Source organism: Myxocyprinus asiaticus, chromosome 44 (genome assembly GCF_019703515.2).
Source record: "Myxocyprinus asiaticus isolate MX2 ecotype Aquarium Trade chromosome 44, UBuf_Myxa_2, whole genome shotgun sequence".
Taxonomy (NCBI): domain Eukaryota; kingdom Metazoa; phylum Chordata; class Actinopteri; order Cypriniformes; family Catostomidae; genus Myxocyprinus; species Myxocyprinus asiaticus.
The window spans coordinates 24,163,776-24,235,864 of NC_059387.1; the positions used below are offsets into that span (position 1 = coordinate 24,163,776).

The 72,089-nt window shown below is 37.9% G+C and overlaps 1 non-coding gene across 1 annotated transcript; it reads left to right on the forward strand.

Moving 5' to 3' along the window:
- The first annotated feature begins 13,631 nt into the window (after nt 1–13,631).
- trnay-gua (transfer RNA tyrosine (anticodon GUA)) lies at nt 13,632–13,717 on the forward strand. The gene is given in 2 exon segments: nt 13,632–13,668; nt 13,682–13,717. It is a non-coding gene; the product is annotated as a tRNA-Tyr (tRNA).
- Nucleotides 13,718–72,089: the final 58,372 nt, after the last annotated feature.

Sequence of the window (72,089 nt, forward strand, 5' to 3'; positions counted from 1 at the left end):
CACCCCAACAGATAGTACCAGAGGGTGAGGACCACCCACTTGATGGCCAAACACTCCTTATCTATTGTGCTGTACTTAGTCTCCCTCAGTGAGAGTTTGTGACTAATGTACAGCATGGGGCGCTCCTCCCCCTCCACAATCTGGGACAGTACCGCTCCCAACCCCCTGTCCATTGCATCCATCTGCAAGATAAAAGGGAGAGAGAAGTCAGGAGAGTGCAATAATGGCCCACCGCAAAATGCTGCTTTCACCTGTGTGAACTCCTGCTGACATGGCTCCGTCCACTGGACTGGTCGAATAGTTAGGCACAAACATATGATAATAGCCAGCCAGCCCCAGGAACTGTCTCACCTCCTTTTTGGTCTTAGGTCTTGGACAGGCTGCAATTGCTGCAGTCTTATCAATTCGGGGCTGCACCTGTCCATTACCCAAGTGGAAGCCCAGATACTGTACTTCTACCCATCCAATTGCACACTTCTTAGGTCATGAGTCCTGCCCATTTCAGTGACTTCAGGACAGCCTTCAGATGCTGCAGATGCCGGCGTAAGCAGCGTGCGGTCTGAGGATTCTGACCATGAGCCGCTGAAACGTAGCCAGGGCCCCGAACAAACCGAAAGGAAGGGTGACAAATTGGTGTAAGCCAAACAGTGTGGAAAATAAAGTTTTTTCACGGGACATGGCAGTTGCCAATAACCCTTTTTCAAATCCAGTGTCGAATAAAAGCGCGCCGCGCCTAACCGATCAAGCAAGTCATCAACCCGAGGCATTGGGTACGCATCAAATTTAGACACTGCATTGATTTTTCTATGATCCACACAGAACCGGACCGAGCCGTCAGTCTTCGGAACCAGAACCACCGGGCTGGCTCAGTCACTGTGGTATTCTTCTATTACCCCCATATCTAGCATGGCCTTTAATTCTTTCCAAACCACTTTTTTGTGTTCGGGTAATCTGTAGGGACAACTGCGTACCACTACCCCTGGAGTGGTTGGATATTGTGCTCTATGAGATTTGTACAACCGGGAAGAGGCAAGAACACGTCGGAGAATTCTCATTGCAACCTGGCAACCTCTGTGACTTGTGACTGTGAGAGGTGGTCTCCACAAGTGACCGGGGTGACTCGGTCGGTGGCTTTTAAGTTCACCTCCGGTCCAAGCTCCTCCCTCTCTGGAACCACCATTGCCAAAGTCTTCCCAGCCAGCAAGTCACACACCCTACACAGATAGGCTTTGTTGCAGGACCCATCTACACACATTCGCCTTAATAAGGTAGTAAATGCCGGCCAATTAGTTCCCAAGATTAGTGGATGGGTGAGGCGGGAATCAACTGCAACCTCGACACTATGTTTTTGGATGTGTTGGATGCATCTGTGGTCACCACTTTTTTTCTGAAAATTTGACCCAGCATAACACCTTGTTGGTAGAAGGCCGGTGCTGTCCGTGGTGCTAGAGCAGCCAGACAGCGGCGAGTCACCATGATGCACATGCGCCTGAAACTCCAGGCGCAATGTGGAACGTGTCTCTTGAGCCAGTACTGGAGAGGTTTCATGTGTAACAGACCTAACGTATGATGGAGGATGCTGCTGCCATAAAACCCAGCATTCTCTGAAATTACTTCAGTGGCAATGTTTTTCCCCAGTTTGAACTGAGACCGACACCGAAGAATGGTCTGTATGCGTTCATTCATTCGTGAGGAGATGCACTCCTAAAAAAGAGGTTTGCTGGCTGGGGAAAAGTGTGCTTTTTGCCCAGTTGACATTCAGACCCAGATTTTTCAGATGCCAAAGTAGCAAGTCTCTGTGTTCATTTTCAATGGGGCGAGCGTTGCATCGATACATTTCGTGAACGTGTGGGAAGCCAGAAACATAGCAAAAGGAAGGACTTTGCATTTATATGCAGTTCCCTCAAACGTGAATCTCAAAAACCACCTGTGATGCGGTGCAATTGGCACATGAAAGTACGCATCTTTCAGATCTATTGACGCAAACCAGTCCTGAGAACAGATGTGCGATAAGATCTGTTTCTGAGTTAACATTTTGAATGGGCGCTTTGCGAGTGCAAGATTCAAGTGTCTCAGATCTAGAATGTGCCAAAGCCTGCCGTCTTTCTTCGGAATGAGAAAATAATGGCTGTAAACCTGCTGTGTGTTTCGCAGTCTGGGACAGTCTCTATCACGTTTTTTGTGAGATGACTATGAATCTCTGTGCACAACATCGGTGCATCCTGTGGTCAGACCACAGATTGCAAAATGCAGGTGAAGCGAGGTGGTTGGCATACAAACTTAATCGTATAACCATGCTTGATCGATTTTAACACCCAGTCTGACACGCCCGTGAGGTCTCGCCATGCATTCGTGTAGCAGGACAGCAGGATTATTGATTCGCTCCCTATAGGAGATAAAGTGCCGCTTGCCATAGGGAAGATGTTGAGCATAATGTGTGGGGTGTATGATACATGAAGAGGAAATGGCCCATTTTCTTAGACTGTGTGAGCGTCCCGTGTTTGTACAATGGGTGCTTTTTTCTCTTTTGTGAGAACAATCTTTTTTCTGCTGCATGGCTGGGGTTTTTCCGTCTGTGCATTTTAGCACTGAGACGGCGGGTGCTTACGCTTGGGTCACAGTTTGCTTGGTTTCACAGATGGCTCAGTAGTAGCTTTCGGCTGAGAGATGGATTATTTGCTTGGCACTGACCAGGAAAGGGGAAGTGCTATTTCTCTATGGCAGAAAGTGTTTCATCGCTTGAGACTGCTTTTGCACCGCAATGAAGTACTCTGAAAAGCCTTCCATAGCATTGCCAAAGAGACCGTCAGGCGAAACCGGGGTGTTGAGGAGGGCGGCTTTCTCTGCGTCACGCATCTCGGTTAGAGTTAGCCAAATATACTGGTCCAGAACCACCAGGTTGCTCATCGCTTTGCCGATGGCCTGAGCGGTAGCTTACATGGCTCGCAGCACCAAATCTGTAGCAGTGCGGAGCTCTTTAACAGCTCTGAATCGGGGCCTTGCTCATCCATTTGTTTATGGAGCTTAGCTTGAAAAACCTGGAGCACTGACATGCTGTGGAATGTTGAACCGGCTTGGCCCACTGCTGTATAAACTCTTCCAGCCAATGCGGACGACAGTTGACGTGGCTTGGAGGGGTGATTGAGGTGGGATTTCCATCCCATGGTAGGATTATGGCAGAGGTGAGCTGCGACCGCCTGTTCCACCGGGGGAAGCTTTGAGTAGCCTTTTTCTTCAGCGTGGTCCATTTTAGTGAGGACAGCAGCACCTCCGACCTGAATGCGTGAAGAGTAAGGTGCACGCCAGGTCTTTGTGAGCTCCGCATGGACCTCAGGGAAGAATGGTGCGCTCCTCCGGACCGTGGTCTGTTGACGACGGCCTGTTTGCAAAAACCATTCATCCAGGCGAGAATTTTCTGGCTCTTCTGGAAGGGACCACTCAAGACTGAGCTCTTCATCCGCTCTTGAGAGGATGCGAAGAAGCTCTTTGTCCGTAGCGTGTACACGTTCTTCACCCTTACTGGGGGAAGGGACGGCAACATCCTCTGTGGACCACTCGCCTGAAGCTGTGAGTGACACAGCATCATCTCCATCATCAGAGCCGCCAAACATAATGAGACCATGCTCATCACATGCATATTGCACAGGCAAGGATGTTAGATTGGAAGTTTGGGGGAATCGCAGGGCTTGCGCTGGCACGAGATCCTCCTCTAATTGTTCCAGCTCAACCTCACTGCCCCGCCATGTCTCCTCATGTGGTCCCTCGGGACTCAACACAGAAGAGGCGGGTGGGAGGGCACAAGAGGCTGGATCTTCCCTCAGAACAAGGTCGATCCAAGAGTGCAATGTCCAGAGATTCATGCCCTCGCATGAGGGCATTCTGTCTCCATGACAGCTGCTTGTGCATGGGCATGGCTCAGGCAGTGAACACAGCTCTCGTGCTCATCAGACAGCGGGATGTGTCATTTGCATAATGATGTCTTGCGGAATGACATCTTTAAAAAGACGTGTATCACGCAAGCGGCTCTTTAGTTAATATTGTGTATATATATATATACAGGTGCATCTCAATAAATTAGAATGTCGTGGAAAAGTTCATTTATTTCAGTAATTCAACTCAAATTGTGAAACTCGTGTATTAAATAAATTCAGTGCACACAGACTGAAGTAGTTCAAGTCTTTGGTTCTTTTAATTGTGATGATTTTGGCTCACATTTAACAAAAACCCACCAATTCACTATCTCAAAAAATTAGAATACATCATAAGACCAATAAAAAAATTTTTTTTAGTGAATTGTTGGCCTTCTGGAAAGTATGTTCATTTACTGTATATGTACTCAATACTTGGTAGGGGCTCCTTTTGCTTTAATTACTGCCTCAATTCGGCATGGCATGGAGGTGATCAGTTTGTGGCACTGCTGAGGTGGTATGGAAGCCCAGGTTTCTTTGACAGTGGCCTTCAGCTCATCTGCATTTTTTGGTCTCTTGTTTCTCATTTTCCTCTTGACAATACCCCATAGATTCTCTGTGGGGTTCAGGTCTGGTGAGTTTGCTGGCCAGTCAAGCACACCAACACCATGGTCATTTAACCAACTTTTGGTGCTTTTGGCAGTGTGGGCAGGTGCCAAATCCTGCTGGAAAATGAAATCAGTATCTTTAAAAAGCTGGTCAGCAGAAGGAAGCATGAAGTGCTCCACAATTTCTTGGTAAACGGGTGCAGTGACTTTGGTTTTCAAAAAACACAATGGACCAACACCAGCAGATGACATTGCACCCCAAATCATCACAGACTGTGGAAACTTAACACTGGACTTCAAGCAACTTGGGCTATGAGCTTCTCCACACTTCCTCCAGACTCTAGGACCTTGGTTTCCAAATGAAATACAAAACTTGCTCTCATCTGAAAAGAGGACTTTGGAACACTGGGCAACAGTCCAGTTCTTCTTCTCCTTAGCCCAGGTAAGACGCCTCTGACGTTGTCTGTGGTTCAGGAGTGGCTTATCAAGAGGAATACGACAACTGTAGCCAAATTCCTTGACATGTCTGTGTGTGGTGGCTCTTGATGCCTTGACCCCAGCCTCAGTCCATTCCTTGTGAAGTTCACCCAAATTCTTGAATCGATTTTGCTTGACAATCATAAGGCTGCGGTTCTCTCGGTTGGTTGTGCATCTTTTTCTTCCACACTTTTTCCTTCCGCTCAACTTTCTGTTAACATGCTTGGATACAGCACTCTGTGAACAGCCAGCTTCTTTGGCAATGAATGTTTGTGGCTTACCCTCCTTGTGAAGGGTGTCAATGATTGTCTTCTGGACAACTGTCAGATCAGCAGTCTTCCCCATGATTGTGTAGCCTAGTGAACCAAACTGAGAGACCATTTTGAAGGCTCAGGAAACCTTTGCAGGTGTTTTGAGTTGATTAGCTGATTGGCATGTCACCATATTCTAATTTTTTGAGATAGTGAATTGGTGGGTTTTTGTTAAATGTGAGCAAAATCATCACAATTAAAAGAACCAAAGACTTGAACTACTTCAGTCTGTGTGCATTGAATTTATTTAATACGCGAGTTTCACAATTTGAGTTGAATTACTGAAATAAATGAACTTTTCCACGACATTCTAATTTATTGAGATGCACCTGTATATATATATAAAGGATACAGTAACAACAGCCAGAGCGCTGTGGGAAGCAGGTAGGAGTTTTGCTGAAGCACCGAATTGATCAACGTCGAGTGTCTGAAGTGAAGAACCCGTTCACCGAGAGCATACTGAGAACTGATGAGCTGCTGACATTGAACATGCATGTGATTAAGGGGCGAAATGTATGTTACTGCTGTATTTTCTTGAACTGCAGAAAGTATAACAAATAAAACGTACTGGAAATATGTTTATGACTTGATGTTTACCACTTTATCAATGTATGAAGATGATCCAGTCGCAAAAGTTCTCGAGTCAACAGTAGAACACTGATCCAGGGACAGCAGCTCTCGAGTCAACAGTACATTGAGTCACTCGCAGAAGTTTTCGAGTCAACAGTACACTGATCTGAGGACAGCAGATCAGTGAGCTGCTGATGAGTATGCATGAACCAAGGACTTAAATGAGTGGGTGAAATGTTTCAGTCGAGAGATGTAAATGAATTTGACTATTGAGTATTGTGCATGCAGATTATTTTGAAGTTGTTATGAGCTGGATCATGGTTTCTGTAAAAAAAAGGGTGAGTTTATTAAGACTAGTTTAATCACTTCATATGCTTAGACATGTAGAACATCCGCGTTTGCATATCAGTGTCAGTATTGGGAGCTTTAGGTGCAAAACTTTAATGTAGAATGTATTGTAAGATCACTGAATGAAACACTAATGACAATAAACACCCTTATTATTATAACTTAATTATATAAAATTTAACAATCAACAATATGTGCTCACATATGGCTTTATTGAATGTGTTTGAGCATGTATTCTATGACGTTGGGTATTAGCATTATGTACAGTGATGTTATTATGCGATGACGTAAAAGAACTGGTGAATAGTTAAAAAAAAAAAAAAGAACCGGTAGAACCGGTTCGCGGAAAAGAATCGGACTTTGATATGCAGACCGTTTAAATGAGACTGTGCACACCGGTCTATTATTGTAGTAACATGAATGCGCGTAACAACAAAATGAACCGTGACTGGTTGTTTACATGTCTCTGTCGCTTCACATGCAAGCAGGTGATTTTTGGCACCCTCAAGAAACAAATGGCCAAATGGGAAAATGTATCGTCCGATGCCGATAATTAAAAAAGTCAGATTATCGGCTGATTTATCAGCCTCAGCAATATATCGGTCGACCACTACTCTGAAACATGCTTAAAAACCTCCTGGGGTATGTGATATAGGAAATTCTTCCTCAAAAGCCTTTGAAATCTTGGTTGTACAGGAAACATGAAATCTACATGTATTCAGTTGTGGGAGTTAGTTGTCCTGTGCTTTGGATGGACAGGTTGCTTAGACCAAACCTTTGTGAAAGACAGTTTGTATCTAGACAGGTTGAAGATGATGCTAGATTTCATCTGCACTATATCCCCACTGCTATCAACATGATAAACTGTGTTAACTGAGGAATGATGCTGTACCTCTTGTCTTTGAAGCCATACAGTATAAGCCGCTTTTCCACCATTGGGCTGAACAGTTCTCATCACAAAACTGTACCATTCCGTGCCAATCTGGGCCAGCTGGCACAGTTAAGTTTCTTTTTCCACTGTGGTACGTAACAGATCCACCTTTTGGCGACGCCGTGAAAGGTGCGGCGTGCTATGGAGGATGATTGCATATTCCAGTTTTTTCCTGGTTTTACTTTGCTAAAAACAGCAAAGACGTGGACCATGTCGCAAAATTGAAAGTAAAGCAAAAAAGGTGCTTGTGCTTACCACTAGACACGAACATGCAGAAAGGAAAATGTAGTGTAGAAAAATAAATGTAAGCTACAATACTAGTTAAACCAACATAATAAAATCATGAAGATACATTAAACGAGTTGCCATGTACTAAAGCCATTTTACCAGCACGGTTGGGCATGGTTGAGTACGGTTAGCTAACCGTGCCGAGAATTCTGGGGCGAGAATGGTTTATAATCGTGCCATGCAGAACTGTGCTCAAGTGGAAATGCTACTGTAATTGTTCCGTACCATGCTCAGAACTGTTCTGCCTGATGTTGAAAAAGCGGCTATTGGGTCTGCCTTGCAAATTGTTTTGCAGTTACTATATGGCGGTAATAGATTTTTTCATCCATATGACACCAGCTGTTACATTAACGTCTTCTTAAGTGATACGATCGCTTTTGGTGTGAAAAAGATAAATATTTAAGTACTTTTTTAACTCTAAATCATGCTTTCGGTCAGGAGCGGTATGCGCGTGTGACGTAATTGCATTGGCATTTGAAACACGCTAGAGCTCCTTGGAACTGAGGCACATACGTCACAGCCGGAAGAGCACTTACTTTACTCACTTTACATTAAGGTAAACTTTCATAGCTTATTAATGTTGGTAACTCCTTAATTGGTTCACAGGGTTCCACTTTAAGGTAAATTATCATAGGCTGATAATGTGAAAAATAAATGGTTCATGGTTAACTCATGATTAAATAACACAGGTGTCCATTTTGCGTTATTGTGACCATTTTTAGGTTACGAAGGTTAAATTGATCTTAAAGCTTTTATAATGTACGATTAAAGTTTAAATATCCTATAAAATGAAAGTTTTTGTGAACAAACTTTTGATAAACAATAAAGAAATAAGAACTGTCAAACAATGCACTGGGTGAGCATGAAGACCCACAGAGGACTGGGTAAGACTTCACTCAGAGTAGCACCATTCTTTTTACATTAAAATGACCAGGAAAGTGACATAAGTCAAGGCATTACAGTAATGAATATAGACACAACACCTTTTAATCTCTATACTAGTCATGAATCATGAATTTTGACATTTCATGATTTTGATTAAAAAATGTATGAATAAGTGCCTTTATTAAGCATTTATAACATGTGAGTTAAAATTAGCTCACAATTTGGCAGGCATTGCATGAAATTCACACGTTTTGTTCATGTTGTTATAACTGCACATAAATGATTAATAATGTGTTAGCAGATGAGTTATTAGTCATTAATGAATCCCTTTATAACCCCTTTACATAGGGAACCTCAATGTAAAGTGTTATCAAATACATTTTTGTGGTAATCAACATTATGCCACAAAAGTTGTCATTTGAGCTTAACTTTAATTGAACCTGGAATATTCCTTTAAAGGCAAAAGTGATTTAAATAAAAAATACAGTTGTCATCCTAACACTTCATTCTTAGAGCTTTTTTTCACAATGCATGGTGCATGCATTCGATTTGTTGCATTGCCATCCATGCATTGCTCTCTCTCTCCCTCTCGTTCTCTCCCCTCTCCGAGATCAGCTTCCTCCATTACAAATTCTCAGTGCTGAGCAGGAAAATGGCCGCCCTGACTTTGCTGATGTCACAGGGAATCTAGGCGGTCAGGGGTCAGGGCTGAGCGGAGCTGTGGACTCTATAATGCGAACGCTTGCAGATTAAGATTAAATCTGCGTGGGTGCGGTTGCTGGCAGGGTGGATCTTTGTTATTAATAGTGTGTTTTAACCAGGGACTGTTCCTGGATCCTGGAGGACCCCAGCAGCTGTCAACTCCATAGACACACAGTGGAAATGAGAACACAGCCCTGAGAGGAAACGATATCACTGCTGCCCGATACCCTGTACTGTACTTGATCTTCCAACACTCCTAAACTACAGAGTCTTTGCGTTTTGGAACACATTGTTGTTTGAATTTAACCCTCTGAGGCATAAATAAATACAGTAAATGGCAAATGTTTCTTTTGACTTTAAAACAAGTATATAGTCAATTAAATTATTATTTTTTTTATTATTAAAAATGTTATATTTTCAAAGAGTTATAAATCACTCCACTGCAAAACAAGATAATGGTAAATATTTTAGAGGTGGTACATTATCACTTCCGGCAGGCATGCTGAATTTATGTTTCCATTAATAAAAACACAATGACATATAAAGGCAGTCATAGGTGGTGTGGATGGCCATGCTCAAAATAGCACATTACTCTAGCAATTGCTGCAGTATGTATACTGTACAGTGTTGCAGAGTAGTTAACTAGTGATGCTATTAACTTAACTAAATTTTTCAGAAGTGTAACAGTAGCTCAGCTAATGGTGTAGCTAGGAGCAAGCTAAATGTTCTGATCTGTAGCACTGTAGTGTCATGCACACTGTAAAAAAATAAAATAAAATAAAAATCCTGTTGATTATACAAACAAACAAACAAACAAAAAACTGGCAGCTGTGGTTGCCAGAATAATTATGTAAAAAATACAGTAAAACGTAAACAACTTTACAGAACAACCTGTGAATTTTACAGTTTAAAACTGTTGTAATTTACATGATCACACTGGCATATTAACCTTGTGAAACTGTGAAAATCTGCTTTTTAAATTATAAAGTATTGTTAATCACCGTATCAATTACAGAAAAGCACATGATGACATGAAGTTAATCAATAGTAGCTCTTCCAGGAGCAATGACTAATAAACATGTAGAGACAGCGCTCAGTGTCACTCACAAACACTAAACACCATCAGTGTAACACTTGTGAAATTTAAATAATGCAGTAAATATTAACTAAACTACATTAAATATAAAACAGAACACCCCAGTGTACGTAACTGATATTAAAATAAGAAGAAACATAACTATTCCCATAAAATATAATGAAATATGTTGGGTCATGCAGGGAATTGTGGGAATGCCCGATTATTGTTTTTTACTGTAATTTTAACAATCATTTATTGTAAAAAGTACATGTACTCCATGTTAAACATAATGTACATTTTTACCATTAATTATACAGGAAAATCATACTTTTTACATCTATAAAATGTAATGTTTACAACATTTTATTGTAAAAACTACTGTATTATCTTTTAAAATATATTAAAAAAAATTATACTGTGTATTTTACAGGTAATACACATTAATCAATGAAAAAAAAATAATTCTGTAGCATTTTTACAGCCTTTTACCGTTAAAATTACTTTAAGTAGTAAATGAGTAGCTTAATGAGTAGTTAATGAGTATGAGTACCTTGCTGCTTGGGCAGCTACAGTTTCAAAATAGCTTCCCCTACAATGATACAGTGTGCATCCATATTTTCTGTACTGTATGCATTATTCATACAATACCTTGATGACCTACTGTTACAGTACATTTGCAAAATGTATAGTAAACAACAAAGTTCAGCTTACTGTGTGGAATACTGTATTCCACAACAAAATTCATTTGACTTGACCTTCTATTTCAATATGATGGATGAATCAGTAGAATTAGTAGAAATGGCTGATTCTCTTTCTTGACACATTATTTGATCAGACTGGTAAATTTTAAGTAATTAAAAAAAAAAAAAAAAAAAAAATTGGTTTTTGGATGGCACTAACTGAAACATGCAATGTCATGAGGTCATGTAACAGGTCAACAATGTAGCGTACTATAGCTTGAAATTAGTTATGTGGAATAATGCCTGCTGGTTCATTTTTTATTTTATTGTATTTATTTTTTATTATTTGTACAGCAATTTTCACTTGCTTTAATATATATAAAAATAATATTAGGCAGTATTCGGTAAGTGGTAAGCGGTAGTGGGTATCATGTATTATAGGGTTAAATGCATGGATTACAGCAATTGGTCTATCTGTGCCGGCCTGAAGTAATGTATACTGTAAGATCTCTCTCTCTCTTTCTCTAAGTGTGACAGGCGGGAAAAGGAGGTAAATGAATTATTAAACTGACTATGAGGTGCTGGTACATTTTCACATTCACTGTAATGCAAGTTGTCCCATTCGGCCCAAGAGATAAACAGTCACCCGGGCTGGCTTGACAAAAATTGACTGTGACTTCTACCTCCCCAGTCAAAACCGGTTTTAGCCTGATTGCAGACACTGGTGCAGCTGGCAATTTCTAAAATAATCTGCAGCTAAGGCTCAGCCCCACCCCCCACCAATCCCAAGGCCCCACCACCCATTCTGCATCCTTTAACCCCCTCTCTTTCTCTTTTGGCATCAATATTATAAACTGGAGCATGCCTCTTTCTGCTGAATCAAAGTTCTTCTCTTTACCACTACAGATGGAACATGCAAATGAATTGTGACAGAAAGTGAGAACACCACACACAGGATTTTGCATTAATTTTGCAATTTTGCAAAGATTTCAAATATTCAACATGGACAGGAGAAGTAAAGATAAATAATTATTCTAACAGGAGTGCAATTTTTGCATTTGATTCAAATACACAGCTAATTTTCTGGATAAATATAAGGCTGTGAAAATGATTTCTTGCATCACTTTTGTCTTAAGAAAACAGTAAAGTGTAGCACATAAATTACAAACTAAGAATTCATATTTTATTGCAATTTTCCCATCTGCGTAATACTTTAATGAACACAAAATGTTCATATTTTCTACATGCAATATGTGTAGAAATGTTCACACTACATAGTCTGTTCAGAATGGAGTACAAGCATACTACTTTGTGAATACTGTGCAGAATACACTGTAAATATTCTACTATTTAAAACAAACAGTAAGTGAAACAGAAGGCATTATTTTAAGAGAAACATTTTAAACTGTAGTATCATACATTCTTGTCACCTCATCATGTTGTATGAAAATGCCTTTTTTTTTTTTTTTTGGCTGTCCAAACAAATAAAGAGAAAAGTGATGTTAAAATTCTCAGAAGTATTATGTAATGTATCACTGGAAATTGAAGGTCAAGTCAAGCACATTGCAGTGTGGAATCCAGTACACAGTGCAGTATGCTCTGTTGTATATTGCACATTTTAATACATTTAAGTCATATTTTATATTTGTATACTGTGCTCAGTATTGATACTATAGACTGCAGAAATACTAGCAAGAGTAGTATGCTATTATGCTATTGCAAACATAGCCTGCGATTTCTATTTCAGAATGAATTCAGAATGAACAGGCTTAGAATGAGCATGAATGAGAACTTAAGACAGCATGTCTTTACGGCGGGAAGCTGACAGCACTTTCCTTTAGTTTCCATGAATTTTGTAGGCTTAGCACGGCGGTGGATCAATATTCTGTGCTGATAAAATCCTGACCTCTTTAACAGATATTGTGTGTTAGTCACCACTGACAGTGTGAGCTGGGAGTGATGAGGAAACCTTCATAACACTTAATGTTATTGCAGTGTCAGTCCTGGCTTTGTGTTTTGTTTTGTTTATTTCCTTTCAGGATTAGTGGATTGTTGGATTTCAATTTCAGAGAACAACAGACTTCTGCGAAGTGATAATTACACTTCTGTGATGTAAAAATAGATATTTTGCTCTAAACAAAGAAGAAAAGTTAAATCTAGTGAGTTGTTTTGGTGATTGCTAGGGCGTGCGTATATAAATTTGACATACATTATGCAGTTTACTTTTCAGTTCATATTATAACAGATGCAATTTTCACTAGGCACAAAGAGAAAAATAGCAGCAGAAAAACTAACAATACACACTCTAATTAAATGGAACCTCTTTAGGGAAATGAGGGAACGTAATGTTAACAACCCTATGCCTGCACTAATCACTGTGGGTTATGCATGCAACTAATTATGAACTTGTTATGAGGGCCTCTGCTCATGCCACGTGAGAGCGAGCATAATGAGAAGATTTCTAATCCAACTGATGTCTTTATATTGTTTTTATCACACTATTTATCAAACCAAGGTGCTTGATGTGGATTAAACAGCTTTGTCTGGAACATCAGCGCTCAGCCAGGAAAGTCATATCACGCAGATGAATGCATACTGCACAAACTAATGCATAAAGCCTAACGTGGACCACACTGCAGAGTCACGGTTGTGATGTGGAGGAGGTTGTGTAGCAATTCCAAAGAAAATCCTTGAAGCAGAAGACATGCTATCAAGGAGTAGAGAGCAAGCTTGTGCATAATATCTATTGCAGATTTCAGGATTCTTATTGCATGGTTAAACCAAAATGTTTAAATGCAAACTGGTAAGGCACTCTTAATAATTGTAGATTATTAGAAGTTGTATTCCTTCGATAGCTCAGTTGGTAGAGCGGAGGACTGTAGAATGAATATGGTAATCCTTAGGTCGCTGGTTCGAATCCGGCTCGAAGGAGTGAGGTTTTAGGGGCAGTGGTGGCTCAGCGGTTAAGGCTCTGGGTTACTGATCAGAAGGTCAGGGGTTCAAGTCCCAGCACCGCCAAGATGCCACTTGAGCAAGGCCCTTGACCCTATCTGCTCCAGGGGTGCCGTATCATGGCTGACCCTATCCCAGCCTAGCTGGGATATGTGAAAAAGAAGAATTTCACTGTATATGTGCAAATGTATAATGTGTGATAAATAAAGAAAATTATTAATTATAATTATTAAAAAAGATTACAACAGTATTGATACACAACAGATAATTGCATTGCAGCAGACACAATCTCCAACACAGCTGATCAAAGCTATGTTGCATAAATAGAAGACATAAAATGATGCATAGAGAAACAATGTCCTAAAGTTAGCTGTTTCTTATATTAGCATCTTGGGGATCCTCAGTTGTTAGAGCTGCATTCCTTCACATATATTCTCTTAAAAGCTGGAAGGTAGATTTATTATTCTACTAAGGGGATCACAACTTTATGGGTAAGAATAATAGAATAGAATTGGTCTGTGAAATTATACATAGCAGCCAGCAGTGTCTATACTGCACAGTAGTAGTAGTAATAGTAGTAACATTTATTTATTCAGGTATAAGGATAATTTAAACATTAAAATTATTTTTTTTTTAAATGAATTTTCATAGTTGACACTGAAATTTGGGTCTGGGACAATGGTAAAAGAATACAGCTGAAGAAACAGCCCAACATACAGTAAATATACTGTAAATGTCATATTGTATATAGTGAAACAAGGATGTGCCAGAGCAGGCAAGAGGAGAAAATAGCTAAAAGAGAACAAGACTAGAACATTGCTGAAACATTTTCACAATATTAAAATTATGAACACAAATATTAATCATAGGGGCAAAGGACCTTATTTAAACATTGACTGGTACATTATCAGGGGGCTTTTTGTCTGTTTAACTAAACCAATGTTGATTATGCATTTTTATTTCCTTTTATTAAAGGTTTTTGCAAATTTTACATTTCCTTTGCCAATGGAAAGAAATAAAATAGTCTGATTTATATTTAAAATTGAAAAGTGTTAAAAAGCATGTTCCTTTTGACACATCCTCTCCATTCATTATCTGCATTGTTCTTATACTTTATTTATTTGATCTTATCCACCTATATCAATTAAGGCTTTCATGCTTTTAATTCTTGGTGTCCTCTTTCTGGTTGTTTAATTCCACTATTCAGTCTTTTCTCTTGGCTTCAGGAACATGTCTAAAGTTGTGGTTCTCAACTGGTGGGTCATGACACAAAAATGGTTTGCTGGTCTGTTTTAAACAGGTCGAGGATGCAGCAGTATAATTGTGCAAAGTTAGATTATATAAATAGGCTTATCAACTTTGAAAAAAGAAGAGAGAATGCTTAACATATACTTTATTTTATTGTTTACATAAAAGGAAGTGTGTCCGATCAAACTCTGGTGTTTGCCACATATTCTTACTAATATGGCTAATACTCAACCCAACACTAATACAATATTTGGCCCAATGTTTGTTTCAGGTGTTAGGCTGATATATCACACTTTTGTTGTTGTACATGTATTTATGAAATTGTGAATTTGACCACCTATGTCATGTTTAAACCTTTACATAGTGTTGGACCTATGCAGTTCATTGTAATATTAATAAATTATACATGTTTGATTTTAAGGACACTTTTGTTAGGCAGAGGCTATTTGTACAAAGTGTACTGTAAATAGCAACCAAATGGGTAAAAGATTGCAAAACATCACAGTTGTGAATCCCCAAAAAACCACATATTAAGAATCACAATATCACCATATCATGACCCAGATATAATATTGTATCACCGGGTCCCTGCTGATTCCCACCCTTACCAGCTAATGTTAAAGATTCATCCACAAGGCCAATTTAGTGTGACCAAGGGGAACATTTATTGAATGAAATCAGCATAACGGTTCTCAAATTCCATAAAGCATCATTGATATTCCACAAGAATCCTACTGACACTGTTAAACACCATCAAATGCAGGAGTCGATGAGGTGTGTCGTGTATAGTTTTTGTTGAAAGAAGAAATCAAAAAAAGATTTCTCTGTGACATTTGGAGTGTGAAACCAGCTTGTGCTCTATTTGAGTCAACTGTCATGTCAAGCTGAATGTGTTTTTGTAGCTGGAACACAGGGCCTGCATTTTGGAAGAAAGAAATAATTGATTTATCAATCATTACCGTAGGCAACTGAGAGACAGTGGCTGGTTGAGGAATAGAAATAACACATGTTTTGACAAACATATAGTCAACACGTACACTGTAGCTCAAAATCAACTCAATGAAAAGGCTGCCCACATCAATGAATATCATGTCTCACAGGAAGAAGGCAGAAATATTGCATATCTAGAGAGATTGGTCCATTTCAGATTTCACGGACTGCCTCCCAGGACACATTTCATGTTCCAGCTATATATGAGCCAAAGTCATACCTCATCAAAAATTACTTTCGAATGGTTGTATTATGATAGCCTTCCTTGATACATGCATTAGATGTGAATACTCAAAATGTATGAATACAAAAAACCTCATAAAACAAACTGCAAAAGTAATGACCCCCCCGCCTTCGGCCAATGTTGCTATGTTTGGCCATTCAATCAAACAAACGGAACCATATGGTTTGCCATTGGTTTCAGTATTTTGAAAGTCGAGCCACAGTAGCTGCGTCCCAAATTGCATACATCTGCATATCTTTTTTTATTTTTTATTTGTTTATATTTGGAATGCCCAATTCCCACTATTTAGTAGGTCCTCGTGGTGGCACGGTTACTCACCCCAATTCGGGTGGCAGAGGACAAGTCTCAGCTGCCGTCAATCCACGCATCTTATCACGTGACTCGTTGTGCATGACACCATGGAGACTCCGCATGTGGAGGCTCATGCTACTCTCCGCGATCCATGCACAACTTACCACGCACCCCATTGAGAGCGATAACCACTTAATCGCGACCACGAGGAGGTTACCCCATGTGACTCTACCCTCCCTAGCAACCAGGCCAATTTAGTTGCTTAGGAGACCTGGCTGGAGTCACTCAGCACACCCTGGATTCGAACTCGCGACTCCAGGGGTGGTAGTCAGCTTCAATACTCACTGAGCTACCCAGGCCCCATACATCTGCATATTTAATGCCATTTTGTAGTGGCTCTGATATACAGTACTGTGCAAAAGTCTTAGGCACATTTCTTCAGCTTTAGTTTGTCAATAGAAAATATCAATTTAAGACTTCCAAACATTCCTTTTGCAAATAGAATAGAATAGAACAGGGAGCCCTGCAACAGATGGCATGGCCCCAACAGAGCCCCCAACTGAACATATAGACAGTCTGTGATTAAATGAAGACAGAAGCAATTGAGACAGCATAAATAGAGAGAATAACTATGGCAAGTTCTCCAAGAAGCATGGAACATCCTATCTGCCAACAACCAAATAAAACTGTGTACAGGTGTACCTAGGGCTATGTTCACACAGTCAGTGTTTCAGATTGAAAACCATATTTACTTACAGGTGTGAGTTGAAATGTCCTGTTCATACAACAGCTTACAGTAGCAGTTTGAATACTGTCTGTATGAATGAACAACCAAAGTCACAACCTTAATCTAACACCTGTAACTATAGTGAGAGTGACTAAACGATGGTGATGTCATAACACTGGCATGTCTTATCACAACTGCCACTCGTTATTAAATAAATTAGTCCAATCGAGGCACGAGTTCATCCATCAGATCACGATTAACCGACAGCGGTTTTGAATGCTTTTTAACCGTGTGCAGAGTGCAGCTTTTGTGTTGCACAGCTCGTGCCCGCGAGCAGCCTGTGGAAAACACCGGCTGAATCTTCGGATGACACACAGCTAATTTCTCAGTCTCCGTGAGTTAACAAAACTCCACGTGAAACACACGAGACACACGTGTGTACAGTGCAGCGTGTCTCTCACTGTACATGATGTAACTAACAACCAGATGTCCAGTACGGTTCTGTTCACACAGCACAGGTTTGCTGAGAATGCAGTTGTGAGGCCTGAAAATTTGCGGGTGTCAGTTTGGTTATATAATGCAGTTATCACACCTGTAAATAACTGTCCTGTGTGTGAACGTAACCATATTAAGCACTCAAAACTGGTCTGACAACCGTATTCTGCTGCTGTGTGAACGTGGCCTATTAGAATTGGTGCTGTTTTGAAGGCAAAGGTTGTCACATCAAACATTGATTTAGCTTTTTGTATGTTTACTGTATCTTTACTGGATTTATGTTTACTTTGTATGAGGTTATTTGATAAATGAAAACAATTTATGGCATTATTTTTGAAGACATCCGCACTATGCAACATTTTTCACAAGTGCCTAAAACTTTTGCACAGTACTGTACTTCATTCGAAATCGAAGAACGAATAGGTATGATGTAATTTTGAACCAAATCTGGCCAAAACTACGTTTGTTTGTCTGTTTGTTTGTTTTGTTTTGGTGGTTTGCAACAGCTCTCTTCGGCAAACTTTGAGGTAAATTTCATACCGGCTGCTAAACACTTTCTCACTTATGCTGTAGTTGTCTCTGCAGATCAAAATGGGCTAGGAGAAAGTATTCAATAGTTTTAAAATGATTTGTTAACTTACATTTTTAGATACAAAATAAACTTTGTAAAACTTTACAGAGCTGCACTGATAAACAATTCAGTTTTTCAATCCAACAGAACAACCCTGTAGTCAGGATTCAAAGAGCTCTCCATGTCAGCTATCTGTGATTACTTCTCCTCTCAATAGCCTGCCTTAGATCACTGAACCAGCCTTACTGCCAAGGTCTCCATCCTTCCGTTTTCAATCACCATGCTGTAAAGCATAGCCTATATATGTGTGAGAATGAAATATCTGTGTCCTTGTTAATACATATACAGTATGTGCAGACATGTCTTTCTGCTATATAGAAGACAAACCTTCAAAGACAACAGCAAAAAATCCTGGATCAGATTCACACCAATGTTTGACAGTCCACTATGAGTATTCTTAAGGCCTGGGGAAAATGTTGCTATACGTAGCAGCACCTATTGTAATGCACTAATGTGGATGAAAGGATTGTAGCTAATCTGGCTAAGTGCTGGCACATGCAAAAACAACACCTGCTGCGCCACATTGCATGCATGCATGTTATAAAAAACCACACAGACTCTGCGTGCAAATGCTCTGGTCTAATGCAATTAAATCCGCACTACTCAATGAGCTAAAATTGCATTATGGCATTTCTTACATTTAATCTAGTAAGCATGAAATGAAATGGAGTCAACTCCAAACGAATAATGAGACCTGGCTCATTCTGAAACAGTCTGGATCGGAATCCAATCAAGGTAAGTGTGGCAGTGGCTGACATGGACAAACAGGACTTGATCAATCTGTTTTTCTCCACCGAAATACCTACCCTCAATTCCCACTGTATTACAGAGTGATCCTGCAACAAAGCACCTGAAGTAAAGTGTATAAAGACTGTAATTAATGGCAGATACCTGTCTGCTATGTTGGAATAGGAGTGCAATGTTGTGTCATTAAACTCTTGGTTGGGTGGCGTGTGCTTGATCTTACTGTAAGTATGATGATGTTTTAAGGTGATGCTCATCTTTGCCTTATTAGATCTTTAAGCTTGAGAGAAATAGGAAAGAGAGAGAGAGAGAGAGAGAGAGGGAGAGGGACAGAGAGTTGAATGAACCACTGCAGTGACTTCTTAGAGGCCTTTGATAAATAATTTACAACCCTACCACTCATCCCATGGCCCTTAGACCCTCTGCAAAATCAAATCAGATCCTAAGTCCTTCTGTCTCTTTCTCTCTCATACAAACAAATCTCACAAGAGTATTAAATTCATTTGGACACTAAAATATAAACTAAAGACCCTTATATTAATTCAGTTAATAAACTATTACAAATCCTCATTGTTAATAACTGTTAGTAATTTTAACTCTTGCAGATACATGCTTAATAAACTAAAAGGTGAAGTGTGTAATTCATGCACCACTAGCGTCACCAAACTGGGAATGCAGCTGTTTAAGGTATTAAAGGCTGTTTAGAGAAAGCACTTTAACACACACGGTTTCTGTCAGAGAACACAGCTTTTATGTGTTTATGTTAATGCATAAGTGGCATTTATTTGTTTTTGAAGAGTGCGCATGTGCTCAAGTGCATCGGGGGAACCCCGAAATCTGATGTCGAGGGAAACACATCTACTGCAGCGTACGTATCTGTCACATTACACAGTGCAGGCAGCTTTCCTGTCTTCAGCAGTTTTCTCACATTAAAATGATTTTCTGGTGTACGTGTAAATTAGCTTTTATTATTTAAAATCGTGGAAGTTATTACTCCACCCCCCTGTGTAATGTCATTAATGACAGATCTATGTTGTTAAACCAACGTGGACCGAATGATGGATGTGCGATATAGTTAGTTACTATGCTTTTGGGAAAAAGTAGTTCCTAGCTAGTTAATTTCTCCAATGATGCATTGCACTATGGTGGTTAAGCAGTGAGTTAGAACGTTGTATGGGTAACACACCCTTGAACTGCTAAAATAATGACTGTGTTCAGACAAAGAGATAGTCCTTCACCAAACTCAAGCTATGGGTTGAGCTGATGGTGCTCAAAGCGCCACAGCATTCACACTTTTTAGGGAAATCAGCCTATGAATGACTTACTTATAGTTGTTTCTGCATATTTAACTAAAATAGAAAGTATTTAACACTGAAAAAGAATGACCATTAATTAAGACTATAAAACGGTAAAACTATTCCATGTGATAAATCTGATCTATTTTGAACTATTATGATCATAAGACTTATTTCTCCTAAAATTGCTTCCTCTTAAAAGCACATTTCAGTTTGTGATTTAATTTGATGGTTATGGACCAAATTGCTGTAATTACATAAATGAGGCCTATTTGCTCATGAGAAGAGAGCAGCATCGTTCCTGTCTGTGCTGGTCAGTGCAGCCACTTGAATTCTAAAGCATTTACCAAAGTACACTCCTTACTGCAGTAAAATCTATATGATAATTTACTGTGTGAGACTGAGATTGCAATCATGAGTACAGTGTCTATTGCTAAATGTGTTCGGTATGTGAGTTTAAAACTATGCAAGTACTGCATGTTTGTAATATCGAGAATGCTTGAAAACGCTTTCAGAGAAAAGGGGTAGGTGGGCGGCAGGCTCTGAATCCTGTTCTGGGAACAGTATAGCTTAAATGAATAATTTCCCTCTAACTGGTCAATACACACTATAAACACATGCAAAATCTCAGCATTGGACTATATACATTTTTTTCTCTTATTCACTCCCTAATGACAGTGACTTATGCCTTTAGCATAGTTGATTTGTTTCCTGCATTTAAAAATCAGATTATTTCCATGGAAGAGATTTAGGATAAGGCACACACAAAACACAAGTACTGCACTTCATCTTGGGACTGTAGCCAAGCTTAATCTGATTAAAACATTGTCTCTCTCTCACTCCCTCTCTCTCTCTCCAACATGCCACACTGTTCACTGTTTTCAGTCTTACATGGTGCCTGAGTCAGGCCGAGAAGTCTGATAAAAATAAATAATAAAAAAAATTAAAAAAAAGGGTCTTGAACTAGAATGATTCTCCTTCACAGGATTGATCACAATACTTTCACTCTTTTGTGCATTCTTCTGCTACCAATTTGAGAGAATGCATTTTCCTTTAGCCAGGATGCTGAGACTAAGATGAGTTTGTCCATTCAATACTAATTATTTAAAGGGAATGATGTCTTATTTAAGTGATGGATATCCCTGTGTTTTCTTTAAGGGCAAAAGAAGCAGAAATGAACAAAGGAAATTACATGATTTCATTCTAAAGGGAAACGAACTTTGTGGGTCAGAAGGCCTCTAACTGAAATCACACCAGCTCTGCCAATTGGCGGAAATCAATAAATGTGCACTGGCCACATCTTTTCAGAATTTAAAATTTTTATTCCTACAATATAGGATTTTAAGTCAATGTCAGAAACAGACCTGTCATGCTGCCTCAGTGGAATGACCTTGATCCATCAGCATAGGTGCACAATGCTCTTACGGAGGGAGGGTCTAATAGATTCACTTGCTTCGGTGTCCCTGTCTGGAACCTTCTTTAAAAAAAGGGTCTGCCATGGTTTTACAAAATATATCAGTCTCTTTCAGCCCCTGGGAGCTAGATTGAGCCAAAAGAAGAAGAAAAATAATCCCAATGAAAAATACAATCCCTCTTGCATTTAAAAGTGAAATAAAAAAACATATGGGGGAAAGAAAGCATGTTGGGCCGGGTTGGGCCAGGCAGAATGGGGCCTGAATTCCGCGTGCACTCATGCTGCAAATTCCATCAGTGGTCCGGTTATTGATTCGGAGCCTCTGAGACACATAATACATAATACTGAGAGAGATGAAAGTTGTTGCAGCATATAGGTAGAGAATTCCTCCTCTTTGGCTACCTATATTAAATAGTGGACGACCAAAATTCAAACAATAATTCCTACATATAACAGTGCTTCTCAACTGGTGATGTCCAGGGCTAAAAGAGATGGATATATTTTATTCAATATCAGGTCTGTTCAGAAAGGAAAATAGGGAAAAACAAAGCTAAATGCAAATGATAAAATGTGACTAATATCATTGTGCAAAGTTACCTAGGATAGCAAAAGAACACACACACAAAAAAATTTAAAGGGAGAAGAAAACACTTCCCATATCACTCTTTACTGACGTTAAATCAAACTCTATGGTATTTTGGTGTAAATTCATCCAAATTAGGCAAATGTCAACATAGACAGGTTGCGTGACATGCCCTTATACTCAAAAACTATGAACAAATACAGTATATGCAAGGTAAAAGGAAATACAACCCAGAAAACAATAAATAGGATAAACCTGGCTTGTGCTGATCACAGAGAACTATTGGCTGCTGAGAGCATGAATGATCGAAATTTAAGAGACATTAAAAACCAAACACTCAATAATTGTCAAATCGGAAACAAAAGGTTTTCTTTAGCTAAACTCGGTCTGTGCTTACCAGAATTTAAACACTGTCCCCAGTGGCCAAAGTGGTAAGTGTTGTGGGATGTATGGGCACATGTGAGCTCTATTTTCTGGGGAAAATGGGGTACTAAAAGAGAGTTGTGAAGCTAGTTGTTTTCAGCTGTACAGACTGTAATATGATGAAGAAGTTTGTACTGTATTTTATAAACCCCAACCTAAACCTAAACCTAACCATCAGTGGAGTAAAAATGTAATGTTAGTGGGAAAAATGCAACCTCCGAATCGCGCTGGTCACTGATTATGTGAACGTGATTACTTTCTGGTTTAAATGTGGGATCCGAACCCGGGTCTTCCACACTGTTGTCACAATGCACTTCCAGTCGCGTGAAAAGGTAAGGTAAACACACTGGAGCCAATGGAAAAATCTCGGAGAGGAGATGCTGCTTGTCAGTAAGTTGGCATAATGTGGTCGATCCTAGGGATCCTAAACTTTCTGTGTGATCATGTTGCATATTATTGGGCCTATGCAGTTCATGGTAACATTTTGGTTCACCTTTGCATGTTAATTTGTATAATAATTTGGGATTGTGTTGGGTCACATATCACAAATTGATGTCCAATGTAAAATACGGGTCTTGAGCAAAACCAGTTAAGAACCACTGTTATACAGCGTGGTGCTATTGCATTGTAATTCTTTGCTGATAGATATTTATTTCCCATTAAATAGACACTTCAATGCATATTTAGGTTCTACTACATCATTGATTCATTTTAAACTGCAGCTATTGGAAATACAGATAACGAAACATGTCTGTAGTACAAAGACATTGCTTTATTGTCAATCAATTGGCAAGTTACAAATGATATCAGAACGAAATCCACAACAAACTGCATATCATGCAAAAAGCAGCTTATAGAGAATGTAAGGAAAACAGGGAGGAAGGCGGCAGACTTGAACCAGTCTCAAACATATCTCGAGCTCTCAATATATTATGGGATGACAGCCAGGCACACAAGGCCAACAAAAGATGCCCACAGGTTCAAACCATTGAGACCTGTATTTTGTACAGTCCTCTCTATTAATGGTGAACATGTCTATTACTGTCTATCCAGAGAGGAACTGGTTGGTTACTTTAGCCACAGAGAAATGTGAACGTTCTCTTTTCCTTCACATCACTTTTAGCTTCAGGCTACAAATATAATTCAAAAATGAGAGCAGATATCAAAAGGAACACTTTTCTCATATGTCTAAAACACATTAATCACCAGATTCAAACTCAAAATGATAAAGGATAAAATGAGCAGAACCTGACAAGACGCCACCTATCTTTAATGGTGATGATGACAAATTACATTAAAGCCCAAAGTATACTTCGGTTAGATGCGAATGCTGTACAGGACGAGAGACGCAAATCTTGTCATCAGCAGAGTGCTCGAGCACTGAATGCGTGCAGCCCAATTTTTTAAACCGTGCATGTTTGAACGTACAGAATGCGCATGCGCCTGGAATTATTTGCACAAATTAGTGGATCCACAACGTGGCAATACTCACATTTAAGTCATTGCTGTCACAGAGAAATGCTAGAAGAAGACGTAATTGCCGGTAAACAACAGGAGACGAAGGTAAAAACAACAACAGTGGATATGCACATCAAGAGCGCATGTGTGAAGAGCTCAGGAGATACTTGCATTTGTATAACTCAAGTCTCAAGGAATATAAAGACATTTTAATGGGTCTAAACTCCTGACGAGAAATTGTCCGGCATCTCATAATAGTCGAAGCAAGCGTGCGTCAACCACCTGTGTATGCGCGCACCGTCAAATGGAGTATACTTTGACAGGCTCAAGTATGACTGTATGCAGACGCTGAGTGTTTGCGTCAAAATCTAAGTATACTTTGGGCTTTATGCAACCCTAAGATGAGAACCATACAAATTATAGTGTTGCTTTAGGTAGCAGAGTGGAAGATAATTAAACAAATCTCTCCTTATGTTTAACTGTTGATTGTGGTATAACATGCTCTCTTACAGTGAATTCAGAAACAGTAGTTCTTCAGCTAAAGTTGTCTGTACTCACCGAAATTCAAAGCACTGCCCCCAGTGGCTGAAATGTTTTTAAGTGTTCTGGGTGAAATGCCCACAGAGGGGCGCCAAAAGCGAGTTGTTTTTAGCTTAAATTATGTTATACAGTGAAGAGGACTGCGTATTATATTTTATAACCTCTACACCCAAACCCTAACCCTAAACCTAACAATCAGTGGAGTAAAAATGTAATGTTAGAGGGAAAATGGAATCTCCAAATCATGCAGTCACTGATTATGTGAACGTAATTACTTCCTGGTTCAAATGCAAGACAAGAACCCAGGTCTGCCAAGCAGCTGATGCAACGCGCATCAGACACGTAACAGGGAAGGTAAACACACTTGAACCAATGTAAAAATGTCTGATAGGAGATGCTGCTTGATAGTATCTCTGCATATAGTCAGGGTACTGGAACATTCGAAAACAACATTTTGACTTTCCTTGTGATCATTTTGGCTCTCCTAAGTCAGCATAGCTCTTCAGAAAGAGAAAATAATAGCTTTAATTAAAATCACCTTAGGGTTTTCTAACCACTCCATATGACATAACAGTCTAGTGGTAATACAAGATGCCTGCACAATGTGAAATAATTGGTTTAAGATTTTGTAGTTATTCCTTATCTATTCTACATTATGTTATTAATGAAAAACAAAAAAGAACCAGAGCTGCAACACAACTGGCTAAATTACTAAGCTCATGTTGTGAACGAAAGCCATCGTGAGTATTCAGTTTCACAATCTTAATGCTGAAGTATAGTGAAGTGCAGAACACTGCATTTTAACATCTTTAAACAACTTAGGATGCAAATTGTTCATTTCAAATTAATAGTTTATATTGATTAAATATGAAATCTGAACTCTGAGTTTATTTGTCCGCTCTGTGTATGATTTGTAAACATGATTGAATTCCATTCTGCATTAAAATCAATTTAAACTTTACAAAATTTAACAGAACTTGTTTTATTTAAATAGAATAATAAAAATAAATGAATAAGTTAAATGGACAATTATTACAAAATGAACTGTTTCCAGTTTAAATAGAGGCATGTAATTAAATGAGAGGCCATGGAATCGGATCTATGATGGTTGCTGACCCGGGTCACAGAGAACAGGCTCCAGCTGCTCAATCTGCCATTGTATTGACTTATCCTAAATCTATTCTATTGTAAGGCCACGTGTCTGTTCTCCTAGAGGTCCCATTAAAATGCATGGCCTTCAGATCAAGCTTTGATTATTAGATAACCCACTCATTTAGGCACATATGCAAAGCTACTGTTTATCAATATGAGGCATTGATGCTTTGTCAAGAATCGTCCATGATTGTGTTCAGATTTATTCATAAGAACATACTGAATTACTAATGCACACATGTACAATATACACATATACAGTGCCGGTCCAAGTTTTTCAGTATGTTCATAACACTAATTATAATGTTTTTGACAGTGCAACTTGTTTAGTTTGCCTATAGGGAGGACTGGCACTGCACATATGAACACATGCAGTTAAAGCACATACATGGGCAGTTAACATGAAATACTTTTGGAAGTTGACTTGTCCTGCAGTATGACATGCAGTATGACAGCTAGAATTATTTTAAACAGCAATTTTTGTGACAATACACAACCCCCCCACCCCACAAACATGGATTTAACCACTGGAGTTGTATGGATTACTTTCATGCTCCCTTTATGTGGATTTTGGAGCTTCAAAATTTTGGCACCCATTCACTTCCATTGTAAGGATGTATAAAGCTGAAATATTCTTTTAAAAATCTTAATTTGTGTTCTGTAGAAGAAAGTCACACACATCTGGGATGCCAGGAGAATCATGAGAGAATTTTCATGTTTGGGTGAACTATATCTTTAACATTAGTAAATGTATTATATGTATCATGAAGTAATGATGTACAGTGTTTTTGACAGCATTTATTAATCTTTGTAAATGTGAATGAATAAAAATACAATTTTCATTGTTACTGTAGTTCATGTTAGTTCATAATGCATAAACTAACATAATTTTAAAATGTATGATGAATGTATATGTTGAAATTAACATTAACCAAGATTAAAAAGTGGTGTTAAAGTATTGTTTATTGTTAGTTCATGTTAACTAATACAACCTTATTTTTACCAAGTGTACCTGTAACGCTGGTTCATGGAGAGGAGACGCAGGAGTAACTTTCAAGTCTTTAATAAGGAAACATGCTGGAAAGGAACAAATATCAGACTTGGAAATAATCAAGGAAATACGCTGGAGTGGAACATCATACAAAACATAACAATGTAACAATTCATAACCAGCTGAATAACACTTTAAGAACTGACAAGGAATGAATGCAACAGGAGGGTATTTATACAAGCAGATGCAGATGAGGCAATGGAGAACAGGTGAGGAGGATTGGGAACAGATGACAGTGATGAGGGTAGTGCATTATGGGAAGTGTAGTCTGGGGAAAACTAAGGAAGGATGACACAAAACCAACTCAAAATAAGAGTCCATAGAACAGAATGGAGAATAACTGTGACAGTACCTAAGTGTTACCATATACAATTATATTGTAAGTGTTATTCATATACAATTTAACCTAAAAAACTTGATAATCATAATAAAATATGGACATGTTATGCATCAGTTACCCACATGCATATCATGACACTCTACCGAGACACTTGCATGAGCACAGGTGTGTGTGTGTGTGTGTGTGACAGAGAGAGAGAGAAAGCGAGAGAGAGAGAGAGAGAGAGAGAGAGAGAGAGAGAGAGAGAGCGAGCAGTGATGCTTGGTAATTGAAGAACAGGCCTGTCATTGCTGACCTGTAGGAGGCCAGGGATGAAATATATTCCATTCTCTCAGCTTTGTGTTGGCTTTGACAGGCTGCTGAGCTGCAGTTCTGACAGGTCTGACTGAAAAACAGCCCATCCTGATCGCTCCTCTCTCCCCCAACATCACCAATCTCACCTGCTCCCTGACTGCACAACAGCACACAAGCCCTGCCCTGTTCATACACACAACACACATACACTCATTGCATGGCATGACACTGTACCCACATTATGACAATGCCATAGGTGCTCTGTCATTGGTCGTTATAATGATGTCCAATGTTTCTAACACCATCGATCTGTGCCATAAATAAAAATACTGTTCAATTAAACACATATCCATTTAGATCCTTCGATGTTACTGATTTCTTAAACTGTGTGTTCATTATTTTATTCAATTTCAGCACTGTATTGTGTCACCTTCCATTTTGGCTAGTTTTATGACTAGCACTGCAGAATGGGAGAAATAAGGGATTGGATGTGTTCAATCTGAAAGTATTTTAATATTCATTCTGGCAGCTCACCGGAATAATCTCGTGTGTGTGTGTGTGTGTGTGTGTGTGTGTATGTTAAAACACATCCAGCGCTTGTGCCCATTATCTCTCTCTCCTGCAACCAAGCAGAATAATACTAGGAGAAAATAATATACTCAAAGCCTGCGGCTTCTGCACTCTCTGTCATCATGCTGATTTGTTTTGATGTGAATATCTAATCTGGTCTTGGAAAGCAGATTATGGTGCATTAAATTCTTTTGAACTGAACTATTTTAATATTAACATTCGTGTTGGAAAGTGTCACCCAGATTACAGATGAATGCAGCAAACATTTAAAGTGAAGCACAAAGTAATTTACCCATTGAGATCATATATGCACATTATCAAAATTAAATCAAAATACACATGCAAATAAAAACTAATTATGTATAGTACTTGCTGGAGTATTCTATGTATTGTCACAACAAATTAAAACAAATTAATTGGGCACTGTTTGTGTTAGCAACTAAGTGCAATATTGTTAAGGTCTGTTCATGACTGAATAAATAAGTCATTCACACATTCAGTACAATGTTTATTAAAAATGCAGTGCAGAGACTAAGGATTTAGCAGAATATTTGATCAGAATTAGCAGAATATTTTCATTTTTTATTATTCACTTTCACAGCATTACATAAAGAGGCTGAGCTGATATATCTTTTTATCCGGTGCATTTTTGTTGGTTCTTACTCTGTGGTTTGAGGTTTGCCTGATTTTTATATCACAAAACTAGTGAGGCACAGACCCCAAATCCTGCACAGTAACACAACAATTACCACACTCAGGTAATTCACATTGCATGCCGAGTTGTAGAATTGAATAAAGTATCCATACCATTTGCAGGTTGTTCAGTTTACTTAATTAAAATGAATTAAAGCAACACAATTCTAGAACATATTGCCTTAACTTGATTTCATTACATTCTATTACAATTAAATTTGTAAAAATTAAGTTTACTAAATCAATTTGAGTTAGCACTACATGAATACTTTTTGTAGCATCGATGAAACTGGGCAGGAGATTTCCATTTCCCAACATGCTTTGCAGGTGACTGGATGGGGTGAATAAATGTTGAAACAGTGTTATTTTCGGCATTTTTGAGTAAATAATAGGAGGAGATTTGTTAATGTTTAATGTTGTGTTATATTGGCATTTAAAACAAATTAGTTTTTGGAGTTACCATTGTGGTGAAGACTGGCGCTTGTTCTTAGGTTGACGATGGACATTCTCTTTTGAATACATTTGATTTGAGTGCTGTTTAGCTCCATAAGCAGTTGCTGTCAAGCTGACAGTGCAACAGATTCACTGCTGTTACACTTGCTTACCTGGTATATGCTTATGGTTAAAAAAAACTTATTATTAACTATACTAACTAAAGACAATTATTTATATCTTATCTTGTTGGTCTGACAAAATGAATTTAATTTATACAACTAGAACAAATCAGTTCTATTTTGTTGGAAATAATTAATTTAATTGCGTGGAAAAGTTTTCCTCATTTTAATTAAGTTTAGTTTTTTTTTTTTTTGCGTAAACTGCACCAATAGTTACTTTGATCATGCAGGTTTAGAATTTGAAGAAAACCAACACTGGAAAATAAATATGACAGCAGTAATGTTACAGACCGAAACAGCCCAGGGATTTATATTGGGGCTGGAAATTGCAGTCTCACAGCACAAGAAATCCCTGGAGTAAAACCTGTCCAAATTAAGAGCTGTTGGAACAGTACTGCACACGGATAGTCAGTGCTCAAACTTATTTATGCTATGCCTACAGGTGAAAGCTACCTCTACTCTACATTAACCTCTGAGTCCGTTTGTGAGGAACTTTTTAAAACAAATACTGCTGGAAGAGTAATCCATGATGCTAGAAATGGGAATAAGAAAAAAGAAAATTGAGATAATGCCACCCACTGCACTTTTATTGAAATAAGAGTTATGCAACCATGGATGGATGTTCTAGACATGTCACAATGTGAACACTGTACACTAATATATATAAAAAAAACATATCAGCTCAGCTTATAAATGCCAACCTTTAAATTATATTTAATTGTATATGAATGCAAAAACAAAAATAAAAAGAGAGGATCGATGCAACAAACAAAATCATGCAGAAAATCTAGGCATCAGTATTTAGTCTATGCATCCTCATGTGAAGCAGAAGGGTTTTCAACCTTCAACATCAAAGCACAAAAATGTATTTCATTTTTTTTTTGTTTTTAGTATTATTATTAATACTATCGTTCACCACTTATCTTCCCCGCCACGCTCTGCCCAGACGCCGCTCGGCCCCGCCCTGCTCGCCACATTGCCCCATATCCAAACCTGCTGGACTGTGGACAGAACCCATGTCAGATTGAGAAAGCCAGCATCCATCTGTTCTCTAAATGGCTGAGACAGGATAGGCTGTGATACCAGCTTCACCCTTGACCTCAGGATTAGGGCTAGCCCATGTGGTCTGCTGCATGGTAGACACAGGGAAGGAGGAGGTGAGATCCTGTCTAACACCACTGTCTGAAACATATCACCTTAGATACTGTACGGCATACTGGATGCTCTCTCTCCTGTATTTATTTAGCAAATACTTTTTGTGCTTCTTTGTTGGGTAAGTTAGTCTTTAAGTTAACTTAGAAGATAAAGTCTAAGTTTTATAGACCAGGTATCAGTGGTGATTTCTCAGGGCCAGCAAAGCCTTCTCTGCTGGTGTAACATGCCTAATAAATAAATATTTTTTCATCCTTTCATTCTCATTGACCTTTTTGCCTATGTATTTTCAATTGCTTTCCACTCCTAATTCATCTACAAACGAATAGCAAAAAACAAAAAGTTTATCCAATCAGAATTTATTCCTCAATGCTTACAAGCAAAGTGTGACAACTGTTTCACAAATCACATGCCCGAAGCAGAGCTCTGTAGCCGAAGCAGTGCGTGAGTCTGAGCTCCACCCCCTCAGGCCTTCAGAATTTCCACAGAATCCCTCAACACTGCAGTGAATAGGCATCTAAAGTCAGACTGTCAGATTCATCAGCCAATCAGATTGATTTATTTGTTCTTGGTGGGTGTGGTCTTTTGGATAATTCCCAGTCCAGGCCTTCTAGCTGGCCTTGAGTGATGCAATCATGCTTTAAGTGGTGAACGTAATTTGAAAGCGAAGAGCCGATATCTTGCTGATGATTCGGTTGTCATTGCTGTTATTGCCGTTGAGAAAGAGATCCTTATGGATTTAAAAACCTGAGATGTTCTGCATGATCAAGCAATTGATTAATTAAACAGGAAAGGAGGACTGATTTTCACTTCAAGCAAAAAAATTGCTTTTTGCATTGTTATAGCAACATCAGGAGTTTTCGAAGTGTAAATTTGGCTGCTTGACCACACAGTGTCGGATCAAGTTTTAAAAAGTAACCATGTACCCTGATGAAACAAAATTTATTGCATGCAAAATTTAAATTGCAAATATTTTTAGAGAGCTTTTTCTTGGTACACCTCCTTGGTTCTGGCTTTCGTGTGTGGACGTGTTTTTAAAATGTCAATTGGTATTATTAGTTGACTGCCATGTAATGTATGAAAGGCATATGGTGTATTATTCATTGTGAAACTGTGTTTTCTTAATGGCATGAATCACACTGAAGGCCTAGACTTAAATTGCACAGGCCACGGCTGCCAGGTATATTGTCCAGTGCTTTGGTTATGCATTTTTCTGGGAACCTTGAATATTTTTCCATCATTATGCAATGTAGCAGTCTCATTTATTTCTGAGGACTGACTTCCTGTAGGTCTTTGGTCAAAATGTGCATCTTGAGCTCTGTCGACTGTACTTATTTATAGCCTATCTGAGCTGTTCTTCAGATCTGGCAGCACAAAGGCTTACTCCAAAAACCAACCAAATCACATTCCACTCGGCTGTCTCATGCTCCTCCCACACCGATGACAAGCTCTGGTCTCATGCACTTGCACATATACAAACAAATGCATGCACGGATGAAAAACAACACACTCACACGCACACATGCACACACAGGCATGTGCAAGTTGTACATGCACACAAATATCACACATAAAACAAATCTGATCTGTGTATGCATGAGAAACAATTTCAGATAATTAACTCTGAGATTTGGACATGCTGATGCACAGGTTTGGATTTATCTCTCACACTAACATCCCAAAGGGACGTCGTCAGCTATACATTGATAAACTCATAAAGATGTTGTTCAAGGAATAGTTCAACCAAAAATGAGGATTCTGTCATCATTTACTTACCAATATGTCATTCTTTTTTTCTTTTTTTATGGAAAACAAAAGGAGTTATTTATAGCAGAATATCCAAACTGCTCTTTTCCATACAATAAAAGTGAATAGTTACCACGGTTGTCAAACAAAATTTTGATGGCAAGATTTTCAGTGAATACCAATTTCAACAGAACTTTAAATAACAATTTCAGTCTGTTCCTCATACAAAAGCTATTGTCTGGCTTCAGAAGAGTTGGAATATAGTGTGCAAGTCATATGGACTACTCTTATGATACTCTATGGTAAAATGTGTTTTTTTATTTATTTATTTTTTATGGAGCTTGGCAGCCCTGGTCCCCATCCACTTTCAATATATGAAAGAGAACAGTTTGGACACTCTGCTAACCTTCTTTGTTGTTCCACAGAAGAGAGATTGTGCAAAATAATAAAATAAAAAATGGAGAGTTAAAGAGTTGAAGATTAAACAGAGGAAGTTAAGTCTCTCTCTTTCCCTTCAATACTGGTGTGTACAGGTAACAGGAGCAGAGAAGCAGAAACAAGACCATATACAGTATATTCACTCATCCTGCAATGACAAATGGCTCCGCAGACACCCCTCAGAACAAGAAGTGTTAACAATGACAAACCACACTCTGGTTTTATCTCAAACACAACCCACCAAAGCCCACAGGCAATCTGGGTCATCCCTCTGCAGTGAGCCTGTGTTCACCTGCAGAATTGGATAATTCAAGGTTAAAACATTGGTTATGCATACATGAATGAATTTAAAAGCAAGAACATTACTGCTCAGTTCAGCTTTAAAGGAATGTTTCACCCAAGAATGAAAATTCTGTCATTTACTCAACCTCATATCATTCCAAACCAGAATTGTTTTCTTTCTTCTGTGGAATGCACGAGGAGATATTTTAAAGAATGTTAACACTGCTTTTTCCTCATGCAATGAATGTTTTGACTAACGTTCTGTTTTACGGAAAAAAGAAAGTCATGTGGGTTTGGATCATTTAAATGGATTCTATACATATACAGTAGCACTGATGTCTTTTGGGGTCACAATGTTTGGGACAGTAACAACAAACTGATTAGAATATATTGATAATTTACTGTTGAGTGTTTAGTATGTATGAATCCTTGGTGCATGAATATATTGGCAAACACAAACAGACACATTTGTAAACAGCACACAAACTATTAAAATAAAAATGGCTTACATTATTATAATTCATATATCACACAGTGACGTGTCAATTAGGACTACAAAGTCAACATGCCTGCTGAGTTGGCAGAATAATTAAATTCGAATATTAATGACTGAAATGTCTGTATGGGCCTACAGTGATCAATCTACGACTAATGATTCATTCATCTTGGTCTGTTCAGTGCCCCACCCTCACACTGAGGGCAGGTAGAGCTCAAGGTCATTGATGAACTCAGCGCAATCAACTTCTAAACAAAAGCAATTTGCCCGTAATAGCATTTTTTTTTTTTTTTTTTGCATTGGGAGGTGAGAGGTGTTTGTAACCAATGTGAATGAAATGATTGCAGAGCAGAGCATGAGATGGTGGAGGGGTAAATAATTATTTACCACTTATTACCCTGTCCTTTATTCTTGCAGAGTAATATACTCCATTTAAAAATTTTACCTCAAAGATTTCACCTTTAACTCCGCACACACTGAAGTTTCCAGATTGTTTTGGATAATTGTCTTTCAAATGTCCATCATGGTTCTAAATAATGGGCTACATGTGACTATTATCGTTCAGGTCAAGGAGGTCTGCAGTATAATACCTGGAGAGAGCTATCCGTTAGCATTCACATTTATCTCAATGGTAGTTCCTCAGCTGACGTAAGACCCCCAATGCAATTTGAATTAATATTTGCTCTTGGGAACTCATTTTCACATTCAGAGTCAATCACCTGAGCTGTAAATTCTATTTGACTAATCACTTTAGAGTTGCAGGGAAATTAGGTCACAAATATTACCAGATCAAAAGGTAGTCAGTTTCATGCTTTTAAGAGACTTGCAAATAAATAAATAAATAAAGCAGCAGACAGGGAAAAAGTCAGTTTCATGCTTTAAGGAGCCTTACAAATAAAATGAAATATGAAATAATAATAATAAAAACAATTATAAAATAAAATAATAAAACTATGCAGTGCAAGTTGATAGGTCTCTGAACTTATTAACTCTTAGCTAGTTGGCTTGCTTATATGTGACATGTTAGGCCAATCGGCTAGCATGGTGTAAGCTGATTGGTTTTTTGACATGCAATCATGTAGTCAATCAACTTGTGTCTTATCTCTTTATATAACATTTAAATGGCTCAGTTTGCAGATAAACTGGTTTCAATGCAGTGCGCTGCGATAGTTTTTTCTCCGAAACCCACCTCCTCCCTAGCTTCCACATGTCTTGATCTGCTACATGGGGATTGTATGAATGTCTTTGTGCAGCAGCATGTCATACATGCTGATGCAGCATGTTTTGCGTTTGTCTAATTGTGCAGCAGCAGCAGAATGTCCACATGCAAACTCAGTATGTATGTGTATTTTTTAGCAGCAGCAGCGTTAGTAGATCTATTCCGCCAAGACCAATATCAATATGTCATGCCGACATTAACATGCTAAATCTTTCAGAGAGTTGTCATGATGCTAGCAAAACATTTCATTTAGTCAGAATACACAGCTATTTGAGAATGACGTGAATGCTTTTTTGGGTTCAGGTGAAGATACGCCATCTACCAGCAGGAGCTCACTGGGCCATGCTTATCAGACAAACACTGACACTTTGGTTCAGGTCTTGACTTATTTGTAGATTTCTGATTTCAGTATGGCCTGCTAATGTTATATGTCTCTATATAATGCTAATGTCTCTATAAACTTGTAATATTTTTTCAATGGCTTCCAGCACATTTCTAGCAAGAAAATTGCTTTGGTCCATTATGCTGCAGAACAACTGAACTGACACGCTATGCTTTGCAATTGTTTGTTTAAGCAATACATGTTTGAAGCCATTCTGAGCTGTTCTGAGACTTATTAATCTTGACCTGGGCATCACAGGTCTGCTGCATCCTGTCAGTACAATCTGAGCTGATTTTGTCTGGCTCAGTAATAGGATTTCCAGCACCGCAGTGACTTGGCACTTAAAGAGTTAGGTGGGTCCTTTCTGTGAAATGAGTAATCTGAGTTTAAACCATTTACTCACTAGCAAAGTTGACGTGATGTCCTCGAGAATTTGTCAAGACGGACAGACACAGTGAGAGCCCCACTGAAGTAAGCTATCTTCGGTTCTTCCGTCATTTACTTGCACAAACTGTGGACAGACAAGTTGGCAAACAGGGGCTTGAGCATTCCTTTATTTGAATATGCATTACCTCCCAAAGGGCAAACAAATTAATGAATATTCACACTCAATCTATAGCCCAAGGCCTCCAATACATTATTCATGCAAAGACGAAGACGAAGACGCATCAACTTTGTTGTTGCAAAAAATATGTTTAAAGATTTAATTTTTTTTAAATAAACTTGAACTTGAGCATTTGAAAAATGTATTTACTTTTATTTATTTTACATTTGCAGCATGTAACCACAGTGTGCATAAAGAGTCATCAGAAAACACTGTTACATTATTACATTTAACAGAGCTGTGCCAATTATGTACCTGTAAAAATAACAGTAATATTAATCTGACCTATTCAAAACCCAGATAGATATTAATGAAGCATTTTCCCTCTAACCTGCACCCTGAATTTAATGGGAACCCAGTGTAGAGATGCTAATATGGGGTAATGTGATCACTCTTTCTTGACACTGTCAAAAGTCTAGCTGCTGCATTTTGAACCAGCTGTAGGTGGGATAACACAGTTTGAGGGAGGCCAATGTACAATGAGTTAAAATAGTCTAACCTTGATGAAATTAGTGAGTGGATCACAATTTCCAGGTGTTTGCTGGAAAGAAAATGTTTGACTTTAGCGATAGATCTCAGGTGGAAAAAGCTACCCTTGCCAACGGCACTAATTTGCTTATTAAAAAGTAGTGATTAATCTAAAATCACTCCAAGACTTCTTACATAATGTTGTACATTTGATGACAGAGGACCTAACTGGGTGGCCTGGCCAGGTAAGGAGGACATGGGTGGACCTATGTATAAGATTAGCATTCTGAGATTCTATTCTTCTCACCACAATTGTACAGAGCGGTTATTTAAGTTACTGTAGACTTTGTCAGTTCGAACAAGTCTGGCCATTCTCTGTTGACCTCTCTCATCAACAAGCCTTTTCCATCAGCAGAACTGCTGCTCACTGAATGTTTTTTTGTTTTTGGCACCATTCTGAGTAAATTCTAGAGACTGTTGTGCGTGAAAATCCCAGGAGATCAGCAGTTACAGAAATACTCAAATCAGCCCATCTGGCACCAACAATCATCCATGCGATTATCTAATTAGCCAATCGTGTGGCAGTAGTGCAGTGCACAAAATCATGCAGATACGGGTCAGGAGCTTCAGTTAATGTCAGAATGGGGGAAAAATGTGATCTCAGTGATTTGGACCGTGGCATGATTGTTGGTGCCAGATGGGCTGATGGGTTTGAGTATTTCTGTAACTGCTGATCTTCTGGGATTTTCACACACAACAGTCTCTAGAATTTACTCAGAATGGTGACAAAAACAAAACACATCCAGTGAGAGGCAGTTCTGTAGACGGCAATGCCTTGTTGATGAGAGAGGGCAACAGAGAATGGCCAGACTGGTTCGAACTGACAAAGTCTATTGTAACTTAGATAACTGCTCTGAACAATTGTGGTGAGAAGAATAGCATCTCAGAATACTGTTCTGAGATGTGGGTTGGCGCTGTTTTGGTGGCACGAGGAGGACCTACACAATATTAGGCAGGTGGTTTTAATGTTGTGGCTGATCGGTATATATATATATATATATATATATATATATATATATATATATATATATAGATATATATATATTTTTTTTTTTTTTTTTTTTTTTTTGTGTAAGGCCCCATAAAAAATACAGGATGAAGGAAGCGTATTATTGTTATTTTTTTTCTTCTTCTTTATAATCATATCTCATTAGATTAGGAAATGTCATGAAGTTTCAACCAGGTACATCAAGGTACATTAAGTATATTTTTCAAGTTGTTAAAATGGCTTTGGGTTCTGTTGGACCCCAAACAGAAAAAAGTGCAGAGAATATAAAAATAAAAAAAATTTAAAAAAAAAAACATGAAAAATCTTAATGAATAACATCACTTGCTTTTCTGTTGAGACTCCAGTGAGATCAGGAACTAAGAAATAGGGGGAAAAAACCAACTGAATAAAAGGAGCCACTTTGATTCATGGCTGACATGTCATCTCCCTCAGGCTTAAAGCTCTTCAAAACGTGCTGAGATGCTGTGTTGCAAAACAACTGACAAAAATTTTATCATTACTTCCTTCCGTTTAACGCTCCTGGTATCTTTCCTTTAACGAGAATGAGACAAATGCTTATTAGCGGGTGAAAAAACAAGACCATAACCGTATTACAGGGGGGAGACACTGCTTTTTTTCGCCATTAGAGAACCGAGGCCAACAACAGGACATTTCCCCCCGTTAAAAGGTTTCCTCTCTGGAGGGGAGACAGTTAGGTGACAGTTTAAAAGCTTCTCCCCTTCCATGAAAACGCTGCTACCTTCCTTCCACACAATTGCACGGGCTAGTCAAACTGCATTAGTGATGCACTCTGTCTTTATATTGTGACACAATAGGCCTTATATGTGTTGCATTGCACCACAAGTCTATTTGAGTCTATTTTGAAAGCTCTCTGCAACCACCAACACAGATTATATTGTTGTGACATTTTCTCTCACAACACAATCAAATATATAGTCATCAGTGAGATCAATACAGACTAATTAACTGAATCGCAGTTGAAGATCTGGTGAGATGTATTGCACCTTAAAGGGATAGTTCACCCAAAAAATTTTTTTTTTTTATCATTTACTCACCACCACCATCACGATGTTCAAGCCCTGTGTGAATTTATTTCTTAGGTGGACCACAAAAGGTGATGTTAGGCAGTGTTAGTCTCAGTCACCATCCACTTGCTTTTTTCATACAATGAAAGTTAATGGAAACTAAAGCATTCAGTCTAATGTTTCATTTTGTGTTCCACAGAAGAAAGAAATTTATACAATTTTGGAACAACATGAAGGTGAGTAAACAATGACAGAATTTTAATTTTGGGTGAACTATCTCTTTAAACACTGCTCCATATCTCTATCTTCAAAATGAATAGTAAAAAATGCCTTAAATGAATCCGTTAGGGGGTGTGTGTAAGTATGCATAATTTTAATATGGATGGATATCGAAGAACATTAATATTTTGCATTACATTTTGTAAACATTTTCATGTATCTCCACCGCCCACCCAAGCTTTGTAGGTCAGACATCTCCATTTGGTGTACTGTTGTCCCCAAAAAGATAGGACAAGGATGACTATCAACTTGATGAGGGATGCATTTATTAAACTGGACGAACTTCTGAAAGTGCTTCATCTTCAAATGATGACCCATTACAATTTAGATAACTGTATGCATATGCAAATCGATATCTCTGGCAACAGTCTTTGACCAAATATGAATATGCATGTCTTTATTGTGAGGAATAATTGGGGAATATTTGCATTTGTTTATTTGTACCAATGAAAGCTTATTTCATTATTCATCGCTTCAAATCTAGGGAGGTTCTTTTTGCTGTTTAGAAGTTCTTTATACTTAATTCAGACATGCTTTGGAGTTGATCTGCAGCAGAAGGGCTCACCATTCCACAGATGCACAATTAACAAGCCACCTTTCAACTGTTTGTTTAAAACTTTGCTCATGTATATCACTTATATTAAAAAAGTGAGACAAAACACTGGGATGGCATTTTATGGAAATGACAATGGAAGAGTTGTTTAAAATTAAAGGGATAATTCACCCTTAAATGAAAATGGTCTTATCATTTACTCACCCTCATGCCATCCCAGATGTGTATGACTTCTATTCTTCTGCAGAACACAAATTAAGATTTTTAGAAGAATATCTGTTAGTTCATGCAATGCAAGTGAACAGTGGCCAGAAATCTGAAGGTCCAAATATCACATAAAGGCATTATAAAAGTAATCCATAAGACTCTAGTGGTTTAATCAATGTCTTCTGAAATGATACAATGATCGGTTTTGGGTCAGAACAAACCAAAATATAACTCCTTTTTCACTATTCATCTTGCCATTGCAGTCTCTAGGCACAATCATGGTTTCAAGCTCGATTACACTTCCTAGTGCTTGATGCATGCGCAGAGTGCTAGATGGCGCTATAGGAAGTGTAATCAAGCTTGAAATCTCAATTGCCAATGAGACTACTGTCAAGATTTATAGTGAAAAGGGAATTACATTTTGGTCTTTTCTCACCCTCACCTATCATTTCACTTCTGATGACATGGATTTAACCACTGGAGTCATATGGATTACTTTTATGATGCCTTTATGTGATAATTTGGACCTTCAAAGTTCTGGTCACCATTCACTTGCATTGTATGGACCTACAGAGCTGAAATATTCTTCTAAAAATCTTAATTTGTGTCCTGCAGAAGAATGAAAGTCATACTCATCTGGGTTGGCATGAGGGTGAGTAAATGATGAAAGAATTTTCATTTTTTGGGTGAACTATCCCTTTAAGTCAATACCTTACCAAATCAATCATTTGAGAGTATTTAGAAAGGAAAACAACCTGAATAGCTGCAAATAAATTTTTTTTCCCAATTTATGTCTTTTCAGGGCAATTCTGAGAATCAGACACTAATTTCAAGCGCCTTGACTATATCTGAAATAACCTAAGTAACAAAGCTAATTGCTGTGTGAGACAATCAAGTACAAATCAGTCATTATTTGCATCTGATAATGTTAGGTCTCAAAAACCTTTGCTCTGGAATATTACACAGTGCATTATCAGTAAGGAACCGAGTAACAGTGGAAGGTGAGGAGGACATGCACACTGCAGGTTAACCGGCAGCTTAGATTCTATTTTTGGGCTGGGCTTGAGGGTAACAGCATGTCCAACGCATGCCATCATTTATAATGACCTCTATCTTTAGCTTTCTGCTAGTTATAGATAATACGAATTCTGCAACATTAATTTACATCAATAAGCACAATAGTTTTAGTAAAGAAAATAATTTATTAAGTTTGGATGAACTGTGACTGTAATCACAAAAATGCATCTTTTCTGCATTATAATATTTAAATGGTTATTATTGGTTGTTATCCTAATAAGGTCATGTAATATGCTGATAAATGAGGGTGATGACAGTGAATTGAATACGTTGTGATCTTGAAAGGATCTTTCCCACACAGTGGCACTGTGAAGATGTGTGTACTACGAAAAAAGAGAGGAGAAGAGAAGACGATAAAATGGCAGTGGCCACTCCACTCTCTCACACACAAACACACAAACTCTCACACATAAATGATGAATGGCACACACACTAACACAGTGTAAACATTCCAGACTACCGCTGCACACTAAATATTTGAGGGACTGCTACATGACGCATCAATTTTTACAATTTCTATATATAAATAAATTAAATAAACTACTGGTTCAATTGTGATAAAATGACAAATAGGGAGATTATTTAAACTATAATTTTAGCCAAATTTCCCCACTAAATCCATTATATTTAATAGTTAAACCCTCTTCAGATAAAAGCTAACATTTGTCCCATTCAACACAGCCTTGAGATTCTAGACTGAATACACTCCACTTTTATACATCAATCACACATGTATTTGTTATAATGTTTTTGATTTTTTCCCAAATGAAATCATGTGTGAGATAATGCAAAACAAATGTCACACATTATCTGTCTTTCGCTTGCTGTCTCTCTCTCTTCCATTCTCTGTGACAAATAATGAGCGCTTTCCTTAATTGTTAAATCGGACAAGCTCTAAAAATTAAAATAATTGTCAAATGCATTCGCTAAGAGTTTCTCTCATTTGCTTGCCAGCAGAAGGGAGTGTTTCATATGGTGGAAGGGGGTCTCTGTCTGCTGTAGGCTGAAGCAGTGACTGCACTGCTGGGGAAAACCTTCACATTGACCCATAAATCATTCATGCTTTTCCTTCTGTATCCACACAAAGAATTCACTTCCACTGCCTCAGATAGAGCAGAGCTCAACCGAACAGTCTACAAGCTACATCAAATTCAGTCAGTCCAAAAACCAGAGATCATTTGACAAAGGGAAAAAAATGCGTACGGTTAAAAAATAATTTCCTGCCTACAGCACAACAGTTGATGCTAAATGAATTACTCCAATCAACAACAAAAAAACAAAAAAAAAAACAAAAAAACATTTACATTTAAAGGGATAGTATACCCAAAAATGAAAATTCTGTCAATAATGAAGTAACCTCATGTTGTCCCATTTCACATTCTTTCTTCCGTGGAACACAAAAAGAGTTTTTATACAGAATTTTAGACATAGTCACCATTCAGATTTATTGTATGGAAAAATAAGCTAACATTCTACCTAACATCTCCTATTGGGTTCCACAAAACAACATGAGGGTGAGTAAACGATCACAGAATTTTATTTTTGGGTGAACTACCCCTTTAATCAATTAAATTAATTGAACTATGTTAAATAATGATGAAAAGTACATTAATTGGCCAGTGTTCTACTGTCAAGAAATGAATTTCACACTGAAAGGGAGCAGTACGGCACGATAGAAGTGTTCTGCAGTGCTGATTTTAGTGTAGCTTTAGACCCAACGCAGCATTAATAAATAGGTCATAGAGCTTTTTTACCCTCTGAATGTTTCAGGCTCGGCTTGGCAAATTGAACATAATTAAAGCCCAAGGCAAAGGTTGCACTTTTCTTGAAATAACAGGCTGTGTTGCAGCACACACAGAGAGAGAGACAGATAGGAAGGATGGTCCAAGGATCTGTACAGCTAGGCAAGGCAGCCTCCTTAAAGGACAAAAGCGGATAAGAAAAAACAGGCAGCCATTACACCAAAAGCCTACAGCGCACATTATAAAACAATGAACACCCGTCGAATTGAACTGTATACACATTTAAAGAAAAAATATATACACAAAAAATGTATCTGAAAACTGCAAAACTGCATGCATAGGCTTTGGATTTTTTGCAGCATGTTTGTGCGCGCATGTGTGTGTGTACCTTTAAAAAGGAAGGGCATGGGGGATGTGTGTGTCAGAAGACATTAGTGTCAGTATCCTTTTTGAGGACAGTACCTGAGCCGGCTTGGGTCACTCCAGTATCATGGCAGATTTTAGCCAATAAAGATGCAAGCAGATTATACTCAAGCAGGATAAATCTTCCTCAATTGCACCAATGAACCAGCTCCACTAATCAGCTGAGGACTTTCCTGTCCACCTGGCCCTGCTCAACCTGAACCTGGGTGATATAAGACACAAAAAGAAACATGACTTTAATGAACGGTTTTGCCATCTAAAACTGCATGCATTTAGTGCAAACCAAAATTTGCTATTGAAGATGGAAGAAATAAACACACATTAAGAAATCAATATCATTTATACACATACAAAAAAGTGTGGTTACAGAATTGCCCATACAATGAAAGTTTTTAGGGTTTAAAAGCAGAAATCATGAATAAAAGGCCACATGTAATGCTATTTTCCTTTGGTTTGACATGCACCACACTCTATCTAAACCTATATTAAACAGCATTTTGGTCATTTTACTTTATGTGTATCAAGCATGCAGCATTTATGACCTCATATTAATTGGAAGACTACATTTTGTATTTTTAAAAATGCATTTGTCACATTGCAGGACCATTTAAAATGAATGAGTGAATGCAAAAATGTGTTTACAAATGGTGGAATTTTAAGACATGGCAGTTATAGGACCCCACACATACACTTATAGAAAAGTCCATAGAAATATTATACGTCAGCCCTTATAACAGAATGTTATATTTCAACCAGCAGTATACCACATACAACAAGTGGCCTCCATCACAGGCCTGAGCTTGTGCCGAACATTAGAAATATTTAGAGATATTTATAGAGCTCTTGGTTTGTTTAAAGTGTGTTTTTGAGGGAATGTAATGGGAATGACACTGAACGATTTGCTCTCTATTTGGCAGCCCCAGCTGGGTTAAATGCCTCTTCCGCATCCTCAGAAAATTAATGACAGAAAATCTCAACCTGAAGGCTTTGATCTGCCATAGGGCGCCTGGGCCCTGATTAATATGCAACATTATTAACTGTCTGTAACAGCCAGCAGACGCACAAACACACACATATCCAATCATGAAAGCATGCAGGCGAAAACATACACAAGCTCATAAAAACATGAAGACGAACACACACACATGTTGGTGCGGCTATCCTTATGAGGACTCTCCATAGACATAATTATTTTTATACTATACGAACTATAGATCCTATCCCCTAACCCTAACCCTACCCTTAAACCTAACCCTCACAAAAAAAAAAAATTCAGCATTTTTACATTTTAAAAAACAAACAAACATCGTTTCATTGAATTATGGGGACACTAGAAATGTCCTCATAAACCACATTTATAGCACAATACCCTTGTAATTACCAGTTTGTAACCTAAAAAAAAGTCCTCGTAAACCACCCAAACCCGCCCACACACACACACACACACACACACAAACAACACAAAATACATATTTGGATACCAGTACAAATTCTGGAACATATCAGGTACTGTATGTACCAGAATTAGTGCATATTACTACTATGTTTTGTATCGAACACAATGTGTTTTATGCAATGAATTATTGCATGCTGAGAGCATGAAACCACTGAATTTCAAGAAACAATTAAAATGTCTCTTGAAATTTCTATTCAGTCTATGATGTTAACAATTTTAGATTTACATTTTGGGGCTTGCAATTCATGGAAATGCTAATAAATTTCAGTGTCTGATAATAGGGACATTTAGGGACAAATTTATGCAAACCTTATCCAAAGAGGCTTACAATGCAATCAAGATATACTATACATTTTATTAGTTTGTGTATTCCCTGGAAATTGACCCAATGATGACCTCGGCATCGCTAGCACTATGCTCTATTAATTAAAGGAATAGTTCTCCCAAAAATGAAAATTCTCTCATTATTCACTTACCCTGATGCCATCCCTGATGTGTGTGACTGTCTTTCTTCAGCAGAACACAAATTAAGATTTTTAGAAAATGTTGAAGCTCTGTAGGTCCATACAATTCAAGTAAATGGGTGCCATCAGGCTGCTGGCTATTTGACGGTCCAAAAGTTACATTTAGGCAGCATAAAAGTAAAATTGAGTCCAGTCGATCAATGAATGTCTTCTGAAGTAAATCGATATGTTTGTGTAATAAACAAAAATCACTTCCTGCCAGCAGTCGATGCATCAGTGACATAAGCGCAGTGTTGGGGAGTAACGGAATACATGTAACAGGATTACGGATTTAAAATACAAAATATAAGTAACTGTATTCCACTAAAGTTGGAAATTGGTAATTAGAAAACAGTTACATTCAAAAAGTATTTTGATTACTGAAGAGATTACTTTGCATTTTATTGTCATTTGTTTCATTTAATATTTAGTCCTTTCAGATGGAAAACATTTATACATATAATTGATGTGATCAAAAGTGCATTTGAACAGCGATGAAACACTTTCTTATGATGTGTTACATTCATACGAGCAGACAGAGAAGTAAGTTTGAAGTAAGTTTGGAGCAGAAGAAACAGAAATAAACCTTGTGTAAATTGTCAGCTTTACGCTAAGCTAAAATGCTATTTAAAATGCACGTTACCAGACACGATCATATTTTTTTATCAAGAAAATTCACGTTGGATCATAATTTCTTTTTTCTAGTAAGACCTTTAATATTAGGGCAAAAATCGTATTCTTGATAATAATTTATTTATTGTTTTCCTGTAAAAATATCTAAAAATCCTTCAAACAAGATCAATTTGATTTATCTTGTTTTAGAAACAACACTGCATAAGATATTTAGGTTTTTCAGAGAATATAGTTTTAACATGTATATTTTGTCTTACTGTACTGGCAGAGTTTTTATAGTCAAAACAAGTGAAAAAATCTACCAGTTCTGAAGAAGTAATCCAAAATATTTAGAATACGTTACTGACCTTGAGTAATCTAGCAGAATACGTTACAAATGACATTTTACAGCATGTATTCTGTAATCTGTAGTGGAATACATTTCAAAAGTAACCTCCCCCAACCCTGCTTAAGCGCTATGGTGCGGTCACATGAGAAGTCGGAAGCACACGCTTTGTATACAACAGATTAACAAATGTCACACGAGAGTTAATTCATTTCAAACAGCAATACAGCGCTGGGTTGAAGCAACGAATTAAAGTTAAAAGTCATTTTAAGTATCGATTTGTTTCTTACACCAACCTATTGATTTGCTTCAGAAGACATTCACTGATCGACTGAAGTCGTGTGAATTACTTTTATGCTGCCTAAATATGCCTTTTGGACCGTCAGATAGCCAGCAGGCTGATGGCACCCATTTACTTGCATTGTATGGACCTACAGAGCTTCAACATTTTTCTAAAAATCTTAATTTGTGTTCTGCTGAAGAAAGACAGTCACACACATCTGAGATGAGAGAATTTTCATTTTTGGGTGAACTAATCCTTTAAGCAACAATATATATATATATATATATATATATATATATATATATATATATATATATATATATATATATACATATATATATTTGTGTTTACTCCTGTACAATAAACTATTTTGCCACTGTGTTGGATCTCCACTTGATGTCCAATGTAAAATCTGGGTCTTCAAGCAAAACCAGTTGAGAACCACTGCTCTAGTAATATTTCCGTCCCATGTAGACACATAGTCTAGGAGAGAGAAAAAAATGGAAACCTTTGGTGCAGTTTAAGATGAGCTGAACTGGTAAACGCCTTTTGCCAAACAAAGATCCTTCAAATACTATTTTAATATCATTATCCTGTGTGTGCCATTGTGTCTGGAAAGAACTGCAGATGAATGACAAAGGGAAATACTGGAGGAAAAAGGAAGAAACAGAAAGACGGAAAATGGTATAAGAGGAATTGGACGAGCGACAAGAACAGAGAAAGGCAGAGAGGGAAACGGCAACATCTTTTCCCCTCCTCCCATCGCTCCACGCTGCTGCATGTGTGCAGAGGTCATGATAGCGACACAAAATAATGACTGTGTGTTTAAGACTGTGTACGTGTGAGTAAGGGTGTAGAAAGCATCACTGGAAATAAACAGTAAATATTTCTGTTAGATGGCACGCTCTTGCGCTAAATAAAACAGTTACAGATGACATATTCATGATGGCAACATTACCTGCACATGCGCCTTTGGCATTTTAGTGATAAATTTGTACCTGTACTAGAAACATTTACATATTTTAATACAGAGAATAAAAACCAATTTGTTTTTTTCTTTTGTAAATGTTCAGGATTTTCATATAACTGCCATTAGATTAGAAGAGAAAAATGAGCCAATCCTGCATAAATTATTTTGCAATAGTATGTGGGTGAGCAGCGTTTCAGCTCTACTTATCTAGGTCATTCCACAATGGCTTAGTGAGTTTTCATACAGCACGACTACATTCACGTATACCATGCACATACAGAATGCATTTGGATACATTGCATATGTTTTAATAAACATCAATATTTTAGGCTTAATTTTATATAAATGTACAAGGGAAAAGCATCGTAGGTACAGAGGCTAGAAACCATTTATTAAAATATGCACATTTTTTAATCACCTTTTTTGTCTTCACTAGTTCATGTTAAATGGCCCTGCAGTGTGGCAAATGAATTAAAAAAGTACAGTTATTCACTGAACTTCTTAATTAAAATGAGGCCATAATTTAGTTGTGAAGTTTAAAATAAGCTTAAAATATTGATGTTGAGTTTACGGTTACAATTTTAATTCAGATTCATTCGGACTCGGTCTCGACTCGGACTCGGTCTGTTGTGGATTCAGTCTTGAGTCCGACTCGGCCCCTTTTGGACTTGGACTCGACTCGGTGTTGATTGTTTAAAGACTCGGACTTGACACGGACTCGACTAAGGTGGACTCGAACCCAACACTAGTTTTTACTTAAATTGCAACATTTACAATCATGTGATTCACTGATGTTTGTGAATTGTTTGCAATTGTGGGAGACTGGTGTATGTTTTGCTGACGTTTGAACTCAGCAATTAATTGTTCTCATTAAGTGAGATTGAGTGATCATGAGATAATTGACCCTGATTATTAACAGGTGAACATAATGATGCGTTTGGTTGTAACAAAAGTACTTAAATTGATGTGATGCCTATTGATGTGTTCCTGACGAAGATCATTCTGATCGAAACGTTGCTGTGATTTTTATTTAATAAAAGGGAATATGTAAACAGTGTGCAGATCCACATCAGTTTTACTATAATGTTGATTACTGCAAAAGTTAATTTCGAGCAAAAATCTTGGTTACAGTGAGAAACTAACAATAAAAGTGCAATATATATATATTACAATATATATATGACAATATATTAAAAACATGATTTTAGTATAATAAAATTTCTTACCAACCTTCTCTGTGAAAAGATAATTTGCGTGGTTGCCATGACGATTTAACTATGAAAACACTGTAATCCTGCAAAAACAACAATTTAAACAATTTTACAGCTCATATAATATTTAACAGGAGCATTCATGTAAGTGCTTTTATAAAAATATAAGCTTCATATTTCTGCCTTTAAACCCTCTAAAAATTGTCCCCATTCACTTCTATTGTGAGTGCCTCATTGTAACCTCCATTTTTTATTTTTTCCAGAAAAGGAGGGACAAGTCGAAATACATTTTTGTGGTAATCAACATTATGCCACAAATGCTGTCGATTGAACTGAACTTGTAATAACCCCGAAATATTTAGCATGTCACAATGCAAGACATGTTACCTTTCCAAAAGATATTTCATGTCAACTATCCATCATCACAAAAATCATTGAGCAGATATTATAAACAAGCTTCTGATATGTACTAATCACATCAAATTAATGATAGCACAAGCAAAAACAGATTCAGAGATTTGGATATGAGCACAATGGCTGGGAGGTCCGCCCCAGGGATTCTGGCCCAATGCACACACATCTTGTGTGTGTCCTCTGTCTGCTGTCACAATGTCATCCACTATCTGTCCAATTGCCGGCCTGCTATTGCTCTCTTTCTCATTCTTTCACACTCTCTCTCTCGCTCTCTCTCTCTCTCTCTCTCTGTCTTTCCCTCTCAGCAGATGCAGCACATACATGCCAAGATTAGGGGCAGGCACCATGATGGACAGATAGAAAGGGGTGCGTTCAACAAGTGTAAAGTGCAGAGGAAGTTAGTTGGAGCAGCGCTGCAGAGAGAGAGAGAGAGAGAAAGAGAGAGAGAGATGGAGGTGGAGGTGGAAGAGCGTGTACCTGTACCTGCAGGTGGCTGGCAGGCCCAAAGGGCCCAACTGTCATTATGCTCTCTCTGCAGGGAAGAAAAACAGTTTTATCCAGAGCACTGAAACTCAGACAGCTGCTCTCCGCACCATGGGAATCCAGCCAGCATCGACACAGGCCTAAAGCTGCACTGTCCGCTGAAGAGGACAGTAATGCAAAATTACCATGCAACCTCTTTCACCCTGATCAAGACACACAACCTCACAACCCCCCCCCCCCCCCATATAACAATATAACACTCGCAACTTTGTGACTTTTTGAGCAAACTATTTTTGAGCAAACATCTTTTTTTACCCCCAAAACTGCCTGATCTCATAAACATTGCATGACTGTGGTGGCATTTCTGCAAAATTCTATTACATGGTTCATTACACATATCAAAGCAGTTCCGAGGTGAAATGTCCACTGTGTGGGGCAAAAAGCAAATGTAATTTTCTCCCAAACAGATAAGGTTTTTAAGGTCAATGCTCTGTTGAGTTTTAAATGAACAAAACATACCTACCTAACCTAAACCTTAAACCTAAAACTAACCGATAGCGTCATAAAAGCAAATGCGACTGCTGAAGCAACCAATACATTTTATGGTGCTTCTGTGACATTTTCAGCTCATATGTTGACTCCTATGCTCTTCAGGAACTGTAACCCGGTCCTCTGCATCACAAGTGCACTGCTCTAGTTGAGCCTCCATGCAATCTGATCATGTAAAGTTTGTAAATGCAGTTATGTAATGCAAATGTCAAAATGTATCGTCTCACAAGTCATGCGCTATAGTAAAAGTGTTTAGATGTCATAAGCCAGCTTTGTGTAAGCAACAGGGCAAAAAGTATGTTTTTTGTTTTTTGTTTTTTTACTAATAAATTGCTGTTTTACTCATGATTTGTGTAAAAGTAATTAAAAGCCATTGTTGTAGCACATCTAGCATTCATTTCAATGAGCAACATAAAAATTATTTCACAAAACTGTAGGTATAGTAACACTGAAGAGTTTGTGATACAGTTCATTGTCAACTATTGCTGTGTAGATTATTTTTTTACCATTTTAAATATAAATAGGTGTTATGTAATTGCTTTAAAACAAACATTTACAAACAAACATATTTTGAGTCTATTAAGGTTTATACAAGATAAAATTACATGACTGTGGCAATATTTTTGCAAAATAAATTAATGCGGTTCATTACACATATCGCTGCAGTTTTGAGGTGAAATGACCACTGAGGAGCACTAAAAGCAAGTTTAATGTTCTCCCAAAAAGATGACGTTTTAAAGGTTAATGCTCTACACATTTTTTTTAATTAATAAAACCTACCTCCCTAACCTAAACCTTTAACTAAAACAGTAGTGTAATGAAAAGCAAAAGTCCCTAGCCTAAATCCGACACCTAAACCTAACCGATAGTGCGATGAAAGCAAATGTGAGGTGAACAAAACAGACATCCCTACTCTAAACCTAATCGACAGTGTCATAAAAGCAAATGTGAGACAATAAACGCTATAGCTAAAATAGCCACATCATTTCGTTGCACTTGTATGACATATTCGGATAACGTGATGACTCGAACCCCGAAGTTCTGTGTTCTAAATCCAACGCTCTTATCAGCTGTGCCACTGCACAAGTTAGACACACTTGAAGGAGCTTGTTTATGTAGTTGGTTATGAAATGCAAGCGTTAAAATGTATCATGTTTCAAATCATGCGTAATTAGAAAAAGTCTTTTGATGTAATAAGATAGTATTGTGTAGGGAACAAAGTGTTAAAAATAAGTGTTTATGAAGTGTTCATCTGCCATTTTACTCGTGATTTGTGTGAAAGTGAATAAAAATCATCATTGTTGTAGCGCCTAGTGTTTATTTCACCAGAAAACTGTAGGGATACGTAGAATGAGGCATGTAAATCTAATTTAGCAAATATTATGTTATAGTAATGTTTTTACTATGAGACCAGGTTGGCCATTAGGTATCAAGACTTGTTTTCTGAAAATGTATCTTGAATAAAAGTGTATTTCTTGCTACAGTTTTTGTTGGCCTTTTTTTTTTTTTTAATTTGACTGACGCATAAACCTTACTAAATGTATTTTATTTTATTTTTTCGAACAGACATTTTGTTCCGGCCTAAAGAGGGTGCCACAACTACGTCTTGACAATTATTTATGTGGCTATCTAATGGCACAAATCAAGTACCAACACGAAATGCCAATAAGGATGTTGTACAAATAAGGTTGTAAACCAATGTGAATCACTTTTATTGTTGCACATACAGTACTGATGAATTGTTGCAGACAAAGAAATGTCAATATTTCTGTGTATACCTGTGAAGCATTATTTGGTTCAGCTGAACTACACTGATGACTAATATTATTGTGCTGTTCTATTCTTATAAAATGTAACATTGATTTAGAATCAAAGGGAATCTTTTCAGACGTAGGCAGTGTCTGAATGGAGGTGTTATTTGAAGCAGGTGGTAATACTAGGCTGATTTATATACTCAGTGTCTCTGATTATACACACACAGCTGAGAGTCAGCAGCATTCTCCACACCACCTCTGAATTACTCTGAGATAATAAGAGAGAAAGCAAACTGGCTAACTGACTCCTAAAACCGACCGCTTCAACTTAAATCAAATCTTAAAGCATACAAAAGTCGATTACGGGAATTTAGAAAGAGCAAACATCTAGAAGTGGGCATCATTCACTTTTATTGAGTCAGAGCACTTGCCTTTGGTGCATTGTGTACCTGTCAATGAACAGCAATTCAGTGTAGACTGCTGTCCTGACAAATTGCTGTGTGTTAACGTGCTCCCTCCCTCACTAAGCCAGAGCCCAGGGGCATGCTGGGATGCACGGATACACTCAATCTCACCCTCGGGAACAATGCAAAGAAAATGTCATGGGCCTGGTTGGAGTTTAATGCATGGCAGAATTTCAGAGCATGTTTATGTGTAATCAAATACAATTCAGATCTGTTACAGCAGCAGGGGGCTTTGTTAGCCATGCACTTTTATGGACTGATTAAATAAATATTTTGCATTAAAGGGATAGTTCATCCCAAAATGAAAATTCTGTCATTATTTACTCACCCTTGTGATCTTTTAAACCTGTATGACTTTCGTCCGTGGGACACAAAAGGAGATGTTAGGAAGAATGTTAGCCTCAGTCACCATTCACATTCATTGTATGGAAAAAAATATGCAATGAAAGTGCATAGGTTTGTAACAAGAAGGTGAGTATTGTAAATGATGACAGAATTACCATTTATGAGTGAACTATCCCTTTACTTTATTACATTAAAAAGGGGAAAGAGCAATACTTTCAGTTCCACCCCCCAGAAATCTATTTTTCTCACATTGCCAGAGCAGAGAAAGACACTATTTTGTGTCCAAAATGGTTTGTGGGCAAAACAAACAAAGACAGAGAGCGGACGCTGCAGCGTGCTGTCAGCACTTTCTTTCCGGCAGAAGAAGACACAGGCTAAATAATAAAGAGGGAGAAAAGAACAAAGCATGTGTGGTACACAATCAGCCGTGTGTGAAGTACACAAGCACACCTCTCTAACACAGGCAGTGCCAGGGATTTAACTGAAACAGCGTTCGGGCCTCCTTGTTATCTGCAGGTTAATGGCAAACAAAGCCGGCAAGCACTACTGCCAACACCCCTGCCCTATCCCCCAAGACTTCCCTCAGCAGATAAATGGGGATGGGTGCATCTTCAAACCTAGATCACATCTACAGACCTCACCCTGACAAATCCTTCATGGGAAGCTGGACCCACTACCTCCATATGCACCTTGAAAGATAATTTGTGCAGTGAGTAAATCAATAATGCAACAGTATATTCACTTAAACACACATTACTGATCCCGTTTAATTAATGGTGCCTCAACCACAATTTGTCAGTGCCACTCGCAGTCATCCCTTTGATATTTATATGAATAGTGCATTTTTTCTCTACACGCAGTCCCTGACTAATGCTAATCCTTAGCTTGAGCCTCCACATCCCAGAATTAGAGCGCGCAGTCCCTGAAAAAGACAGCATGTTTCTACACAGCTGAAAAGTGGAATATAATTTAATAAATTAAATGGAGAGGAGAGAAATGTGAAAAATGGTAAATGTTGAATATCTAATTAATGCAGCCTGCACATGAGCCACCTGATAAAATGCTTCATTTTTTTTTTTACATAAAATTTTTTATTATTACACTACATGCTTTAAAACCACATAATAATGCAGATAGCTGCATCCTTAAAGGGTTAGTTCACCCAAAAATGAAAATGTTGTCATCATTTTCTCACCTTCATGCCACCCCAGATGTGTATGACTTTCTTTCTTCTGCAAAACACAAACAAAGATTTTTAGAAAAATATCAACTCTGTAGGTCCATACAATGCAAGTGAATGGGTGCCAAAATTTTGAAGCTCCAAAACCAAAAAAGGGCAACATAAAAGTACTTTAGGCAACTCTGGTGGTTAAATCCATATCTTCTGAAGCAATCTGATAGGTGTGGTTGAGAAACAGATCAATATTTAAGTCCTTTTTCCTTTGCTTTCACTTTCTGCATCTTCTGTTTATGGTGATTCACATTCTTCGTGCATATCGCCACCTACTGGCCAGGGAGGAGAATTTATGACAAAAATATTGATATTGATCTGTTTCTCACCCACACCTATCATATTGCATCTAAACACATGGATTTATCCACTGGAGTCATGTGGATTACTTTTATGCTCCCTTTATGTGGATTTTGGAGTTTTAAAATTTTGGCACCCATTTGCTTGCATTGTATGGACTTACAGAGCTGAGATATTCTTCTAAAAATCTTAATTTGTGTTCTGTAGAAGAAAGAAAATCATACACATCTGTGATACCAGGAGGGTGAGTAAATCATGAGAGAATTTTCATTTTTGAGTGATCAATCCTTTTAAAGACTCAATGAAATAAAAAATGGGGTTTTGTGGCATTTAGTCATATGAAAAGATGAATGCTTAAAAATACACCTTACGGTATGACAATCATTATTGGTAATGTTGGGGATATGCCATGTTGCATCAGAGTCAGCCTGATCTCATGAAAATTATATGATTGTGGTGTCATTTTTGCAAAATTACATTAAATGGTTCATTACATGTATAGCGGTAGTTCCGAGGTGAAAGGTCCACTGTGTGGCGCTAAAAGATCGAACGAGTTTTAAATCAACAAAACCTACCTCCCTACCCTAAACCTTAAACCTAAACCTAACCAACAGTGTAATAAAAGCAAATGAGACATGAAATACACAATTGCTGAAGCAACCACTTCATTTTGTCATGCTTCTATGACACTTTCGACTCATGAGACGACTCTCGTGATTTCCAGGACTCATACTATGGTTCTTTGCATCGCAAGTGCAGCACTCTATCAGTGCACATCAATACAATGTAGTAAATGTGTTTTGATATCATAAGATAGCATTGTGTGAGGAACAGAACGAAAAGTGTTTATAAACTGACAATCTGCTGTTTTACTAAGTAATTTGTGTGAAAGTGAATAAAAGTCATTGTTGCTGTAGTGCCTCTTGTGTTTATTTCACCTGGAAACTGCCGTGATACTTTCAACGAGCCACTCAAAAAGTTGGTCAGAGTTATTGTTAATGACTGACTGTCAAGAGGCAGAAATGTGACACTAACAAAAAAACAAACAAACAAAAAAAAACCCAGCTCAGAACCTACCAGCACACATGCTGTTCCATCAATTCCATAGCTACAAAGCTTGCAAGAGGGTTTGAACAGCCTTAAGTATGCTATCATGGTGTCTCTTGTGTGGGGCTTTTTATTTGCTGTCGTCAGGTTAATGAACCCACCAGCCCAATTGATGTCGAGAGGCCTGCCACAAAGACGTGTCTCATTAGAGGCAGCCTGGCACTGCACACAGAGACAAAAGCACATTCACCCACTCTGAATACCGTCATGCTCCCCATTGCTGCCAGCCTGTAGAGCTACACCCGTGGCGTCTATCCTGCACACACATTCTGGCTCTTGGCCAGAACCATCTCAACCCTCTTCGGCATAAGAGAGTGCCCGGCGGGGCTTGGCCTAGCTGTGGCTGAACGGGAACATAGCGGGCACACGGCAGAACTGGCATCATGCCAGCGGCTGCTGCCCAGCCTGGTTTGCTGCAGCGACAGCTTAAGCTGCACGTGCATTAATTCCTCCTTCAGTGCCAGAGAGAGTTCACTATTGTATACTCCCCCCACCCCCCACCCCCCCACACACACAGTGGAACTTGGTGTGTGTGTGTGTGTGTGTGTGTGTGTGTGTGATGTCTCAGGACTCAAGTGACTATAATCAGTCAGTTACTCAGGTCTGAGAGCCATTATCTCCTGAGAGGGGATCAATAGTGAAAGATTGGAAAGTTAGCCCATCCACTGTACTGCTGTGGCGTTATCAGCCTGCAAGCAGGTGCACCCCTTCGCCAGGCCCCAGAGCAGCATGCTGGGAAAAAAAGCAGATATTATGAATGTGTCCTTATGTGTACTGTGTTAGTTGTAGCTAAGACTTTCCATGGATAAATGCATTTCTTCATTGAAAAAAAAAACAAACAAACAAAAAAAAAACATAGAAACAAACGCAATCCTGAATGTTTTTCAAATAGTTTGATTGAATGAATCCACTGTGAATACATTTTTTACCCATATGTCTTTTTTGCAAATGATTCTTCTGATCTTCAGTGAGGTTATACAAGGTTTTAAGCATCTCTTAAAATATTTCAAATAAAAAAAAATTATTTGCATATTAGTTACAGTCACAAGTTATGTTCTATTCTATACATAAAAAATGCAGCACTAATTTGAAAATGAGTGATCAATAAATTTGAATTCCACTCTTTGTTTTGTATGATTTTGGACAAAAAGCATGTGCAAACTGAAAAAATTCATTCAGCATTTTGGATACCTACTGTAGGTTTTATGCATCTTTTAATATATTTTAAATGTGTTCTTATTTAAAATGAATTTATTTCATTATCACTAGTGACTACATACACTAGTTATGTTCTACACATATTAAATGTGATATGCTGCACTAATTTTAGATTTAGGGAGAAAATTGAATTTCTCTCTTTGTTTTGTATGATTACAGAGAAAAGGCATGTGCAAAGTGTGAAAAAAAAAAGTCATTCAGCCCTAAATAAAAATAAAATACCATCTCATCAAAACTCCAAACAACTTCAGGAGACTAAATTTCAAAGGCAAATGCCAAACAAATCAAAAATGAAGATGAGGCATACATAAGAGAACTGCACATATGGTAATATACTTTGTACATCTAGTAAACAGTGGGATACATTTACCTTAACATAAACAATATATTTTACAATATGGGTCTGGAAGAGCTAGTGCTTCTGCATCTCTCTTTCTTGCCCCAACACAATTTAAAGAATGCAGGCAGAAACAGCTGAGCTGACTGCAGTGATGTCACTTGCACTGATGGAATGCTTTGTTCCACAGCGTGTGTGCATGCCACCTGGGTCTGAGCAAGAGCCTGTGAGATGCACGCTGTGTGTGTGTCTGTGTATGCTCGAAGATGGCTGAGGCTTGATTCAATTACACCAGTCACTGAAAGCTCACGCAATGACTCCAAACGCTGTTAGAAACACCAAAATATCTTATTGTATATTTTACGTCTTGTGTCACAGTGGATGTTCCATTGTTTTAAATCTGATTGTAACATTTTGAAAGATTTGGGTTTGCAAGAAGTTTTTGGGCTATATCTGAAATTACAATCCAATTTCAAGCGTTTCCAATTCGACCACCAGTTAGTTGGTGTGTATCTTTGACCGTCCCTTTTAGGAAATGCACTGGGAATAGCAGTCAAGGTAGCTGAAGCATTAATGGGGAATTATACTCATATATTTTTAGTAAGCCTTTGGGCACTTCCAGTGTCCCTAAAAGAACATGGTTGCTAGGTAACCATTATTGTTGCCATGGAGATTCACGTGTTGGCAGCTGCTGCAATCAGCATTAACTCAAGACACATATTCTCATTCCAGCAGTCAGGCGATTGCAGTCGAGTAGGACAGCAAGTCACTAGGATAGTTATCGCACAGAAACATATGTTTGCCCATCATTTACTGCATTAATAGCATCTTATATGGCCAAAATGATCGCCGTAGATGGGTGCAAATAATGGCTGGTAGAATCAAATATTCACTCCAATACAGATGTGGCCACATTTGTTCAGTTAAAGGTTTGAACCATGTTTTGAGCGATACAAAGCCAACCAATGCTTTCCAAAAAAGTACAGGGCCCCTGGCTGAAATGTGTTACATCCGAGAAGAATTAAAAAGAGATATCTCAATCACAAAAATACCTCTTTTTAATGTATAATTTATATTTCAAGAAAACAAAGTTTCAGAGAGAAAAAAAGACATGTTTCTTGCTTTTTATGGAATGCATGCAGATTTCTTTAAAACCAGTTATTGCACAAATGTAAAATCAACTCATGTGAATTTACTCTTCAGATCCTTTAGCAGATCCACCAAAGCACACAAAGATTCAGTACAGCGCATGTGGGTGGATGTGCAATGCGAAGCCTTTGCTTCAGTTGAAATCTAAATTTTTTTTCTGTCTATTTGTTTATGCTGACAAATTGACTATTTCCAGTGGAACTGTGTTAGCCAGTTGTACAGCATTTAAAAGGCTGTGGGGGATAAGTGATATTTTCAAGAGATTAAATTGTTCATTGCAAAGCTATGCAAACCTATTGGAACAATGGCGGCATTGGATGAACAGTTCCAATGTGCAGAAAACACATACACACACGTTGGTGCGGCTATACTTATGGCTCTCTATAGACATAATGATTTTTATACTGTACGAACTATAGATTCTATCCCCTAACCCTACCCATAAACATAAACAGCTTTTTTAAGCAATCTGAATTATGGGGACACTAGAAATGTCCTCATAAACCACATTTATAGCATAATACCCTTGTAATTACCAGTTTGTAACCTAAAAAAATTTCCTCGTAAACCACCCAAACCCGCCCCTACACACACACACACACTTAAACAGAAAGCATAATAACTGTTATTTGGGGTGCTGTTTTACATCATAGAGATGTGTTGCAATAAAATAACAGAATTTTGATCCACTGTTTTCAGCCTTCAGGGCTTCATGGGGAGATATTCCCACTGCCTTGTGTCTCTGATTATATGTGTACTGCTGGCTAGTGGTGGATATCTGGATGTCTACAGGTGATATAATTCACTGCTAAGGGTGCTAGATAAGATTGTAGATTGTACTGTAAAGATGTCTTAGCATATGATAAGTGCATAACATTTTTACATGCAGGCATGATTAAAGTGATAAATGAGAACCCTAAGAAGATATATTAACATTTACATTATTATGTTAATATTACAGCATAGTGCAGTTTGGTTTTTATAGTATGTACAGTATGTGCTCGACATGCCCTTCAATTTCCAGTGTGAGGCATGACCTGGAAGTAATAACTGCTCCAGATTTTAACATCTTTTTTTTGTACTCCATATTTGATAGGATGGTCAAAATGTAAGGAATGTATACACAAAATTAAATTAAAATGTAAAATATCTATATGATAACTGGATGGCTTTCACAAGCAACATGAGAAAGTCACTTAACATCAATGCAGCATACTGTTTGAAACGTTTATCGTGTAATAATGCCACCTGTTTCACCTACCTTTTTTTAAATAATCGGCAAACTACAGTGAATACCGCACAGTAGGCAGGAAGCTAGTAATCTGGTTTGAATATACCATAAATGAATTTTTTTTTCACCTTTTTGTTATGGGGTAAATTTGTTTAAATGTGTTATAAATGTAAACCTTTACGTAAACGTAAAGACTGTTTTTAATATCTGTATGGATTTTCTTTCTGTTGTCTTGGATTGCCAGACCAAAAAAAAAAAAAAAAAACGTACGCTGGAATGGAATAAAAGAGTGAAACACTCTTGAGAACAGACTGTAATGGCCTTCCTCTGTTCCTTCTTCTGACATTTAGCTGCTCAGTGTGAAAAGGGTTAGAAGATCAGGTGCCTCAACATGCATGTATGACCTCGAGAGATGAAGGACAGGAGAAGCCCAAAGACAGTTATGAGCTCTCTTGGCCCAAAGAACAGCCTGGACAACAACACAAAGGCTCTAGATGTACAAACAAGACAATGGTTCATGCATATGAATGGTACACACACACATATACTTAGCATATGTGAGTGAATACAAAGCCTACAGTGCAAATGAATATCAGCTGTCTATCATCGATAATGTACATCACAATCCCTTGCACAGTTTAATCACATTTCAAAGAGCACCGATTCAGCCATGATGGTCTGTCTGCTGAGTGCACAGTATAAAATACTGGAGGGACAAAAAGCAAAATGGCTTATAAAATGACCTGTAGCACAGACAATCTGGTCTGCTGTCATGAAAACAGCGGTAATTGGCCTGAATAACCTGAACAGACTCTCTACTCCAATCCAGGTTTAGAGAATGGACCCAGTGCCTAGAAATAATCTACACTTATCAGGAACTACTTGGTTTTAACAGCTTATTAACAACTAAATTAGATCACAGTGGGAGAGAAGGAAAAACCTTAGTTACATCCTTTCACATGGAAGACGATAGTATCCATTATACAGACAATGTGAAAAAGGATGCCCCACCCCCGCCCCCCACCCCCCCACCAGAATGTGGGGGCTGAGAATGGTGACAATCTATACAGTGGTCAAATGCAGGTTTGTACAATACAAGAGCTAAAGGTGGAATCATCAAGATTAAGATGCTGCACATTTTGAGCATTGATTTTGATCAGCAAACACTTATCATTCATGACCTGTCATGCACTGGAACAAAATCTGATGTATAAAATAACATAGGCCTAATAGTACAGGAACACTTTAAATTATATGCTTGGGAGTGTAATACTCATGTGCAAATACACAATACTAAGTGGTTAGTGTTCTACACATTCAAATTTAGATAAAGGTAGAGGTTGAACGAGTTTGGTATGTAAGCAGCACTATAACTGATATATGAAATGACAGACTGCAACTGCAAGAAAAGGTCAGATCTTCTCAAAACCATGCATTTAAATGCCCAATATAACTTGTCGGCTCACAAAATCAATTACATACAGGAACAACGATAGTTTATCAGGGCATTTAAAGATAATATTCGGAGTGCATATGTCGATATGGAGTATAAGTGATTTCAAAAGGGAAAAAAGACGCTTATAACATACTTAAAAGGGTTAATTTTTCACTAATCGCAGAGAATACTGACGGTGGCTCAGTCGGCAACAGAAATGTTTTGCACAGCTGAAGGGGTTGCATCTAAAACGTGAGCGTGAAGATAAGCGTGATGATTGATTTTGGAGTATGCAGCAGTATGCAGTATGCATTTCATTTCTGACGGAAGCTGAGCAGATTATATTTACAGTCTTTATTTTACAAAGTGTTGTCAAATGCAATTTATTACTCACATAATGCAGGTTAAATTAGTAGAAATATCAACATTCGTTTAAACAGCAGCAAGTTCGACTCCAGCGTACAAAATGAGCGCATTTAATGCACAAACTATGATGCATAATTGTTCGAATAATTAATTATATGTACTAAAGGGTTTAATAGCGTTCAGCGGTAATTTCAAACATGTTTGTAATGTTTGAAATGTTTGTAATGTGCTTGTTTAAAACAATTCACATGAAATCAATTGGCCTACAAATAACCCCGTTAACAGCCAAAATAATTATAATTTCCTTCAGCTGCAAAATAACAGAAAATATAAGGTAACTAAATTAAATTCGAAGATGCAGTATTTCGTTAAAATATTGCAATTTGTAGTTTAAGTTGCCCATCTACCAATTAATGAACCTTTGTTTTCAATTAATGTGGTAACGATGCTGAAAATAATTAATGCATTAATAAAAAAATACAAATAAAAAAAATGTCTCGACATCAAAATCAAAATTATTATTATTATTATTTATTTTTCTGCAAATTAATTTGTAAACTTAAATAGTAGAATCTGAAACCAGCTAACGATATTAAATCAACGTTTATCAGCGATTACAAAACGTGTAAACAAAGCTTTGATTGAATCACATAATCACACTATAGTACATCCTGCATAAGAATTAATGCAAAGTGTGCTGCACAAAGTGTACTGCATAAACGTCTAAAAATGATGCCTTACTTGAAATCGTATATTTGAGGTCCTTTCATCCTCGTAAAGATAATCATTGACTTCTCTTATTCATATACATCACAACTCATTCTGGCCTATACTGGTAGCTCCAAATTTACTTCCACCTTTGTCCCTCAGAAACAGGGCCCTCTAGCCAGGCCTGATTAACAAATGTGTATCTGTTTTGAAGTGCAGAACAATAGGTGATGCCCTGTGACCCGGGAGCCTCGACCTCGCGCAGGGTCATTGTGGCGCGCGGGGAAAGGGGCTTTGGGGACTTAGACCCAATGCACTGACCCGGAGCGTCGTCATTCATCCCGCCTGACTGCGGTTGCCTGCAGCTTCTATTGTTTCAGAGCGAACAATGGCGTTTTCCCAGGGAAAATAAGCTCTTAAAATTCCCTTTAATGTTGTAGCCCGCCAGTAGCCCACTCTTATGTTTTGGCGCATCAAGAGCACAATGCAAATGGAATATTATATAACATATACATCAAATAATAAGCATTTTGCCCTAGCTTTATTTGTTTTGCTTGAATCGGACTGCCAGCAAGTGTGATAAAAATGAATTAGGACAATCTGTTTGATCGTTTCAGCATATGTAACCCCTGTCTGTAACAACTCCTCATATAAATACACTACTACACTGTACTGTAGTAGGCTAATGGACAAAGCCCATTAAGGATACAAATTTAGCTTTTGGATGTATAGCACAGTTGGATTAGATTCATTTTATCTATTTGAAATTTGTATGTGGTTCCTGTCAGAATCCTTACCATCGTTGGCCCCACATGCTAAAAATAAAAGCAATACAACCACTTAAATGGTAGACAGCCATGGTAGCCTACTTCGATTAAATATTAATGCAAAATCACTCAGAAAAAATACGAACTAAAGCATTTCTGTCCAAAAATAAAGTACACTAAAACGTCTACGATAGATTTACCTTTAACATGCTGATTTTTATTTTTATTTGTATAAAATGTTGCCTTCAACTTTACTAACTTTGTTTTTCTGTGTGCAGTAACAACAGCTGCACGTGCTGAAATTATATAATTTTCATCAGAGTAAATAGGTTACTGCTGGCGATAGGCGAGAGTACTGCAGCCAGGATATCCTGATTGGCTGTGAATTTAACCTTCTTATATCTAAAAAAAAGAAGAAGAAGAAAGCCTGTTTATAAGGAGCCTGTTTATAGTTAAACTATCTGGGTTACCCTCTCACATCTATTTCAACTGCTGTGAAATAAATCGTAATTTGTCTTTCATAATGATTAATGGAAAGGAAGAAAGTGTACCCTAACAAATACAGTGAGACCGAGCAATGATTCTTCCATACAACGTGGACCACTGTGGCGCCGTAATGGACCTCTCAGGACGTACTAAATGTGACAAACTGCGTTCAAAACACTAAGGCAACCATTCAACGGTCTGCAGTTATAACGCACTCGTAATCTAAAACAAGATTATCGCGCGGGCAACAAATCTGACCGAGTTTTATTAAATGCACGAATAATATAATATCAGCAGTGGTGCATACATTAGACACCATGTGTCATTTCATCGGTATAAAAGCTCGAGGTTTTTGTGGAGAGGTCTATTACAATTTCAAATGTGCAACTGTGTATGTGTGCGCGCGCGCGAGGGGGAAAGAGCAGGAGAGAGATTTTAGCTCATTATAATGCATAGAACGACCTGCCCTCTTTTGAAAAAAGGGAAAAACGCAGCCATGCTTTGCAGGGGCTCCAGCATCTAACTCACTGCAAGATAGGGCAAGTCACTTGGCGGAGGCATCCAACTACACGTCCACGCAGCGACAAAACCAGGAATACAGTTATGCTTCTTTAAATCATGCCACTGAAACGCTGAATAATACGAAGACAGGCTCATGCAAATGAATGGATATGAATATGAATACAAGATGGAAAATCACCGACCTCCGTCTGTGGCTGCTGTGGCGCGAGCGCGTAAGTGTGGAATATTGAAGGGTACATAGCTATTGGGATTACGTATACAAAATAAGCAAAAAGAGAGAACACTCAAATGGAAATCGTATTCGTCTGATATTAGACAAAGTGATTATATAATTGTTAAAAAGCTTGCTCGCGACCAGCATCATCAGAACAGAACGACAGGCAGCTTTCCCCACGCTGCACTTGCTATTGTTTTACAGAGGATTTCTAGGCTGTGCATGAGAAACGCATGCGAAATGAAGCCACATGCATGCTTCTAACCGTTTATCCGCCGGTTGTCGCGGACGCACATTGTGTTTTCACGCAAAACGCACGAGGGCTGGTTACGTGTTCGTTTCGCTTTGTTTATGCCCGCTTGATTCCCAGAGACAATAGATTTATGGACGCTGGGTCAACTGGGTCATATTTTATTGCTCATTACGATACTGCAAATACTGATAAATCAGAAGCAAGTAGGTTAAAGACCAGGAATGAGCAGGCAGGTTTGGATTATAGTGCAAGGCTGAGAGATATTTATCAAAAATGGCGTTTCCCTTTGTTTCTCGATTCAATTCATACGGCCATCCTGTGCAATTCAAATGAAATCTGTGAGCCACTAATAAATAAATAAACCTGCACGTCCTCTATCTTTGAAACAATAGGTTTTATAGATTTTAGTACAGCTTGTCCCATGCATGGAGATGTCATCGACGCGAGGTGTTTAGATGGTTGTAATGGTCTCTTAGTAATGGCATGGCGATGGAGTGAGCAGTGATTGCAGTTCTGATGTTGATGTGCTTTTTTCATTTAGGCTATTATTCTCTGCATTTTTAAATTGAATAGCCTTTAGAATTTTTTATCTCATGTTTTGGTATGAACATTAAATAAAAGGCAGGCATATGATGTAAATAAAAAAACAGCATATACAGCAATACACAATAGGTTATCATAATGATTAGAGCTGACACTTATGTTAACAGAATATTTGATAGATGTGGATCATAACGCAAACAAACCAATGATCTATGCACAAACTGGTTTAGTCTGGGACGTCGAGGAGTTTGTCAGGTTGTTTGCTGTTGTACCGAGATTTTAAAAGATTATATCATTCATTAATGACAGTTTCTTATAATTTAACACATGAATGTGCAAGGATGCTTGGACTTTGTGCAGCATACTGTACTTTTGTGTGTGTGTGTGCGAGCATGTGTGTGTGTGTGTGTGTGTGTGTGTGTGTAAGAAAGAAGGTCTTGCCTGTCTTATGAACAGGCAGTATTTTGCATTTCAAGCGAAGCTGTCCGGCTAAAATTCCGAGATAATTAAAATATCCCATACCTTTTTTATCTCTACATGCACTTAAAGCAGAATTTAGCAACCACATTTTAATTCGCATGGGGCATATACTGCACAGAAAATGCTGATGATGGCAAACTTAAAGAAATTCCTTTGGTTATAGGTCTTAATTCTGTTGTCCTATTATGTTGAACAATTGACAATGATGACAGGCGTCTTGTAAGCAGAGGAAACCTACTATAAGCACGGAGTAATTATTAAATGGAAACAAATAGCACGGTTATGTCGGAGCAAACGTGCACTCCTTTTACTCTCAAGGACACAAGGAGACGGTCAGGACGTTGGTTGCAAACATCTGTTTGCCCAGTGACGTCACTATCCCGCATGCAATCCTCTTGTGCTAAAATCAGATGCCTTATTTGTTTGGCTGGAGAGCTATTAATCCTATAGTCAGTCAGCATTTGGACAAACTGGACAGAGAGAGACCAGTACTGTATTACACAGCACGGACACTGGGAATATACTACCCATCTTTGGTCCCAGAAGAAGCTGTGGGAAGTACGTGGTCTTTGTTGGCTCTGTTCTTTACGAATGGAATACAGTTATGCGTCTCCGACTTTGCTGCAATTCTATGAATGCATTTGCAGTTGGATGCTTCTTTTCTCTAACCTGCATATTTTCATTAGAGGATTAGCATTAACTGAATATATTTTTGATACATTCGAGGTTTTAAGTGGAAAGCTATCCGTTTCATGCCACTCGTCTGCTAATAATGCATTTTGTGCTTTCTTCTTGTAGGTGTTTGAGGACGTGGTCAATGCTCCTGATGCTTTTTGACAGAGAAGAGGTCCTTTCAAAAAGATCAAATGGTCACCTCACTGTCCCTCTTTATCACAGACTGGATGTCATTTTGAAACCAGTTTATTAAAAAAAATACACAGATGGCCTTATACCTTCTGCTGACAACGTTGGTTAAGTAATCCTTTTGACAATAGAAAACCTGTTCTCCATGTTTAACCACCAAGGTGGGTTTTGAAAACCATCTTTAATGTTATAGGAATACAACATAGTATTTTCAAACATTCTACTCGAGTCATACTGCGCTGGGACACTAAAACCAGAGGGTGGAGAATTACTGGATCAATGAAAGATTTTGGAGGATTCCACGATAAGACAGCCGCTATCCAATTGTTACAACGATGGATGGGGTTTCATGTTTGTTTTAGACAGGCTCTGTGTGATTTAAGACTCTGGCTCTCCGTGTTCACAGCGGACCTTGATTTAATGTCTTACAATTAAGGCACGCGGTGAATGCCAAGAGCGGAGCCTCCCACCATCAGCAGGCCGACGAATATGTAAGGTTTGAGAAATTCTGAACTTACTGCATGTTTTTATTTTCCAATAAAAAGCAAAGAAGGCATGACTTTTAGGTCTGGTTTGTGTGTTTTGGTCATTGTGCTGAACAGTTATGTTGAGTTATAGGCTATACATTTTATACTGTAAAACTCCCAGAAAAAGGGAAACAAAGAGATACGCTGTAGAGGTTTTGAAGGTGAGGCGCTGTCCACTCTGTGGTGCTGAATTTCTCTGCAGACCTGTGCTCACATTCGTTCGAAAACTGTGAGAAACGTATAGGCTACATTTTGATGGTCAGAATTTTAACAGATAAATGTGTGTGTGTGTGTGTGTGTGTTGCAAAAATAGATTTAGAATTATTTACTAATTTTATCTGAGCTTTAAGGGAAAATAATTTAATTTGAACCAAATATAGATCACAAAATTGGTATTTACATCACAAGCTTATCTAAGGTCAACCAAGCACTCACATGATAACGTTGTCAGTTTCATATTTAACCCCACAAATAGTCTACTCTTGAGACACTGAGATCAAAGTTGAATATTTTACCAACTATTACCTGAGAGTCATCACTGAGACACATTGAGTCATATCATCCACAGATGTACCTGCTCTTTTAAAGGAAATGTGGAAATGACCTGCTTTGAGTGGATTTGATTTTCACGTAATCTTCAGTTCACTACAATGGAAGATTCCATAAGCAGATGTCGACCCATAATGGTTAAAATCGTTCAGTCACTAGTACATCCTATGACAAACCAACACAGATAAATTCTTAATGCTTAATATTAATAAACAAATCTAGCCAAAAGACGCTGCGAAGAGACTAAGCATCTGAGCACTTTATAGAAAATGCAAGAAGGAACATTATAGGCCCCTGTGTTAGTTACAGCAGTGATACAGTTTACAGAAAAAGACAAGACTCAAGGTAAATAGCTGATTGTCCAAGCAGTGCAATTTCATGTTTGTGAGTCAGTCAACATGACAGTGAAACTAATCAGCTGTCAGTATGTGTAATGAGGAAAAAAGGGTAAAGCGAGACCTTGGATGGCAACAGGAAATTAAACATGAGTCATAAATGCCCAAACCTCTTTAATCACCTCATGGAATGAACACTGCCAAGCATTACCAAAGACGCTCTCGAAAATGCGGCATCATTACACTGTCAGTATAGTATACGTAACACATGTCAGAGCATTTCAAGGTGTTAGCAGAATCAGTGACGTGCACAAACCTAAGCAGGGACAGGGCGGAAGGATAAAAAAGGGCACTGATTTTTTATTTTTTTTATTTTTATATATAGTAATTATATACTACTTAACTAATTTCTTTTCTTTTTGAGCATTTTTTTTTTTTGTATTATATACTGTACATCATTTTTCATTTTATTTCCTTTATCACAAGTAATAGCCTATTCTGTTATATTTCTCACAAAAAGCACCATGGTATTACACATGTTTATTTATTTCTTTTCAGACATGGTCTGTGATAAACTGATGTTTATGACATTTGTCATAGTAAAACCATGGAATTTTTGTAAGTACCTTGGACTACCATGACGGTATCATCAATTAATATAATAATCATTCAGTACCATGGTATTACCCTGGTAACGGCACAGTGTCTTTTTTATTTTTTTGTTATAGGGCTCTAATGTTTTTCTTGTCTCATTACTCTTTTCACTTTCATCTCTGCTCTCTCACTTCATCTTCTCTTTATATAATTGACACTTATATTACTTTCTCTTAATTTATTTTAACATACATATAATGTTTTTTAACTGTATTCTGTCATTAATATTTATAAATATATAGGACCTTACAGCAATAATATGGCGGAACCATGGTACAATAATAGTGTCAAGATGGCACCATGGTTTTGTATGGTTATCATGTCAAAAAAATTGAAATTGATTAGTCTAATGGCTTACTAGTTTCAACAAAAAACAAACTGGCTTTGGCTGAACCAGACAGTTTATAACAGTATTCTATAAAATACGAATTTAATTTCTATCACTGTAAGCGACGCGACCGCTCCCATTATAATTAATAAATCTGTCTACACTGCCGGTGTGCGATGTCAGAAATGCGGTAGAAATCGACTATTATTCTTTTGATGAACTTACAACACGTGGAGTGGACTTTTTATCTGACCTGGTTCTCGTCTGAGGTAACGGCACTTCAATGTTCCGGGGCGAATTAAAAACGTCATTTTTACTCCCTTGATGGGCACTCCTGCAGGAGGGGATGCCACGTTTTAACTCGTTCAAAACAAAAGTGAGAAAATGAATCTTTTCTCGAAGTGTCCTTCCACAAGACTGTTAGCGCAGGATACATTCATACAGGAATGCCATGTTTCCTTCAGAGTACCCACTTCAAGGCTCTGCACTTCGTAGTGAGTATAGGGCATAGAGAGGATCACTTGCGATTGGTTAACGCCCCCTATATGCTGTAGCGCGCTCTTAAAGGCACCTCCGCTTAATTTTCATTAACGTCCGCGATTTACAAACAAATTTCATAATAACACATTACTGATGTCAGGGGCGCCTGCAGGATTTAATCTGAGGGTATGCACAGAAATCTGCCTAATAAACCTTATATCAAGGGGGGTCCGGTGGCATGGTACCTCAGGAGATTTTTGTTGTTGTTGTTGTTGTTGTTGTTGTTGCAAAAAACTACACCAAAGCGTTCAATTCTGGTGACTTTGAGATAAGCATTTATTTATTTTCACGAATATGAGTAGCATTCATGTAACTATTGGCTAAAGCATTTCTTCCAGTAACCGTTCAGACAGACGAGTTTTCGCATTGAAAAAGCAAAACGCACCACAACGAATTGAGCAGAACGCAGGTGTCTCGAGACGCGTTTTTATCAGTTGAAGAAGTTCTTTTTAACTTGCCACAGCGTCTAAAAATGTTGCGCTCCCATGAGAGATGCTAAAAACACAGTGAAACGTGACCCAGTTGTCAATAGACATCCATCTAGCGAATGTTTGCATGGAAAACGATTGAAAAACAGCGCGAGCAGACGCAAAAACACGTTCAGTTTGAACAGCCCCTTGTTCACATGACAAAGCACTAGCTGAATTTTCTCAAAGTTACCTTTCAAAAAGACGGCCTTTTGTTTCAGTTGATTGTTGGTACATTTCCACTGTATCCAGCGCTGTTTGTTCTCTGTATCATAAATAATGTTCTACTGTGTGAAAAACCGCTCTAAATGATTCAGTGAGAGAGCGCTCTGAACAAAATGTACTGAATCACAAATCGATTCAGACCATTTTGCAAGCCTGTTTGGCCAATTCACTGAAAAGAACCGACTCAAAATAATTATTAATTCACAAATTGGGCATTGCTATTTCTTTTAAACAGCATTTCATGATTGATGAAATATTCTGAGAGTAAATTTTTCTCAGGTCAGTCGGAGCACTCATGGTACGCACAGTGCGTACGGCCGTACAGCTGCAGGCGCCATTGATTGATGTTACTGTGAGATTATTAAGAGATTTGTAATTTTATTTAACTATTTTAATTTAATTATTAAAATTTCCTCCCTTTTTCTGGATGACCAAAAGGGCACAGGGGCTTGCGCCCCTGCTGCCCCCGTTCTGTGCACGTCACAGAGCAGAATGATGTTTATGCATTTGCATTCACGTCACATCATTGCAAGGCCTACAGCGTCTTTCTATTTAAAAGTAGCTTCCTAACATGGCAACTTTTCAAATAGCGCACGATAAAACACAGAAAGCATGAATGTATGTAGCTACACACTATAGTGTTTTCATACGCGTCATGGCTTGAGGTAAATCAGCTTAGCCACTCAAAACAGAACAGCCATGCTTCATATAAACTCTCCCATCTTTATTCTGATCACGCGAGAGCCTTGACAAATCAGCGCGCGGCCACATTTGCGCGAGGCGAGATGCTCTCGTATCAGAAGTATTCAGTAATTGATATAAAGTGACCACTTTGAAATGATAAAATTGATACTCACAAAAAAAAAAAAAAAAAACAAACAAACAAAAAAAAAAACAAAAAAAAAAACAACATATCTCGCTTCGACTGGGTTGCTATGTGACCAATGTTTGTTAAAAGAACAGCATACACAGTAAGGCCCATATGGCGCACGAGGACAGTCAACACGGCGTGTATAGAGCAACTCCGCCATCTACAGGAGCACCTGGACATAAACGCTAATTTAAAAGACTTGCCTACATGCATGGATTCAACACATTAATTCTTACATGGAGTGAAACATCTGTGGCGTGCCACGAGATGGCTTATTGCTTTAACCCCTACATGCATGGGTATTTCAACAAAAATTATTACATACTCGGGCCTTTAGAGATACGTACTGTATTTACATCAGAAATTGATCTACAAAATGCCCAGACAGTGTAACATTTTCAAAGAATTTTCAAGACAATTGGAAAATAATAGAATAGAATACATTCTGATATATTTTTTGATGTTTTATTTTTCATATATCAAAGAGATGATGCAACAAATCAGGACAAACCTAACAGGATTCATTATTTTAACAATTTAAATTTCATGAGACACAGCTGGCTGTCAAATAACTACAAATAACACATAAGCTACACATAAGCAACACATATGAATTTTCACAGGCTCTTTTTTTGAGTCTAAATAGACACATAACTTATATAATTTCAGTAGTACACCCAAATGACAGTAGCCATATAATACTGTTATACTTGCTATAGTTTACTTCCATTTTGTTTCTTTATCAATAGCAATGTCAAATGTAAATTAAGCCAATCACTGAAACAACAGCACCACCTTGAGTATCAAATAGCATGTATAATATGTGTGTGTACATGCATTTGGAATACTGATAATTCACCATTGTTGAACAGAAAATCAATGTGATACAGTAGTCGTTTGTATGAATATAGTACTCATTTGTCTTTGTTTATTACAAATAAATATATATCCTGTGATAACAAACTTATATAGATATCAAATAATCATAAAAATATGATTTATGGAAGCGCAAAAGAAGCGACACTATTAGATATACTTTTATAAAAGCTCTCACATGAATTCTTCTGTTAAAACTCATGTATTAGTTGAACTGTAAAGTTGTTTAAATTGTCATTTTTACAGTCATTTTAGGGTTTTAGGTTTTTCTGATGTAACATCGTCATGCAACAAAGTTGTAAAATTGACTATGACTTCACACAGAAAAGGTTAAGTGGTTTTATCACACTAATATCATGTTTATACTCATATTTTTTATTTTTATTAATTTTTTTTATGTCTTTTAGCTATACTTTTGAAACAGTGATTATTTTTACGAATACAGACTGGCCCCCATTCACTTCCATTTTAATTTCCCATTCCACTTCACTAGAATCCAGATATTTTTTTATTTGATTATTTTTTTAAAGAAAGAAAAGGGTCGAGTCAAAATTAATTTATGTGGTAATCAATATTATGCCATAAATGCTGCTGATTGAGCTTAACTTGTATCGAACCCGAAATATTCCTTTTATATTCCTTTTACTATAAATATTTTTATTTTTGCAATTTTTGCCATTTTAGAGCTACATTATTTATAAGATAATGGTTGAGGAATACTAAAGAGGTGTGAGCATAACTCCAAAACATTTGTAGCCAAGTGGAGAAATTTAATGTAATTTAACTCTAGTCATAAATTGGTCGTGGCCCCTTTAAGAGTTTTGCAACACCCGCTTTCTGGAGTCATGATGAATTGTGTCCGCCAGTAAAAATAGAGTCCGCATCTGATGTCATAGCGATTCTATTGACTCGTAGGACTTTTAATGGGTTTTATATTTACTGCCTAAGTAAAAATCCTACAAAAACCTTTTATGATGTATGTCAATATAACTTTGTAAATACGACATTTAATGACTTCTAAATAATTTGTTACACATAATAGTATATTACCACAGCTATAGATCATGAAATTAAACATTTCTTGTTCTGTGTGTTTTTCAGTTAGCCTCCATTTGGCAAGCTATCTGCTACAGAATGACTGAACCACAATATTATAAAATATTTCACATATTTACACACCTTACAATCTTATATGACCACCAGCAATTATGATGGAAAAACTATTGTGTCCTGAGCAGTTACCCCCTGGGGACACTGTTTCACGGGCGGACACAATTTATCAGGCACTCTCTCATGGTTAGAGACATGAGAACTTTTATTGCGCAAGAGAGCTCCCAGTTTTGTTCATTGGTTGAGAATTCTTGGGTAAATATCAAATTTGACACAAAATGCTTATAAATTGCATTAAATATGTGTTCA